The following is a 70,051-nucleotide window of genomic DNA, read 5'->3' as shown; positions in this document are numbered from 1 at the left end:
TGAGGTTGGCCCAGGATTGGACATTGTTTCGTTCTGCTGTGCATGGAGTCGCTATGAGTCGATTCTGACTTGATGGCACCTGACAACAACAACATTGTATTAATTTTCCAGAATTATAACCTAAAAGAAATATATTGTATCTTAAAATGAAGTTAAAAACAAACTAATGGCAAAGGTCTTATTACATTATACTTCTTTTGATGGCTCTATTGATGACTATTTATGGGCATGACATTTTTCCACATTAAAGGAAATTTCTCAATATAGAATTTCATAATTAATAACTAGTCATTCCCTGTCTTTACTATCCTAATACGTTATTTATCCCACATACCTGCATACACATGGTCTTTATTTGTATTTGTATTTGTATTTGTGTGGTATTAAAACAATGAGAAAATTTCAACAGGACATGTGCAAAAATCAAGCATCTTACTTTACAGTCCCTTTCTTCTTGGTTGATTTTCTTCTTTGTGAGCTACCTTCTGCCTCCTAAACTCTAAACCTTGGCATTCCCTTCCAATCTCACTCATGATTTTAACTTTTTTCTTTTTTAATGTAGAATATTCCTAAATCTCTACTCTTGACCTCTCTCCCAAGGTCCAATACTATATTTCTAAATGGAACATTAATCTGAATTTTCTACTAGCATCTCAAACACGTAACGTCCCAAATTAGACATATTTTCCACCTGTGCTTATTTTAGGGTACCTCAAAGTTTCCTGTCCCCCAGCTTGAGTGAAGATTTGGTTCACCTGCATCCTTACCTCTTGAATCCCCTTCCCTCCTCAACCTCCAACCAATCACTTACCAAATTCTAGCATTTCACCTTCTCGCCCTAAAAGCTCAATTTCCCGGTTTCCCAAGCCCATTTTCTTCTCTACTTTGACCCTTTCTACCTAGCACTCCAACTATGCACTGTGTTTTCAAGGGTCCTCTGACCAGTGGCCACTGGACAATGGGACCAGGGTGAGGGCTTTATGTTTTGTTTGGTTTTTATTTTCTAACAAGAGTAACTTGGGTATGAATTCAAACTTGGTATTACCACTGCACAAAAACATGTATTGCACGTTAATACCTGAATAAACATTTTCTCTAGCTAAAGAAGCAACTCCAGATTTTACAGAATCAATTCATTTTACTGAATCAGTAGAGTTAACAAGTTAACAGAAAGAATGTGGATTTTGGAGAGAGAAAGATACGGGCTCAAAAATTTCATTATTTATTTTACTTTTCAGAACCTAAGATTGAATTATTCTTTTTTCCTAAATATCATGAAAAGGGTCATTATAATGCGTAAAACTTCAAATCCAGTGGAAAACAAAACAGTATATAAAAATAACTGACCTAAGATAAAATGAAAGTATTTTATGATCCAGTATGGAGTTCAAGTTTATTATAACCAAATATGAAAAATAGTGTTCAGGATTTCTGCCTTACTTCCATTTTATTTTCCCCCATCTTGGTTCACAATTACATTCTTAATTGAGCTTTTGAATATGATATAAAATAACTGATAAAAACGCAGGATCCAAAACTGGAAACAAATATTTTTCTTTTATAATTGCTTTTAAAAATTTTATGAACTTTTAAAAGTGGTTGCCAAACAAAGGTTTTTGTTTTTCTTTTTTAATTATTTCCTCTGGTGAAAATAATGCTCTTTTAAAAGTGCGGTTTTTATTATCTTTAATAAAAGTTCTTGATGGTTTCTCTTCTAAAGATCAAAGCAACTGAAACACTCATGTTGTTGTTATTAGGTGATGTTGAATCAGTTCTGACTCATAGTGATTCTATGCATAACAGGAGGAAACACTGCCTGGTCCTGCGTCATCCTCACAATTGTTGTTACGCTTCAGCCCACTGCTGCTGCCACTGATGAAGATGCCAATCCATTGTTTTGAGTATCTTCCTCTTGTTTACTGGCTGTCCACTTTACCAAGCATGATATCCTTCTCCAGTGACTGGTCCCTCCTGATAACATGTCCAAAGTATGAGAGACGAACTCTCACCATCATGGCCTCTAAAGAGCATTCTGGCTGTACTTTTCCCAACACAGATCTGTTTGTTCTTCTGGCAGTCCATGGTACTTTTAATATTCTTCTCCAACACCATAACTCAAATGCATCAATTCTTCTACTGTCTTCCTTATTCATCGTCCAACTTTCACATGTATATGAAGCTATTGGAAATAACCTCAAACTGACATCTTTCCTCTTGAACACTCTAAAGAGGTCTTGTGCAGATTTGCCTAATGCCTATTGCTTGATTTCTTGATTGCTGCTTGAGTGTTGATGGTGGATCCAAGCAAAATGAAGTCTTTGACAACAGCAATCTTTTCCCCATTTATCATGATGTTATTGGGCCAGTGGTGAGGATTTTTTTCTTTACATTGAGATGCAAACCATACCAAAGGCTATGGTTTTGATCTTCATCAGCATTTTAAGTCCTCTTTGCTTTTAGCAAGCAAAGTTATATCATCTGCATATCACAGGTTGTTTAATAAATCTTTTTCCAATCCTGATGCATGCCCATATTTTCTTCATATAATCCAGGATTATTTTCTTGGCATACAGATTGAACAAATATGGTGAAAGAACACAACCCTGGAAAACACCTTTCCTGATTTTAAACCATTCAGTTTCCCCTTGTTCTATTTGAATGACTGCCTCTTGGTCTATGTACAGGTTCCTCATGAACACAGTTATGTGTTCCAGAATACTCATTCTCTGCCGTGTTAGCCTAGCTTGTTATGATAAGACACCTTTGAAAGTCTTCGTGTCATCAATAATGCACAGGTAAATGTTTTTCAGGTATTCTCTACTTTCAGGCAAGAACCATCCTCATTTCATATCCTCTGGCAGTTCCATCAGTTAGTAGATACTTCAGTCAATTCTCTGCTATTCATAAGGTTTTCAGTGACTAATGATTCGGAAGTAGTTTGTCACTCTTCCTAGTCTGTCTTTGTCTGGAAGCTCATCTGAAACCTGTCCACCATGGGTGACCCTGCTAGCTTTTTAAAATACCAGTGGCATAGCCCTCAGAATCACAGCAACTTAAGCCACCACAGCACGACTGACAAGTGGTGGCCATTTGGTTTTATGTTGAAACTGTTACTTTAAATTTCTATATCAATCCTGATACAATCAAGATGTTCTCTTCCAAGAGGACAGCTCCCGGAATAGCTGAACATCTTGAATTAGAAAACAATGGATTTCTTGATTCTCCTACAAATTCCCCTAGCTGTAAGCCCTCCAATCCTCCAAATATTCCTTTATATGTGTTTCAGAGTTCCAGCACCATCCCCTGAGCCTGCTTGGCCCAGTGTTCTGTGTTGTTATTGACGGAGCTCCTTGCTGCATGTCTACCCTTTCCACCATCTTGATTGGAATCAGTTAGTAGATACTTCAAAGATGCTTTATGTGCTACTCTCATCTAAGTTGACTGAGATGATATCTTCCCCCCAAAAGTGAGACACACTAAGAATTGACCAAGAGTCCACTTTCCTTTATCTGTCAAATGATAAAGACACAACTATTCAAGACTTTATTTATAATTTGTGTCTCTGATGACAAGTATACATAAAGCATTATTACATAAGATTTCCTTTCACATGCTTACAGTGAACTACTTTTCTTGTAGAGTTTTATCTTCTTATAAGTCTTGACTTTCTTAAAAAATAATGTTACACTCCCCCTCCCCCCATTATAGCCTCATAACCTAAATGAGCAAGAACTAAGCAATAATTTCCAGCAAAGAAAAAGGGCAGAAAAAAGGACAATATTTTTAAGGTCATGGAGGTCCAAACCATACCGTTTTCAAGTCTCAGAAGTCCCAACTGTGTAATATTGCCAATGCATCAATCACATGGGGAAACCTGAGTACCTCGACATCCACAGGTTGACCTCAAAGTCCTTATAAGCATCTCTGAAGCAATTGAGACCAATCAGTATTAAAGCCCTTGAGGATTTCCAACTGGCAATCTGGAAGGTATCCATAACATGGGGACACTGATAACAGTTCATTGCCATTTCATTCCCGCCAGGGGTGGGAGGAGGGAAGCAGGAATTGTACCTATTTTGTTGATTTAAAATAAAAAAGGAAACGCTTAGCATTCCGTGATAAACATTTTGGGTACGCATATTTTAAAATGGAACTATAAACTCAATCATTGGAAGAAAAATGCAATAAAGGGGCGTCAGCAAGCTCGTTATTGTTATGTGCCCTGGAGTCGGTTCCGACTCACAGGATTTCTGAGGCTATGAATCTTTACAGGAGCAGAAAGCCTCATCTTTCTCCCGCGCAACAGCTGGTAGTTTCCAACTGCTAACCTTGTGGTTCACAGCCCAATTCGTAACCACTACGCTACCAGAGCTACTTAGCCAGCAAGTGGGAAGGATGAAAAGATAATAACTTTCCACAAACTTTTTCAAGGCCCTCTTATAGCTTCCAAGCCGAAAGTTGTTGTGCAGTGCCTTCGAGTGTGTTCCAACCCATAGCCATCCTGCACAGGGTTTCCGAGGAGCAGCTGGTGAGTTTGAACCGCTGACCTCAGAGTTCAAAAGGCATTGCAGTGGGGCGCATTAACCCACAACGCCACACTTGGACTCCATCCAAGCTGAATGTTGTTGTTAAGTACCGTAGAGTCGGTTCCGACTCATAGCAATCCTGTAGAGGGTTTCCGAGGCTGTAAATCTTTACGGGAGCAGAAACCCTCATCTTTCTCCCGCAGAACAGCTGGTAGTTTCGAACTGCCAGCCTTGAGATTAGCAGCCCGATTCGTAACCACTACCCTACCAGAGTTCCTTCCAAGCCGAATTTTGTTGTATTTAAGTGCTTCGAGTCGGTTCCAACCATAGCGAATAGGGCCAATGAAATACTACTGTTGGAGTGCTGAGCGGTAAAGGCTAGCGTGTGACTGTCATTCATGGAAATGCTAGAGCCCTTTTGCATCTGGAGTTCTCTACAAGCCTGTATCCGTGGTCAAACAATTTGATCCACTCAGACCGGACGCTGTCAAAATGGCGGCTGCGCGTTTACCCACTGGCGCCTACTCCTCCGAAGAGAAACACTATATCACCAAGGCAACGACGCTCTTGCGTAGAGACGCAGCCGGGTGAAAGTTCAGGGCTGGTTGTACGACCCCGTGCCTCTGCGGCCGCTCATGAAACCAAGGCCGCGTTAGAGTCCAAGTGACTCCCAAGGCTGCTGTCAAGAGTGCTTCGGACCCCGGTGAACGAGGTGCGCCTCTAACCCGGCTCTCGGCATCGGCGTCGTGGGACTAAGCCCACAGGGACAGGGGTCGCCTCGGGAGCGAGCGCGGGCTGAGGGGCGGGGCACGCGGGTGCCCGCTGACTTGTGCGCCTGCGTACTGCTAGGTGCTGAGGGGCTCCCGACGGAGTTGACGTTAGCTATGGAAACCCGGAGCGGGCCGGGGTGGGAGCGCCGAGAGCCTGATGTGGATCCGCTGCAGCTTTTCTGCCGCCGCGTTCCGGCCACAACCAGCCTCCCCGCGGGAGCACCCAACCCCGGTTTAGCTGCAAAAATGCAGTCCCCGGGATGCCTTCGCTTCGCCTCTTCCCTGGGGTGACTTCGAGGTACGTTCATTCCCCGACACCCACCTGGGGACTTCCTCGCCGCCTTTATTTCCAAACCTTGTGGAGTCACGTTGTTCTTGGAGTTTTAGTTGCCACAAACAGATTTTTTTTCATTCTTAGTTATGAAACCTTTCAGTACAGTGGTGGTACTTTCTAAGACGTGAAATGAACGCACAAGAGGTATTGATCCAGTGTGATTTTACTTTGTTGACTTAAAACATTTTGTTTCTGAGAGAGCCTTTGGGAATGAAGCAGTGGCCTTTTTGCCCCTTGATTCAAGGGTGGCTTTGTTTCCCCCAATGAAGTGTATAAATTATGCCCTTTAGATGGCATTCCACTCTTAACTACTGTATCTCCAACTTAATCCTGTTTGTCCCAAAGTTATCAACTAATTCACAGCCCCCTGGACAAGAACTGATTTCTCACTGTTCCTGCTCCCTCTTTCTTTTTTATCTAAGACCACCGTTTACATCAGTGAAACCTTCCACACTGGCAATTATTTGTTCTGCTTCAGAATTGATTATCTGATGTGTACCTGTCATTTTTCATTTATTTTGCTGTGGTTTTATTAGGTGATTTTTACCTTCTCATTCAGTCATTCTAGCAATTAGGGCAAAGACTATCCCTGATAGTTGTGTGGTGATGTGGAATAAGCCCCCAACGAGATGGATTGGCCAAGTGGCAGCTTCGATGGCCTCAACAGTAGTGAGGATTGGCCAGGATCGGGCAGAGTTTCGTTCTGCTGTGCATAAGGTCGCTATGGGTCAGTACCGACTCGATGGCACCTAACAACAACAATGGAATAAGCACTCGACCATAAGGTTGGTTTGAACCGCAAGGTCAGTAGTTCAAACTCTCCAGCGAGTCTGGGAAACCTAAGACTCGCTATGAGTCAGAACCAACTCTACCGCACTTAGCAACAATAAGAACCCCCAAACCCTTGAAGCCACGATGACACTATAGGAAAAGCACTGGGCTGCTAATAACTACAAGGTCTGTGTTCAAACCCACTAGCCGCTCCTTGGGAGAAAGATAGGCTTCCTCATCCTATAAAGATTGTCAACTTCAGAAGCCCTGTATAGGGTCGCTGTGAGTGACACCTGTGAACAACAATCTCAAACCCTTAGCATAGTACCCAGAGTCTGACTCCAAGTTCAGATATTGCTATTTTAGTAATTTAACTGAAGCACCTGTTGACTACCCCTAATTTTCCTGCTGACTGGTGGCGCTGTGGGATAAACACCACAAGGTCAACAGTTCAAACCCACTAGTTGCTCCAAAAGAAAAAGATGAGACTTTCTGCTCCCATTAAGGATTTACAGCCTCAGAAACCCTGTGTAAAGGATCACTATGAGTTGGAATCCTGGTGTGGCACTGTGGGTTAATGCACTGGACTGCAAAGTCAGTTTGAACTGCGAGGTCGGCGATTCAGGCTCACCAGTTGCTCCTAAGAAACCCTATACAGGATCGCTGGGGGTTGGAACAGACTCCACAGCACTTAACAACAACAGCATGAGTTTGAATCAGTGGCAGTGAGAACCTTTTTTATTTTTTATGTTTTATTGTGAATTTTGTGACAGTTTACATGGGAGAACATTAGCTTTACATTCATCCTATTGTATATATCATTTCATTGTTATGATTATAATCCCCTAAATGTATCATCAACCAACCAACGTGTATATACTCCGTAAGCCTGCCTCTTGTTCGTCAGCACACAGCCCCTCTCCTCTGTTTTTTAAACTTTTATTGTGAATTATGGGATAGTTTACATGGGAAAACATTAGCTTTACATTCATCCTATTGTATATATCATTCCATTGCCATGATTATAATCCCCTAAATGTATCATCAACCAACCAATGCGTATATACCCCGCAAGCCTGCCCCTCGTTCGTCAGCACACACCCCCTCTCCCTCTCTGGGTCTAGAGTCTCTAGCTGCTCCATCTCTCCACGTCATCGTCTCTGCCTCCATCTCTGGTGTCACTGCTTCTCTGGGTAGGGCCCCGCACTCCGCTCTCCCTTGATGATCCCAGGGACCTCCACTCCTGGACTGCAAAGTCAGTCACTCCCCACCTTTTGCTACAAATTGTCTACCTTTACATTTCCAACCCTCACAGTCAGTCCTGATAACAATTATTCACTATTGTACCACAAGAGACCTATCCCCATCTCCTTTCATCAGCCCCGCCCAGACAAGATTGGATACTACTCAGTGGAGAGTCTACCTTCCTCCACGCCCACTGGATCTAGGCTCCCTCTTGAAAGCTTATAAGCCAGTTACTTCTTGCCTCCTGCATCCATAGGTGTAGGTCAAGTTCATCAAATTGTATCAGATTATTCTTTTTTTTTCCTCTTCTTTCTTCTACTTGAGTTCTGATCATCCAGCCATTGAAGCCAGGTCAAGTGGGTATTATCTGCAAGTGTGGGTGTTCTTGTGCATATACCCGCACTTCCTATCAGTTGGATGCTTCACTCTTGGATGCTTCACTCTCCACTCTAGTCCTCTGTGGCTATGTCACTGTCTCTGAGCCCAGGAGTCCCCAGGTCTTGCCAAACTCCTAGCCAACCAGATCTTCACCTGGGTTCAAAGGAGTTTATTGAACATGGTTGGGCGTAGCTCGCATCTTCATTGCTATTTTTCCCTCACGTCCCCTTATTAGTGACCAACTCTTCCTCTTTTTTTGCTGACCCTCTACGAAGCATAATGTCCTCTCCAGAGACTAGTCCCTCCTGAAAACATGTCTGTTGTATATGAAAGGAAATGTAACCATCCTGGCTTCTAAGGAACATTCTGGTTGTCTTTTTTCCAAGACAGATATTCTTGTTCTTCTGGCAGTCCATGGGATATTCAGTATTCTTTACCAACACCATAATCCAGTTGTATCCTTTCTTCTCTGTCTTACTTATTCATTGTCCAGCCTTAATATGCATATGAGGCAATTGAAAATACTTTGGCTAGAGTCTAGCCTTGGTCCTTAAAGTGACATCTTTGGTAACAACTTTGAAATATAGCTCATATATAATACAATTCATCTATTTAAAAGTTTAGTGGTTTTAGTATATTTGCAAAGTTGTATAACCATCAGCAACCATAATTTTAGAAAGTTTTCATCACCCCATAAAAGGAGCTCTGGTAGCATAGTGGTTACGAATCAGGCTGCGAACCTTAAGGTCAGCGGTTTGAAACTGCCAGCCGCTCCATGGGAGAAAGATGAGACTTTCTACTCCCGTAAAGATTTACACCCTCGGAAACCCTGTACAGGGTCGCTATGGGTCAGAACCGACTCGACGGCACTTAACAACAACAACAATAAAAGAAGTACTATACTTTAGCAATCATTTTCCTACCAACGATGTTGTTGTCGTTAAGTGCCATCAAGTTGGTACTGACTCATAGCAATCCTGTATAGAGGAGTGGCTGGTGAGCTTGAACCACTGACCTTGCGGTTCAAAGCAACCTTGCAGTCCAGTACATTAACCCACTGCTCCTCACCAGGACTCCATAGGCAACTACTATTCTACTTTTTGTCTCTGTTGTTTGTTAATTTGGGAAATTTCATATACAAGCATACCTCAGAGATATTACGGGTTTGGTTCCAGACTACTGCAGTGAAGTGAATATCACAATAAAGTGAGTCATATGAATTTTTTGGTATTACAGTACATATAAGCATTATGCTTATGTTATACAGTATCGTAGTAAATGTGCAATAGCATTATGTGAAAGTTTGAAATATTGTGAGAATTACCAAAATGTGGTATAGCGACATGAAGTGCACACATGCTTCTGGAAAAGTGGCACTGATAGACTTGCTTGTGGAGGGCTTGCCATATTGTATAAAGTGTAACAAAATGACATATGCTAGTAGATGGAAAAACCAAAACCAACCCAGTGCCATCAAGTTTATTCTGACTCAGAGCAACCCTATAAAACGGAATTGTTGTTCAATGCTGTTTAGTCAGTTCAAATCCATAGCCACCATGTATAGGGTTTCTGAGAAGTGGCTGGTGAGCTTGAACCAGTGACCTTGCGGTTCAAACCAACTTTGCAGTCCAGCGCATTAACCCACAGCACCATACCAGGAGTCCGTTAAGACTGAGTTGTTGTTGTTGTGAGGTGCCATCGAGTCGGTACCAACTCTTAGCGACTCTATTATGCACAATAGAACAAAATACTGCCCAGTCCTGGACCAACCTCACAATTGTTGCCATACTTGAGCCCATTGATGATGCCACTTTGCCATTCCATCTCTCTGTGGTTTTTCCTCTTTTCTCTGACTTTCCACCTTACCAAACATGATATCCTTCTCTAGCAACTGGTCCCTCCTAACAATATGTCTGAAGTGTGAGAGACGAAGTCTGGCCATCCTGGCCTCCAAGGAGCACTCTGGCTGCACTTCTTCTAACAAGATCTGTTAGTTCCTTTGGCAGCCCCTGGCACTTTCAATATTCTCCTCCAACACCATAACTCAAAAGCATCAATTCTTCTACAGTCTTCCCTATTCACTGTCCAGGTTTCACATGCATATGAGGTTACTGAAAATACCGTGTGGCTTGGGTCAGGTGCACCTTAGACCTCAAGCTGACATCTTTGTTCTTCAACACTTTAAAAAGGTCTTGTGCAGCAGATTTGCCTAATGCAATATGTGCTGCTTCCATGAGTGTTGATAATTGATCCAAGAAGAATGAAGTCCTTGACAACTTGATAAGAATGTTATTTATTGGTCCAGTCGTGAGGATTATTGTTTTCTTTATATTGAGATGCAATCCATACTGAAGGCTGTGCTCTTTGATCTTCATCAGTAAATATCTTAAGTCCTCTTCCCTCTTCGCTTTTAGCCAGCAAGGTTGTATCATCTGCATATCACAGGTTGTTAATGAGTCTTCCTCCAATCCTGATGCCACGTTTTTCTTCATAGAACCCAAACTTCTCAGATTATTTGCTCAGCATACAGGTTGAATAAGTATGGTGAAAGAATACAACCCTGTCGTACTTATTTTTTCTTTCTTTCTTTCTTTCTTTCTTTCTTTCTTTCTTTCTTTCTTTCTTTCTTTCTTTCTTTCTTTCTTTCTGTTTTTATTGTGAATTACATGTTAGTTTACATGGGTAAGCATTATCTTTACATTCATCCTATCGAACTTTGTTTCATCGCAATGATCACAATCCCCTGCATGTGTCATCAGACACCCAAAGGGTACACCCCACACTCCTGCTCCCCGGCCACCAGCACACAACCCCTCTCCCTCCCTGAGTCCAGAGTTCCCAGCCGTTCCTTCTGTCCACGTTATTGCCTTTGCCTCTATCCCTAGTGATACTGCCTCTCCTACACGATATCATACTTTGCTTTTTTTCCCTTAATGGTTCTAGGGATCTCCACTCCTGGACTGCAAAATCAGCTAGCTCCTCCCCTCCTTTTGTTACCAAACATTTACCTTTCCAACACTCACTGTCAAACCTGATAGCAATCATTTCCTATTGAACCACAGGAGTCCTTTCCCCTTCACCTTTTATCAACCCCATGTTGGAAACAATTCAGTGGAGGTTCTACCTTTCCCTCTATCCTATGGACTTGGTTCCCTATTTAAAGCTTGTAAGCCAATCAATTCTTGCCTTTGTAGTCCCCCCATTTTGAGTAGCCAATGTCTAAATTCCCCCTCCCTGTCGACCTTCAGTATGGATTACATCTAAATGTAAAGAAAACAAAAATCCTCACCACTGGACCAATAAACAACATTCTTATCAATGGAGAAAAGATTGAAGTTATCAAGGACATCATTCTTCTTCTATCAACTATCAACACTCATGGAAGCAGCAGTCAAGAAATCAAAGGATGTATTGCGTTACACAAATCCGCTGTACAAGACCTTTGTAAAGTGTTGAAGAGCAAAGATGTCAGCTTGAAGACTAAGGTGCGCCTGACCCAAGCCATCGTATTTCCAATAACCTCATATGCATGTGAAAGTTGGACAGTAAATAAGGAAGATCGTAGAAGAATTGATACTTTTGAGTTATAGTATTGGAGGAGAATATTGAAAGTGCCTGCTGCCCATAGAACCAACAGATCTTGTTAGAAGAAGTGTAGCCAGAGTGCTTCTTGGAGGTCAGGATGGCCAAATTTCGTCTCTCATACTTCAGACATGTTGTCAAGAGGGACCAGTTGCTAGAGAAGGACATCATGTTTGGTAAGGTGGAGGGTCAGAGAAAAAGAGGAAGATCCCCAGCGAGATGGAATTGCTAAGTGGCACTATCAGTGGGCTCAAGCGTGGCAACAGTAGTGAGGTTGGCCCAGGGATCGGGCAGTTTTTATTCTGCTGTGCGTAAGGTCGCCATGAGTCGGTACCAACTCGGTGTCACCTAACAACAACAAAAGCATGAAATGTATTTTTTCGGTTTAAACACGAAACCGCTTTCAAAATACTTTTCAAAATCTGCACTGTTTGTCTATGGCATGGGATTCGATTAAGACTTTCCTCACTTAATACTTAATTTTGAAAGAAACTCTTGTCAACCCAGTTCAGTTCATTGTGAGTAAGCTGTGTGCTGTGCGGGAGGGGAGGGGCTGGGCTCCGGGGAAAGGAGCAGAAGCATCAGCTGGGCCTGCTGCACATTTATGATCTCTGGGGTGATCTTGGCCACTTCCTACTGTCTCAAGTTTCCATAGGGAATGGATGCTAGCAGTTTGTATTCTAGTATTAGATGTTTGGGAAGGCAAAACATAGAACCAACAACTCGTTGTTCCAGTTATAAAGTGCTGCCAATACCTGAATATGTCCTTGACCTATCCTGTCCTCATTCCCATCCAGTCATAGGTCTCTCACATACCAATTCCTGTGAATTCACAGAAAAAGATCCACCAAAATAACATTTTGTAGGTCCAAGGAGATTTTAATAGGTGCTTGCTCTTTCTTATTTTTAAGATTTTCTTTTCAGATACTTGGGCAGGTTTTTCAGATTTTCCTTCCTTCCTTTTTTTTTGAGGTAGTAAGATGAGGTTTCTTCTCCTGTAAAGATTTATGGTCTCGGAAACCCTATACAGCTTCACTGTGAGTCAGAACCTATGCAGCCGCACACGCCACTGTGTTTCGTGGCATGCTTTCTTGTTGATGTACCCTTATTTCTGATGATATTTTTTAACTTCACAGATGTCCCAAAACCTTTAGTATGCTAGTATGCATTGTAATTCTTCAAGATGGTAGTTTAGTGTACAGCTTTTCAAACTTCTTTTCAAGAAACATTCTGTGGTTCGAATGCTCCTGTGCTCTTTAGGCTTTTTTTATATTCCATTAAAATAAATCACCATCGCAGTTTCCTGCCCCAGTTTTCTGAGGCTTCTTGAGAGAACAGCGGTTTTCTTGGTACTCCTGGTACTTGATTGTTCCTTCTTCATTTTGTCCTGTGCTTGCTATTCTGTCTGTGCCCCTCTCTCTGGGTATGAACTGGCTCCTTCTTTCCTGATGCGGAAGAGATTAATAGGACAAATTAAAATTACACTACTGACATATTAGCATTCTCTGGCTGACTTCTTCACAGGCAAAACCCGGCCACATTTCTCTCTCGAGCCTGTCGTGTTGCTGTGTTGCTTTGAGATAATACTGTTCTAGGCAGAATCTAATTTGAACCAATAATACACCAGAAAATGCCATTTTTATTCCACTATTTCTGTTAAGTGCCGTGGAGGCGGTTCCGATTTAGGGTTTCCAAGGCATGTTTAAAAATATTTTGTGGGAGCAGAAAGCCTGCCTGATGTTTTTCCCATGGATTTTTATTATGTAAAATCACAATGAAAATAAAAGATGATATTTTCCAAAATGTTTCAAACTGGGAATAAGAAATTTATGGTTTTGCTTTTCCTTGAGTAAGGGAAGCACAAAAAGTTTTCAAAATTGTGAATCCTCGCAGTTTATTTTCAAAGTAGCAATAGCTCATGTATTTCATATTTGATCATATTTTAAGTTATGTCATTAGTGTATTGCATTCTTCTCTGTGCCAAGATATTTTGCTAAGCATCGTGGAAAGTCAGGAAACTCTTAAGATTAGGGTCCTACCGACAAATAATTTATTATTATTCCAGAAAAGAGATACACATGAAAAGATAACATATAAAGAGGTAAATACTACAGAAAATCATTGAAAGAAATGCTATATGTTAATATATGTTACAAGATGTTGTTACTGTTCTTAAGTGTCCTTGAGTCAGTTCCAACTCATAGTGACCCTGTATAGGGTTTCCAAAGAGCGGCTGGTGAGCTTGAACCACCAACCTTGTGGTTCAAAGCAACCTTTCAGTTCAGCGCATTAACCCTCAGTGTCATTGCTTGTGTTACACAGATTGAAGAGACAAAACTAGACCAATGTGCTCTGCAAAAATCTCAGAAAGCATTATACCAAGTGTTGAAAATTGACTTTGATTATCAACTAGGTAGTTATTGTTGTTAAGTGCCGTTGAGTTAGTTCTGACCCATAGCGACCCTGTATAGGGTTTCCGAGGAGCAGATAGTGAGCTTGAACTGCCAACCTTGTGCAGTTCAAACAGCTTTGTAGTCTGGCACATTACCCCACAAAGCTACACCAGGACTCCATCAATTAGGTAGTGGGGGAGTATAGTGACTCTGTAGGATAAGCACTGGACCATGAACCACAAGGTTAGTGGTTTGAGCCTATAAGCTCAGAGAGAAAGATGAGGCTTTCTGCTTCAGCAATGATTTACAGCCTCGGAAACCCTATGCAAAGTCATTATGAGTTGGAACCAACCAATGGCACTTAACAGCAACTCAGTTAGGGAAATTAGGAAGGGGCATCTTAAGCAAAGCAGGAGAGGGCATGAGCAAAAGCACCCAGGAGGAATAGCCCAGGTTGTGTTTGTAGGGCCATAGGGTTGAGCTTTCTGGAGGTCAGCTGGTAATTTGAAAAGAAGCAGCACACACAGCTTAGTATCTGTTCTGAGCGTTTTCTGGAAGATGTAAGGGAATAGGTGTTTACATTTTAAAGAATGTCTAGCAGTATCACAGGACTCCTGTGTGGCACTGTAGGATCAGCACTGAACTTTGAACCACAAAGTCAGCAGTTTAAACCCACCAGCTGCACCTCGGAAACCCTGTGCAGTGTCACCATGAATGAGAACAGAATCCGACAGTACTTAACAACAACAATAGCAGGTGCACTAAGGCAGTAATTCTTGAAGGTGACCCCAAAACCTTTCATGGTGTCCAGAAGTTCTCTAGGGCTGATACTGGTTTGGTAGAACTGATGGAAAAAAGGCTATTTTAAGATGGCTTTAAGTTTTTCTATTTTTAACTCAACAACATATGGTCACAGAGGTAATATTTTGTTAGCTGATCTTTTATCAAGCAACTGTTTTTCCAAAATAAGTTGTTGAGTATATCCCAGGAACAGGAAAAGTTAAAAGAGAAGAGAATCCCATGTGATTTGAAAATTAAATTTTTATAGCTCTTACATGAAAATAATTGTGTGACTAAAACATGCACAAGTCTGTTGTTGTGTCATGCTTCCCTAATTCTGGTAGGCTCTGGAAAGAAACTAAGCAGACTTTAGAAATGACTTGTTTAGTGACTTGCTCACGGTAATGTAGCTAAGGCATCTACTCTGGCACCTGAAGTCTTTTGCTTTCCAGATCATTGTTCTTCCAACTACATGCTCAGCTGCCAATTGATGTGCAGATTTTTATTCAAATATTATTTTAACAGGATTTAACTTTTAAAATGATGTTTTCAAAAAATCCTAAATTTACTACTATTGTTATGTGATGTAAATAAAATGTCTGTGTCCACGTTCTGATACTATTCCATTTTATAGGAAAGTGCTTGCCACAAACTGGCCCACCACCTCTTGGTAGATAATTGTAATTTTATTGAGACGTAACCATGATTGTTCATTTGTGTGTGTGTTCTCTGTGGCTGCTTTTGTGCTATAACAAATTGAGTCCTTGCGGCAAAGACCATATGGTCTACAAGGCCTAAAATCCTTTTTTTCTTGCCATTTACAGAAAATGTTGCTGACTGCTATAACAAAGGAAAAAGTTTTTAAAACTCAAATGAAAATTTGCTTGGAAATGACCAGTTAAACCACAGGCAAATTTGTGTAGCGAGCACTGACTTTTGGAATTTCCTTTGACTTCAAAATCTGTAAATGTGAGTTAACTTAAGATCTAATTATAGATATTAAGTTCTGGGTCAATTTATTATGGGTATTTTTGTTGTTGTTGTTGTTTTTAATGGAATAGAGCCAGGATTTGTTTAGTACAAGGTATGTTTCAGGCCCTGGGGAGCAGCCGGAGAAGTGAAGTTATAAATCGTGCCCTTGAAGGAACTAACAGTTTAACTGAGGAGAAAATTAGAAATGTATTTTTTTCCATCATATTTTAAGAATGACATTTTTAAAATAGTGATTGTTTTCGTTTTCCTAGAGACTGCTGTTAAAGAAAAGGGTGTAACTAAACTGAGAAGAATGAGTCCAGATGTACCTCTGCTGAATGGTTACAAACAGGACTTCTTTCTGAAGCGCTTTCCACAGACGGTGCTTGGAGGCCCTCGACTCAAATTAGGCTTTTGTGCTCCCCCTTACATCTATGTTAATCAGATTGTCCTTTTTCTGATACCATGGGCTTGGGGTGGAATAGGAACACTTTTGTACCAATTAGACGTCCTGGAAGACTATTACACTGCAGCGTTCTCAGGTGGTCTAATGCTTTTCACTGCATTTGTCATCCAGTTCACAAGTCTGTATGCCAGAAACAAATCTGTAACCGTAGAAAGAATGCTAACCACAGATATCTTGGCAGAGGAAGATGAGCATGAATTTTCAAGTTGTGCTGGTACTGAAACTATCAAATTTCTAATTCCTGGCAAGAAATTTATAGCCAATACAGTTTTTCATTCTGTTCTTGCTGGGGCAGTATGTGGTCTTGGAACATGGTATCTGCTCCCTAACAGAATAACCTTGCTGTTTGGCAGTTTAGGTGGTACTGCTCTCCTGTTTGTCTTTGGCTGGACGACATTATGTATAGGAGAATATTCATTAATCGTAAACACAGCTACAGAGACTGCAACTTTCCAAACACAGGATACTTATGAAATCACTCCTCTTATGAGACCTCTTTATATTTTTTTCTTTGTTTCCGTGGATCTCGCACACAGGTAAAAAGCTATTATACTTTATAACTTGCTTTGTATTTAAGAATACATAGTACAAGAGATCTGTCTGTCTGTGAACTAAAAATCATCAAGACGAGACACACTATTAGATGATAGGCATTTTGTTAATAATATTTCAAATAAAATTAACTAATCTTTCTGTTAAGCTTGCATACTAAAGCACTCATTAAAACTGAATGATTTCTTAAATCCTTGTAATTAACATGTTAGTTGATTTAGTGCTGTTTCAGTGTAAATAAGGAGCATTGAATTTGTATGAGACCCTCGCTGAAATCTGAAAAGAGGTAGAGCTTTCCTATGAGAGGAAGTGAATTTTTTATACATAATTATTTTACACAAATTGAGTGATTTAGATTATTAAATAACGTATTTCTAATTTTATTCTAGTAACAAGAATTTAGGTAGGAATAATGATTTTTTAGCTAATTTGTTACAGAAGAAAGCTGTAAAACAGCATTTTTTTGACAAACAAAATTGTTTGAAAAATTATTTGCTAACCTTTTTTGCTTGCCTTTTCTAAATCTGACTCTTTTCTTTCTCTGTTTCTATAGATTGCAGATTTCTCTTTCCCAGGTTAGTGTCCAGGTAGAACTGTATAGGCATTTAAAAATATTTCACAGTTTATGTTAATGAAACTGACCTATTGGGCAGCGACTGATAAGCCTTAACTCTTCATCTGTTCCAGTTGTGTTACAGTGATAGACCAGAGGACGCTGTGATACCAATATATAGCTCTTAATCCAATCCAACATATGAGGGGAGAAATTAATTTCTAGGAAATTGATTTAAAATAGTTTCTTAGTAGCCTACCTTTTACTACTAAGATATATTATAATTAAGTGCTTGTTTTTTTAAAACAACAGTAAATTTCAGTGTAAATGTGGATGTATACATATGATCTCGTGAATAAGATTTTACTTTATAAGTTTATTATTTTCAGAATGCATTTTCTTGAGTTAACATCTCACTGTGTCATTTCTGAAAACAGAATTTAAATTCATAACATAATACAGTGTGGCATTTAAAATGATACCCTAGGTTATTTAAGGAGCACTGGTAGCGTAGTGGTTATAAAATGAGCTGTGAACCTCAGGGTCAGCAGTTCGAAACTACCAGCTGTTCCGCGGGAGAAAGATGAGGCTTTCTGCTCCTGTAAAAATTTGCAGCCTTGGGAACCCTGTGCAGGGTCGCTATGGGTCGGAACCGACGCCACGGCACATAACCACCATCATCACCACCAGGTTATTAAAAAAAATTTTTTAATCTGCTAATTTGTAGTGTGGTTGTCATGAAATTTTTGCTTTACTTATTTCTAAATTAAAGAGTATCAGAATAATTTTTACTAAAGTCTAGTTGAAGTCCTGTTGTGGTGCTGTAGGATAAGCTCTCGACTGCAAGGTCGGTTTGAACAGCCAAGTTAGTGGTTCAAACTCACCAGCCACACCTTGGAAACCCTATACAGGGTCGCTATGAGTCAGAACCAACTTGACAGCACTTAACAACAAGAAGTTGGGTTGAAGATATAGTTCTAATGTTTAAAATTGCAATCATGGTAAAAAGGTTGTTTTCAGTTATAACTAAGAGACGGGCAGCTCTTAAATCTGTAAAAGGAAAACTTGACATATTTGTGCAGAATACCTCTCACTCCATTTATAGAAAATGGTAGCTTATAGTTAATATAATCAAGTTACTCTCTATGCAGTAGGTATTATGCTACAGCTAAGTGATTTATGAAATACATATACTTTTCAGATGTATCCTAGCTTCCTGATTTGGACAGTTGTCAGATACATCAAACTCTGTCTTAGTGTTTGTCTTAGTTATCTAGTGCTGTTATAATAGGAATCCCACAAATGGGTGACTTTAATAAACAGACATTGATTTTCTCCCAATTTAGAAGGCTTAGAAGTTCAAATTCAGGATGCTGTCCTGGTCTCATCAGAGCTTTTACTTCTAGGCAGTCTCTCTGTGGCTTGACATCCCTCTTCCTCCATCTAGGCTTCTCTTGCTTGTGGTTTAATCTCTTTTAGATCTCAAAAAAAGAGATTTCGTTAAAACACACCCTACGCTAATCATGCCTCGTTAGCATGACAGAAGACACCCAAATGGAATGATAACTACAGACATAGAGACCTGATCCGTTAGGATTATTACACATAATTTTTGGAGGATGCAAGTCATTCCCTAAAACAAAAGACAGCCCCACAGTGCAGTATTCTTCTCTTTTTACCATTCTTTATTATACCCAGTACTATTGATTAGTAATTTCAAATAACTATTTTATTAACAACAAGCATTGAATCTATCAAATCAGAAATTATTTGAATGAAAGATGCATATTTACATCATCTAAGGGACCCTGTAGAACAGACTGGAACTGTTTCTTATGGTTTCCAAGACTAAAAACCTTTTCTGGAGCAGACAGCTTCAGCTTTCTTCCACAGAGTAGCTGGTGGGTTTAAACTACCTACCTTGTGTTTAACAGCCCAATGCTAACCCCCCAACACCACCAGGGCTCTATTAGCTGCTATAAAGAACATCTTTTTTTCTTGGCATGTGGATCTTACTGTATAAAATTTGTAATGTTTTTGTAGTATATTAGGTTCAAAGCAAGGAGCTCTGGTAGCATAGTGGTTGCAAGTTGGGCTGCTAACCTCATGGTCAGCAGTTGGAAACTACCAGCTGTTCCACGGGAGAAAGATGAAGCTTTCTGCTCTCGTAAAGATTAACAGCCTCGAAAACCCTTTACAGGGTCGCTATCAGTCAGAACTGACTCCACGGCACAGCACCACTACCACCACCACAAGGTTCACAGCAAACTTTTTTGTTTTGTTTTTTTCTTGAAGGCTGAGGTGGGTGTTTTTTTTTTTTAACCTTATAAAATCTGTTACATCTGTTATATTATCAGAAATGGGATTTAAATATTTTTTCCATACATAAGAACTAACCCAATAACCATCTATTTAGGACTGAGTTAAATACCATAGAAGAGTAATTACAATATTTGTGGTTACTTTAATTACATTGTGCTTTATTTATGATACCCTTAAATACAAATAGTCTGTCCTTGCTTATTGTTTACTTCATGAGCAAAAAGAAGGAGATTTGGGGTAAAACTGAATTTGGGTAAAATATTTCCTAAGTACAGTCGTCCCTTGGTATTTGTGGGTAATTGATTCCAGGACCCCCAGCAGATACCAAAATTTTGAGATACTCAAGTTGATTCTGACTCTTGGCGACCTTATGCACATTAGAATGAAACACTGCCTGCTTCTGTATTCAAATACTTTATAAATACCTTATGTAAAATGCTCGGGTATCTTCTATAAAATGGTGTAGTATTTGCATAGACCCTACACACATTTTACTATATACTTTAAATGCTCTCTAGATTACTTCTGATGCCTAATGTAATATAAATGGTGTGCAGACAGCATTACATGCTCCCTCTTAGCCTCTGGGGGCTTGCTTTGACCACTAATTACCTCCTTTCTCTCACCCTTTCCCCTAATACTTCCATCAGCAGATGGTTGAATATACAGATTCGCAACCTGTAGATATGAAGGGCTGACTATATATATTCTTTTTCACAGAATGTCTTATTCTTGAGTATGTTAGCAAGAGAGAAAAATTGTGTAAATCTTCATGTTTTCCTTGACCTTCCTGTGGCTTAATTTTGTTGTTGTTACTTCAGTGCTTTCCTTTTAGAATTAAATGAATTTATCTTAATACTACACGATAGAAAGTATTGTCAGTAATTTTAGCACCACATTGTTAACCTTGCGTTCATTAATTCTCTGCTTATAAAAAGTGTGAAGGACATACATTACGAGGCCGAGTACATTAGCTGGTATGATCCTGGTATCTGTGTGAACAAACACATGATGCCATTGTTTTATCTATAGCTGCTATCCATTTGCTCCTGGGCTGTCAGCATACATTTAAGTGGGTAATTGTTGCAGACATTGTCGTTCTCCTTGACTTTGATTCCAGGAGCTTGAGTATTCAAGTGCTGTTAGACTATAAGTTAGGGAGATTTCATTTTCTCTTGAAAGTTCTCTTTGGAACCTAAATACTTTTACCCTGACCTTTTTGATCTCCAGAGAATGTGGGTGGCTAGCCTTACTCTAGAAAGAAAAATAGTGATAATATTGATCCTTCTATGCTTTAAGTTTTTATTTATTTGAAATAGCTTTAATGATGTTAAATGATCAGTGCAGTACTAAGTGCCAATTTCTCTGTTGATGGTAGAGGCAAATCTTAAGTTATGAGGGAATCGTGTTGCATATATTTATATACTTAAATCCAAACCACTACTTAATAAGATAGAAACAGTGTTATAAATGCAAGTTAAGTTCCAAAACTAATTCTCAGACATTCATCACCTCAAGTTGCTGCCTTTGATGTTAATACTGACTTGAAGTTGTGGGGCTGAATATAGGGCAGGGCAGGACAGAATAGGAGGGAGAGAAGAGCTAACCACTGAGATGTGAGTGTCCCGAGGCTTTAGCTTTCTTAGAGTTACTTGCTATTTAAAAATAAAAATTTTAAACTCTAAAGAATCTTTGGAAGAATTTCAGCCAGTAAAAGTCATACATTGAGGGAAGGAACAGTTTTACCCTGGGCTCAGCTGTTCCGTTTTTACAAATTCCTAAATTTACTAGTCAGTGATGGCTTTTAATTCCATCTTCCTTCTTTCCACATTTGAGCCTGTGTGTTCTCAGAATGCCAAGCTTCTAAACAGTTAAATTGGAATAGTTGCTGGTAGAGGGGAGGGGCCAGGGTCACAGTGTTTATGTGTTGATCTTTGCAAGTTGTGACTAGGAACTTTCTGTTAGTCCTTTGGTTATGAAGTAGGTACAGTGGGAGTGGGAGGATGTATGGGTTATTCAGTGCTATTTTGCTTTTCCTAAAAGGGTTCTCTTGTATGTATTTTCATGTATGATTTAAATGTTTTCTTTTTCTTATAGGTTTATGATCAATATGCCAGCTTTAGAACAAATGAATCAGATTTTACACATCTTGTTTATATTCTTACCCTTTCTCTGGGCACTGGGGACTCTGCCCCCACCTGATGCACTTTTGTTATGGGCATTGGAGCAGGTTTTAGAGTTTGGCCTTGGAGGCTCACCCATGTCAACTCACCTACGGTAACTTTTAAAACATTGAAGTTATATGTAACTCATTTTTGTAGAACATTGTTCGTTTCGAGCAAATCTTTGTTTCTTTTTTCCTTTGCAGATTATTAACAATGTTCATCATTTCTGCTGGAGCAGCTGTGATATCGTATTTCATTCCCAGCACTGTTGGTGTGGTTCTTTTCATGACTGGACTTGGGTTCTTACTGAGTCTTAACCTAAGTGAGATGGGTTTTGCCTTCAAACACAGTATGACCAGACGCAGAGTTAGAGCCAATTCTGAGGCTTTACCCAGTGGTTCAGAAACACAGTTTACATGGAAGGAATGCATCTTCTACATCATTATGTTAGTCTTAGCTCTCGTAGAAACCAGCTTGCTGCATCACTTTGCTGAATTCCCACAAAGTTCCAGAAACAGTCCTCAGACTATTGTTGGCTATATTTTGACGATATTACTTATACTACTGTGGATACTTAGAGAAATTCAAAGCGTCTATATCTTTGGAATTTTCCAAAATCCTTTCTATCCAAAGAATGTGCAAACTGTGACTGTATTCTTAGAGAAGCAAACAAGACTGAGGAAGATTGGTGTTGTCAGACGGATTTTGCTGACTCTCGGTAGGAAGATAAAATCTGACTTTATGTTTTAAACCTATTTAAAAAGTAGGAAAATTAAGAAATTTTCCTATTTGTGTGGTATTCTGCATACAAGGAGCACTGGTAGTGCAGTGTTTAAGCACTCAGTAACTAAACCCACCCGCTGCTCTATGGAGAAAGATGCACCAGTCTGCTTCTGTAAAGCTTTGGTGGTGGTGGTTATGTGCTGTGGAGTCGTTTCCCACTCATAGCAAACCTTCACAGGGTTTCTGAGGCTGTAAATGTTTACGGGAGCAGAATGCCTCATCTTTCTCCCACGGAGCTGCTGGAAGTTTCATACTGCTGACCTTAAGGTTGCAGCCTGATTTCGTAACCACTACTCTACCAGAGCCTTGGAAATCCTATGGGGCAGTTCTACTCTGTCCTATAGAGTCATTATGAGTTGGAATCTACTCAGTGGCAACAGGCTTAGGCTTTTGGTTTGTATTACAAAGATTCATATACACAAGTATGTTGTTTGTTAAGTGCTGTTGAGTCAGTTCTGACTCATAACGACCCTATGTAAGGTTTCTGAGGAACAACTGGTGGATTTGAGCTGTGGACTTTATGGTTCGCAGTCTAGCATTTATCCTACAGTGCCACACCAGGAATCTATTTACCTGTATATACTATCAGTATTGTGTCCTTTTATGTTTTGATTTTTGCCTTATCAGTTTTCTAAGTTAATTGTTTAAATTACTCATAAAAGATTCTTATGTTTGCCATAATAAAACATAGTAGAAGGGCTTACTTTGTCTTAATTAAGTTTGTCCCTCTTTTGTTTCAGTGTCACCTTTTGCTTTGATAGCATTTCTTTCATTGGACAGTGCCTTGCAAAGGCCCCACTCTGTGGCTGTCTCCATTGGATTCACGAGAGCTTTTAGAATGGTAATCCTAATATGTATTTAAAAGTATTTTCCGGTTGCTGAGTTTGACCTTTATTAAGTTTACATTACGTTTGCTTAGATTATCACATTCTACATAGTAAAAGTGGATAATTTGTATACTGCAGGTATGGCAGAATACAGAAAATGCTTTACTGGAGACAGTGACAGTATCAGTGATACAATCATTGCTCTTTGATAAAGACTTATGGTGGAACAGAAGCCTGGATACAGGAATTAGACTCTTACTGGTAAGTGTCTTTTTTTTTAAAGCAGCTCTAGTGAGTTATATTGCATATACCATAACATTTATCCATTTAAAGTGTATAATAGTGGTGGAGAGTCATAGTTTTGCAGTCATCAAAGGAATCTAATGTTAGAACATTTCAGCATCCCAGAAAGAAACTTGTACATGTTTATTGTCCTTGCCCATTAGGACTCCATCACACTCACACCTCCGTCACGTCACCATTAGTCGACTTTCTATCTCTGTATTGACATAGTCTACACATTTTGCCACTCCTCTGTCAGTTTGTTGTCCTCCGGTGGCTGTGTGTTGCTGTGATGTTGGAAACTGTGCCACTAGTAATAGAAATATCAGCAGGATCATCTCAGGTGGACAGGTTTCATTGCAGTTTCCAGAGTAAGACAAGGATGTAAGAGAAGGGGCTACTTTTGAATGGTTAGCCACTGACAGTCTTAGGAATAGCAGCAGAACAGTGTCACATAATAGTGCCGGAAGATGAGCCCCTCAGGTTGGAAGGCACGCAAAATACAACTTGGGAATGAGCTGCCTCCTCAAAATCGAGTTGACCACAATGACGTGAATAGAGCCCATCTTTCAGGACTTTTCATTTGCTGATGGGGAACAACTCACATGAGAAACAGCTACAAACGTCCATTCATAATCCTAACATGGAATGTACAAAGTATGAATCTTAGAAAATTGGACGTTCTCAAAAATGAAATGGAACACATAAAGATGGATATTCTTAGGCAGTAGTGAGCTGAAATGGACTGTTATTGGTCATTTTGAATCTGTAAATCATATGGTTTACTGTATCAGAAACAACAAATTCAAGAGGAAAGGTGTTGCATTCATCATCAAAAAGAATACTTCAAGGTCTGTCTTGAAGTACAGTGCTGTGTGTGATAGGATAATATCCGTACATCTAAAGGAAGACCAGTTATAACTATTATTATTTAAATTTATGCACCAACTACTAAAGCCAGTGATAATGTAATTGAAGCATTCTTTCAACATCTTCAGTCTGAAATTGATCACACATGAAATGTATATGCATTGATAATTACTGGTGAGTAGAATGCAAAAGTTGGAAACAGAGGAAGGATCAGTAGTTAGAAAATCTGGTCTTGGTGATAGAAATGATGCTGGAGATTGTATGATAGAATTTTGCAAGGCCAGTGACTTGACTTACTTGCAAATACCTTTAGTCAATAACATAAAAGGCAATAATATACATGGACCTCACCAAATGGAATACACAGGAGTCAAACTGACTACATCTATGCAAGAGACAAGATGTAGTCAGTTTGATACCTGTGTATTCCATTTGGCATCTATGGAAGAGACAAGGAGCTCTGGTAGTGTAGTGGTAACAAATCGGGCTGCTAATCTCAGGGTCAGCAGTTCGGAACTACCAGCTGTTCTGTGGGAGAAAGATGAGGCTTTCTGCTCCCGTAAAGATTTACAGCCTCGGAAACCCCATGTAGGGTTGCTATTAGTTGGAACCGACTCCATGGCACATAACAACATTGAAGAGACAGTGGAAAATAGCCACAACGGGGACAGGGACAGACTGCAGAACAGACAGACTATCAATTGCTCATTTGCAAGTTCACACTGATGCTGAAGAAAATTAAAACAAGTTCATAAAAGCTAAAACATTTCCACCTGAATTAGAAACCATTTCAAGAACAGACTTGATGAATTAGACACTAATGTCCAAAGACCAGAAGAGTTATGAGATGACATCAAGAGCATCATATAGGAAGAAAGCAAAAGATCATTGAAAAGAAAGGAAAAAGACCTGGTGTGATGCCATCCTGCACGGCTGTTTCAGTAGCAATAACCCGGTTCTCTCCGCCGTTCTTCTCTATCACCTAAGTGCGCACCCTCACCCCATGGAGGATTCCATGGATATGGGTGTGAGCCCTCTGAGCCCTCAAAACGATCTTTTTGGTTGTGAAGTAAAAGCTGATACAGATGATCACTTTAAGGTGGATGATGATGACAATGAGCACCAGTTACCTTTAAGAATGGTCAGTTTAGAGGTTGGTGCAAAGGATGAATTGTACACTGTTGATGCGGAGGCAATGAATTATGAAGGGAGATGAATCAGAGTCACACTGGCAACTTTGGAAATGTCTGAGCAGCCAGCAGTCTCCCTTGGAGGCATTGGATGTGGCTCAGGGCCTTTGCATACTAGTGGACAGCACTTTGTAGCTGTGGAGGAAGGTGCAGAGTCAGAGGATGAAGTGGAGGAGGACGTGAAACCCTTCAAGTGTATCAGGTAAGCGGTGTGCCCCTGCAAGTGGTAATAAGGTCGCACAGAAAAAAGTAAAACTTTCTGCAGATGAAGATGATTATGATGATGATTTTGGTGATGATGAAACTGAAAAGTTCCAGTGAAGAAATCTATATGGGAAACTCCAGCTAAAAATGCACAAAAATCAAGCCAGAGTGGAAAAGACTCAAAACCATCAACACCAAGATCAAAAGGTCAAGACTCTTTAAAAAAAAAAAACAGGAAAAATGACAAAAGGACCTAGTTCTGCAGAAGATAATTAAAATAAAAATGCATGCAAGTATAGAAAAAGTACATTGAGCAGCCCTGGGCACTACTGATAAATTAAGCCCAAAGAAGGGGAAAGGAAAAGGAGACAAATACAGTCCAGACAGTATCATCAGCAATCCAGACTGAAGGCTTCTGTTTTACTCTCAATCCCCTTTCCTGACTTGCCAATCACCCACGGCCCCTTACAGGCTGGAAGAAATCTCATTCTTCATTTCCTAAATGATGTATTTCCCTAGCTGTTCAATAAATATTTGTATAAAATGAAGGGGGAAAAAAAGACAGAAAAGCCCAAAATGAATGTTTGAAGAGATTCTGAAACTTGCTTTGAGGGCAGAGAAACTAAAGCAAATGGAAACAATGAGGAAGTAAAAGAGCTGAACAGAAAATGTCAAAGGGCAGTTCAAGGTGACAAAGCCAAGTATAATTAAATGTATAATTAAAAGACCTGGAATTAGAAAATCAAAAGGGATGAACATGCTCAGCATGCCTCAAGCTGAAAGACTGAAGGAAAAATTCAAGCCTCAACTTTGAAATATTGAAGGATTCTATGGGCAAAATATTGAATAATGTAGAAAGCATCAAAAGAATATGGAAGGAATTCAGAGTCACTATACCAGAAAGAATTGGTCAATGCCATTTCAGGAGATAGCATATGATCAAGAACTGATGGTAAAGGAGGAAAAAGTTGAAGTTGTACTTAAGTCATTGGCGAAAAACAAGGCTCCAGTAACTGACAGAATACAAATTGAAAGGTTTCAACAAACTGATGCTGCCCTGGAGATGCTATTCATCTATACCAAGAAAACTGGAATACAGCTACCTGGACAACCTATTAGAAGTGATCCTTCTTTGTGCTCATTCGTAAGAGAAGTGACTCAATGGAATGTGGAAATTGTCGAACAATATTTAATATCACCTGCAAGTAAAATTTTGCTGATGATAATTCAAAAATGCTTGTAAGAATACATTGACAGGGAACTGCCAGAAATTCAAGCTGGATTCACAAGAGGATATGGAATTAGATATATCACTGAAATACACAGAAATCAAATTGACTACATCTGTGTAAAAAGATGGTGGAAAAGCTCCACATGATGAGCCAAAACAAGGCCAGGGGCAGACTGTAGAACAGACCATCAATTACTTATATGCAAATTCAGGCTGAAATTGAAGTACATGAAAACAGGTCCATGAGAGCCAAAATATGACTTTGACTATATCCCACCTAAATTTAGAGATCATCTGAAGAGCAGATTTGATTTATTAGACACTAATGACTTAAGATTTGTGGTATGACATCAAGGTCATTGAGAAGAGAAAAGGAAAAGACCAAAATAATGTTCGAAGAGACTCTGAAATTTGCTTTCCATCATAGAGATGCTAAAGCAAAACGAAGAAGTGAGGAGGTACAAGAGCTGAACAGAAAATTGTAAAGGTCAACTCTAGAAGCCAAAGTCAAATACTATAACAAAATTTGCAAAGACCTGTAGTTAGAAAATCAAAAGGAAAGAACACACTCAGCATTTCTCAAGCTGAGGGAACTGAAGAAAAAATACAAACTTCGACTTGTAGTACTGAAGGATTCTATGGGCAAAATACTGAAGGATGAAGCAAGCATCAAAAGAAGATTGAAATCTGTCAACAAAGGTGAAATCGCTTTGATACCCATTCGAGTAAAGTTTTACTAAAGGTAATACAGAAACAGCTGCAACCAGACATTTTCTGGGAACTTCCAGAGGTTCAAGTCCATTTCAGAAAAGGACATGGAACGAAAGATATCATTGCTGACGTCAGATGGATCTTGGCTGAAAGCTTTATTGACTACACAGAGGCTTTCAGTTGTGTGGATCATGACAAGCTATGGACAACATTGTGAAGTATGAGTGTTCTGTAACAATTATGCTCATAAGGAACCTTTACATAGACCAAGAAGCAGTTGTTCGAACAGAACAGGGAACCACCAAATGGTTTAAAATTAGGCAAAGTGTGCGTCAGGATTATATTCTTTCACCATACTTCTTCAGTCTATATGCTGAGCACATAATCCAAGAAGCTGAATTATATGAAGAAGAATGTGGCATCAAGAATGGAGGAAGGCTCATTAACAACCTGTGATATGCAGATGGTACAATCTTACTTGCTGAAAGCCAAAAGGACTTAAAATTCTTATTGATGAAGATCAAAGACCACAACCTTCTGTCTGGATTGCACCTCAATGTAAAGAAAACAAAAATCTTCACCACTGGGCCAATAAATAACATTCATATAAATGGAGAAAAGATTGAGGTTGTCATTGACTTCATTTTTCTTGTATCAGCCATCAACACCCCTGGATGCAGCAGTCAAGAAATCAAATGTTGTATATTGAATTGGGCAAATCTGCTGCATAAGACCTCTTTAAAGTGTTGAAGAATAAAGATGTCTGTTGGAGGACTAAGGTGCACCTGACCTTAGCCATGGTATTTTCAGTAACCTCATATGAATGCGAAAGTTGGATAGTGAATAAGGAAGACCACAGAAGAACTGATGCATTTGGGTTACTGTATCAGAGGAGAATATTGAATGTATCATGGACTGCCAAAGGAACAAACCAATCTGTGTTGGAAAAAGTACAGCCAGAGTGCTCCTTGAAATCCAAGGTAGCCAGACTTCATCTCTCATACTTTGGACATATTGTCAGGAGACACCAGTCACTGGAGAAAGATATCATGTTTGGTAAAGTGGAGGGTCAGAGAAAAAGAGGAAGACTGAGCGAGATGGATTGGCACAGTGGCAGCATCAGTAGGCTCAAGTGTAGCACAGCGATTGTGAGGTTGGTCCAGAACCAGGAAGTGTTTTGTTACATTGTGCATAGGGTTGTTATGAATCTGTACTGACTCGATGGCACCTAACACCATTTTGTATATAACTTCAATCAATTGAGGTTCTGTTTTATGATGTATTTTATGACGTGACTTATATTCTTTAACCTGTAAGAGAGCTATTGAAAGTAGTAAATGAAATAACATAATTGAAAACATTTCTCAGAGTTGTGGGGCTAAGTTAATCTATTGAAAAAGCCACACATTTTAGATATAAAACCTAGGAAGAGAGGAGAAGGGGGGAAAGTCAGTAATAGAGTGGGAAAAGAGAATTAGACAGGAAAAGAGAGCTCAAGGGGAAAAATGAAACTGAAGAATTTTGTGTTCATACTAGAGTTTAACTATCATTGGTTTATGGTGGCTACTTCTATTCACCTAACACAGTACTCAAACTGGTCAGTTTTTGTTTTTTCCATGAAACATTCCAATTTGAATTCTATGGGTTTCAAGGACTCTAAACCAATGTTGCCACTGCTAGTCTAAGTAACAGAAGAGATATAAAACTGAATGGGTTGGAGGTACAAGATCCTTTGGCCTCTGGACAAAAAGATCTCAGACCCAAAGCCATCATTTTACAGGGTAAGCTGATTTAATGTGTATCCAAAACCTCAAACTCAGTGCTTCTAAACTCCAGAGAATCCACCTCTACACACACACAAATTGATAAAGTCTCCTGTTGTTTCACTGCAATCTAAGCATTTATGTTGGAGAAGAGAACAAGGACGCAGTGCTGCTTCTATCACATAGTCCTCCTTCCCTTTCACAAACCAAACAGTTGATATTTAGCACCTTGGAGGAATGTACCTTTACTGGATTTGTTATTCTTTTGCTATGAAATTGGTATCTTTTAATAGCTTGTTTGGTTTTTCGTTGCAACAAAAGTGATACAGGTTTTGTCATCTATAATTGTACTAAAAATTTAGCATTTTGGTGTGTACCTTTCCAGACTTTGATATTTATAGATATCATGTTTTATTATCAGCAGGAATGAGATCATACACAGTATGCATGTTATGTTGTAGTCTGTAACACCACACCTTGAGCATCTTCTCAGCCATTCTTACTTTTCAGCATCATTTATTATCCTTGTTAGCTAAATCAGTGTATACATCCATCTTCATGTCTTTAGTATAAATTCCTAGAGGTAATTGCTAGGCCAAGAATTAAGGACATTTTTAGAGCTCTTGATCCATGTTGTGTTTTAACTACTCACCAGCTCTATTAAGAAAGTGCACATTTCTCTCTACGATCATTTCATAGTTGAACTTCTTTATGTGAGTCTGTTTTGAACAAGTGGGTAAAGAGGAAATAGTGCTATCCCACACAGCATGGCCGGTAAACCACTAACCATCATTCCCCCACATGGTGGCACAAGATGACAACAAATTCCAGGAGATTTAGATGATTCTCTAAATCTTTGAATGGATGATTTTCATGGTGGGTAATTACAGGGAATTGAAATGTTTGGAGGAGTTAACTTTGAAGAGACCAATCACATTCTTATATTATGTAGATCTTTTATTTTTATGTATACAACAAAAATACACATAATTTGAGAGAATTTGTTTCTAGTGGAAGTTTGTAAAACCAGGTATAACGATACAGATTTTGGAAACAAATACTTTTTTTTTCCCCGCAACTAATTATGCATGTGAGGAGATTCAAAAAGTTCATGCAAAAATTCTGTGATCTTTTTATTCCGTTTTCCCACAAACATTTTGAAGCCCCCTGACAGTGCAGAAAACTCTTTTCTTCTCATCAAACCATTTGTTATAAATACCTTTACATTTTGAGTAAAGATATTTATAACGTTGAATGGTTTGATAAGAAGAAAAGAGTTTTCTCATTTCAATAAGAGAGGTTGTTTTATGTTCTGAAAATTGGAAACCCGATGAAAAGAGAAATATTGTTAGGACATTTGAGGTACCACTGCAGGAGACTCTGAATAACCTTACTGTTGTTGTTGTAAAGTGCTGTTGAGTCGAGTCATTCCCGACCCATAGCGACCCTGTTAGTTGTTCGTAATTCCATGTCTCCTTGAGGTAGAAAAGTGTTAAGAGAAAATCAACCTCAGAAGAAAGGCGTTGCAGTCTACTTCCATAATAATCAGCCATTGAAGCTCCTGTGGGGCACAGTTCTACTCTGACTCATATGGGGACTTGGCAGCAACTGGTGAGTGTAAAATACATTCCACGTGTAAAATACCTTGTAATAGTTAATGCTGTTTACACGTTGAAATAATAGTATTTTAGATTCATTTTATTGAATAAAATAGATTATTAAACATATAAGAAGAATTACATAGTGGTGATTGTTTTGATTATATTTTAACTCTAAAATCAGATTTATAGCTAGATAACCATGAGAAGCTTCCTCTTGAAGGAGATTTTTTAAGTTCTTTTATGTCTTTATTAGTTAGAGGACACTGGACATTTTGACATACTTGCGTCAGACTGTAAAGTATGCCTTTTTTGCCATCAAGTAACATATTAAAAATATGTAAGCTCTTGATCAAATTAGCTGTGTTTCTACCCTAGGAGTTGGTCTGAGGATATATGTTTTGCAGGATACTTAGTTTTTTATAATTAGAAATGCAATGACTTTTTTTTTTTTTCCTCCAGACATGTCATAAACTCAGTCACGATGACTCGTTACAAAATAATAAACAAATTGGCTTTTATAGTTTATATTTACTTTTCCCAAGAAGCCTGCTGCTTAACTTGTACCACTTCTGGTCTCATGACTTCAGGAGCATGGAATGTAAAGCTTCATCAACATAAAGGCACAGATAACACTCTTACATGGCTCTCTTTAGTGTTGTTTTCTTATGAAGCAATCCCTAACTTTTGAAAATTTAGTCTGATTTATTCATTGTGAGATTGGAAGAAATAGTAACCAAGAATTGTATATGAAAGGTCTTTCCCCTCAAAAAGTATTGGGTCACAAATTGTATTATTATATGGCATTTCTTCATGTAGTCCTGAAAGTCTATGAAAAGTTTTTAAGAATAAATACAAACCATTTTTGCATCTCTGCAGGTTGGTATTGTGCGTGATCGTCTCATTCAGTTCATCTGTAAGTTACAGTTTGCTGTCACTGTCCTTTTGGCATCATGGACAGAGAAAAAACAACGGCGAAAGTCAACTGCCACTTTATGTATACTCAACATTGTCTTCTCTCCATTTGTGCTGCTCTTCATAGTTTTTTCTACACTACTTTCTTCTCCCTTACTTCCTCTCTTCACTCTTCCTGTGTTCTTGGTGGGATTTCCCCGGCCTATTCAGAGCTGGCCAGGAGAAGTGGGCACCACAGCCTGTGTGTGTGCAGACACAGTGTACTATTGCCAGTTGGTCCCCAGTTTGGCTGCTGGACTGCAGTCTGCAATGGCAGATGGAAGTTTAGGTAAGTCATGCTAAAGAAGTTCTCAAGTATGAAGTGGTAAAAAGTAAAAAAACACACATACACAAAACTAACTTTTGATCCAACCTTATAATGGGCTTATAAATCAGATTCCAATACTTTGATGCATAGACAGGAAGATTAGTGTGAAATAGAAATATACCTTCTACTCCTTATTGAAGTTCAGGGAGTGGATCTGAGCTGGGTTGCTAACCACAGCGTCAGCAGTTTGTGTCTACCTGTCACTCTGAGGGAGAAAGATAAGGCTGTCTACTCCCATAAAGATTTCCAGCCTTAGGACCTCGGTGTTGTTGCTAAGTGCCATCGAGTCGGTTCTAGATCATGGTGACCCTGTGTAGGGTTTCCAAGGAGCCACTGGTGGGTTTTAATTGCCGACATAACAGTGGTAAAACTGACCTTGTGGTCCAGTGCTTCTCCTACAGTGCCACACCAGGACACCTCAGAAACCCTATACAAGGTCGCTATGAGTCAGAACCGACTCAGTGCAACACAACCACCACCACTCCTTATTGAGGTAAAGTGAAAAAATAAAATAGAAGTTCTCACTAAAGTGATTTAACAATGTTGAAAACACATTATCTTGAACAGAATCAGGTGACAGTCCTACATTAAAACATGAAACACCTTTCCCCCCAAGATTTCCATGAGTTCATGTCAAGTAGAAAACTAGCTTTATATAATACTGGACTGAAGAGGGCGAGGAATTTGTTTCTATTTTACTAATTATGGCATAGAAACTAAAGCAGTAAACTACAGAGTCAACGCTAATGTACTTAGTGTTGCCTTCAGAAAGTGATGGAGTAGTGTCGTCTCCTACTGTATGCTTTAGCTTCTGAAACTGCTTTTAGACATGACAGGTAACTTTCAGGCAAACTAATTCTGGGCAGAGTAGCAACTTTAGAATGTTAGCAAAATGTTTACCTGGGGTGAACTTTCATACTTGCTTCTTTTGTTAGGTAGTTTAGGGAAAAGATTATCTTTGTAGTACATATTTTTATAAATAATCATTTTCTTTTTGGAAATAGTCTATGCTTTTAATACTCTAATCCAGTTCTAATTAATGTTTATTACTTTAAATTTCACTTCATTCATTACTTTGATTCTTTTTAAAAAGTACCTGTGGGGCTAACTCACATCTGAAATAAGAAGTATTTAGTTGTTAAGTGCCATCAAGTTGGTTCTTATTCATAACGACCATGTATAGGGTTTCCGAGGATAGGCTGGTGAGCTTGAACCACCGACCTTGCGGTTCCAACAGACCTTGCAGTCCAGCACATTAACTCACAGCGCCACACAGAAATTTTACTGTATTATTAAAGCAATGATACTGAGCCAAGGAGTGTGTTATAAAGTATTGCTTGGGAGGGAAAACACAGATACAATTTTCACGCACAGCTGACTGGAAAAAATCAAAAAGTCTGACGCTCCCAAGTATTGGCAAGAGTGTGAGGAAAAGGATCACAGGCTCTGCTGGTGGAAATATAAATAACCAACTCAAGTGAATTGGTTGACTGTAGTAAAAATACACATACCCCATGGGCCAGCGAATCTAATTCTAGAGAAACTTAGCCGAGTGTTAGGACTCCCCAAAACCACCCCTAGGCTTGAAGACTCAAGCATTCAGCAGATAGTTGTACTTATGGCTAAAATTCATTATAGCAAAAGGGTACAGAACAGAATTAGCAAAGAGTCAAAGCAAAGGAGTTAAGGGCTGCAGTCTTCCAGAAGTCCTCTCCCGGTGCAGTCACTAGAGCCCACTTAATTCCCCAGCTACAAGCTGCAACAACTTGAATGCTTGTCCAGGGCAGATCACTGGACACTCAATGCCCAGGGGTTTAATCTGCTACTGGTTATGGCTAGCACTTACCAAAACCTAGGCTCCCACAGAAAAGTAGATGTTACATATAAATTGTATTGTTTTGAGCTTTTAGGCATTTAGCCACTCTTAATGTGCCAGATTCAGTGGTTCAAGCTCACCAGCTGCTCCTTGGAAACTCTATACAGGGTCGCTATGGGTCGGAATCCACTCAACGGCACTTGACAACACCACCACCAGCTAGGGTAATAGGAGCTCTCGAAATTCAACTTCCCAGATGCTGCTCAAAGGCCAACTTTGTATCCAGGACTGTCAAAGCATAGCAGTCAGGAACTATGTTTATTCTTCTTGGCTTGACAAATACACATGCAAACTTGCAAATTTTTTCTTCATCATTAACAAGAACAAAAAGTTGAAAACATTTGAAGTGCTGTCAATAGGGAAGTAGATATTCAAATTCAGTTATATTCGTATATTTGTTGTTAAGTGCTGTTGAGTCCTTTCCAACTCATAGCAACCCTGCACAGGGTTTCTAAGGAGCGACTGGTGGGTTTGAACCTCTGACAGTGCAGCGCTGATCCTACAGCACTTCGCCAAGAGTCCGTATTAATTTATGTTTTATGTGCCATCGCGTTGGTTCCAACTCATAGTGACTGTAGTATAGGGTTTCTGAGGAGTGGCTGGTGTGTTTGAACCACTGATCATGTGGTTCAAGCTGACCTTGTGATCATGCATGTTGTTAGGTGCCATCGAGTTGGTTGCGACCCTGTACAGGGTTTCCGAGGCTGTAAATCTTTACGGGAGCAGAACGCCTCTTCTTTCTCCCACGGAGCGGCTGGTAGTTTTGAACTGCTGGCCTTAAGGTTCGCAGCCTGATTCGTAACCACTGCGCTACCATGCATACATATACAAATTACAGAATATTTTAAATCATTAATGTGAAGTTGGCATTTTGTCTATTTAGCATTTTTCCCAATGTACTTACCATACATTTATACTGCAGTTTCGAATTTGTTGGGTTTTATAAAAATATATTCTTAATTATCACCAATACACTGTCTCCTCAAACTATTCTTGTAAAAAGCTTAACTTAATGTCTGCTGGTGTAGCACTGTAGGGTAATCACAAGGTCGGTGGTTCAGAACCATGAGCTGCTCCTCAGAAACCCTTTATAGGGTAACTATGAGTCGAAACAACAATATGCAGTGAAGGAGCTCTGGTAGGATAAGCACTGGGCTGTTAACCACAAGGTCAGAAGTTCAAAGACCCCAGTGGCTCTGAAGGAGAAAGGGGAGGCTGTCTGCTCCTGTAACCCTTTCTGTGTGGTCGTTACAAGTTGGCATTGACTTGATGGCAGTGGGTTTGCAATATGAGGTGAAGGAGCCCTGGTGACACAGTGGGTACGCCTAGACTGTTAACTGAAAAGTTAGCAGTTCGAGTCCACTAAGGATTTCATGGGAGAAGAAAATTTGCTCCCATAAAGGTTACAACCTAGAAGACCCGATAGGGTCACTATGAGTCAGAATCAGCTTAGTGGCACGCAATAACAACAGTAATAGTATGCAGTGAACGGTACCTTGGGATTGTCATGAGTCAGAATTGATTGGACTTCAACCGACTAATAGTAATGAATATAGTTGCTTCTACTTTTGACCTAATGGGAGTGCTGAAGGGACTGTCAGTCAATTCCAACTGCCATTAATTTTAAAGATTCACATGACAAAGCAAACTTGAAAAATTATTCCTTTTTTTTTCTCTCATTTGTTTTAGGTCTTCTCTTACCTGGGTCTCATTACTTGGGCCGTTTTCAGGACCGGTTAATATGGATGATGATTCTAGAACGAGGCTATACTTACTGCTGTATTAACATTAAGGTTAATGTTCATTTGAAACCTCTGTAGTGTTTTTATTGTACATGTGTGAAACTTTGTTATGTATATATCAAACACTTAATAGCTCCTATGAAAGAAAAATATTATTTAGTTACCTGTGAAAGCACCTAGTAATTTTGAAACTATATTTTAGTATATAGATGTTGCTAAGCAGAATAGTAGTATTATATAATAGAGCACTGTAACGAAACATACCTATTTCCATTTAGTCTTGGTTTTTTGTGTTTTATTTTCCTCTCTATAGCTGAGCTCACAAGTGTGAATCAGTGATGTATTTTTAAAAATAAACATTTTAACATTAAAGCATTCTAAACTTAGTAAAAACTCTACCTTTCCTACCCATTACATCCTGTTTCTCTCCTTTTAGAGCAAATGCCTTTATAAAGTTGTTTGTAGTCAAATCTTTAATTCCTTCCATTCACTCTTTAACTGTAGAATTTTGATGCCAGTATTCCACCCAAACTGCTATTGTCAGGGTCTCCAATGTCCGTCAACATTGCTAAATCCACTGCTCAACTCTCACACCTCTCAGTTGACCTGTCAGCATTTAATAGTCTGTCACTTCCTTCTTGTCATGGCTCACTCCTTGTCAGTTTCCTTTCATGAGTCCCTTCTTTTTTCCTTGACATTGCATCAAGAGTTCCCCAGAGCCCAATCCTTGGTGACAACTGTTTCTCAGGTCCTCTGGTTGCTCAGGCCAAAAACATTAGAGTAATATTTGACTTTTTTACTTCTCTACCCACATCCAATTCATTAAGAAATCCTTTTGATTCCACCACTAAACCATATCTTGTATCCCAGCATTTCTTAATACCCCAGGTCCAGCTACCTTCATCCTGTGTTTGAATAATAGCCTTCTAATTGATTCTCTGCTTCTATATCCCCTTACATTCTACTCCCCAAACAACAACCAGAGTGATGTTTTAAAAATCTAAGTTGGGTCAAGATTGGAGGAGGAGCTCTTTTTCGTGACGCTGAGGAGGCCGTCGGCTGCTTCACCATGAAGCTGAACATCTCCTTCCCAGCCACTGGCTGCCAAAAACTCATTGAAGTGGACGATGAACGCAAGCTTCGTACCTTTTATGAGAAACGAATGGCCACAGAAGTTGCTGCTGACTCGCTGGGTGACGAGTGGAAGGGTTATGTTGTCCGCATCAGTGGTGGGAACGACAAGCAGGGTTTTCCCATGAAGCAGGGCATCTTGACCCATGGCCGTGTCCGCCTGCTTCTGAGTAAGGGGCATTCCTGTTACAGACCAAGGAGAACTGGAGAAAGAAAGCGTAAATCTGTCCGGGGTTGCATTGTGGATGCCAACTTGAGTGTTCTCAACTTGGTCATTGTTAAAAAAGGAGAGAAAGATATCCCAGGACTGACAGATACCACTGTGCCTCGTCACCTGGGGCCCAAGAGAGCTAGCAGAATCCGCAAACTTTTCAGTCTCTCCAAAGAAGATGATGTCCGCCAGTATGTTGTGAGAAAGCCACTCAACAAAGAAGGCAAGAAACCCAGGACCAAAGCACCCAAGATTCAGCGTCTTGTTACTCCACGTGTCCTGCAACACAAACATTGGCGTATTGCTCTGAAGAAACAATGCACTAAGAAAAATAAGGAGGAGGCTGCAGAATATGCCAAGCTTTTGGCCAAGAGGATGAAGGAGGCCAAAGAAAAACGTCAGAAACAGATTGCCAAGAGACGTAGGCTGTCCTCACTGAGAGCTTCTACCTCCAAGTCGGAATCCAGTCAAAAATTAGAAATTTCTATGTGTGACAAATAAATATGCTCATATTAAATCTAAAAAAAAAAAGATTGGAGGAGGACTCATTACAAACCTGTGATAGGCAAATGATACAACCTTGGCTTGCTGAAAGCATAGAGAACCTGAAGCACGTACTGATAAAGATCAACGACTGCAGCCTTCAGTGTGGATTGTTGTTGTTAAGTGCTGTCGAGTTGGTTCTGACCCATAGCGACCCTGTACAGGGTTTCTGAGGGTGTAAATCTTTACGGGAGTAGAAAGCCTCATCTTTCTCCCGTGGAGCGGCTGGTAGTTATGAACCGCTGACCTTAAGGTTCACAGCCCGATTAGTAACCACTATGCTACCAGGGATTACACATGGACATAAAGAAAATAAAAACACGATTGGGCCAGTAAGCAAGATCATGATAAATGGAGAAATGTTAGATGTCATCAAGGATTTCATTTTACTTATTAGACCCACCATCAATGTTTATGGAAGCAGCAGTCAGGAAATCAAACAATGTATTGCATAGCTGCTTGCAAAAGATCTTTAAAAAGTGTTAAAAAGCAAAGGTGTCCCTTTGAAGACTAAGGTGTGCCTTCCCCAATGAGGTATTTTCAACCACCATATTCAGGGAAAAGCTGGACAATGAATAAGGAATACCAAAGAAGAATTGATGCCTTTGAATTATATTGCAGACAAAGAATATTAAATATACCATAGGCAGCCAGAAGAATGAACACATTTGTCTTGGAAGAAGTACGGCCAGAATGCTCCCTTGAAGCGAGATGATGAGACTTTGTCTCAGGCACTTTGGGCCTGTTATCAGGGAACACCAGTCCCAGGGTCACTGTGAGTCGGAACTGATGCCACGGTACTTACAATAACAGAGAAGGACATCACTCTTGGTAAAGTAGAGGATCAGTGAAAAAGAGAAGACCCTCAATAAAATGGATTGATTCAATCAGTGGCAGCAACAATGGGCTTCAACATAGGAATGATTGTGAGGATAGTACAGGACTGGGCAGTGTTTCATTCTTTTGTACATAGGGTCACTATGGGTCAGAACTGACTCAATAACACCAATAGCAACAAGAATTCAGATCATGTCATTTCTCTGCTTGAAACTGCAGTAGATCTGTTTCATTCAGAGTAAATGGTCAGGCTTCCTAGTTCCTCTTTGGCCTTATCTGCTACTTTAACCCTCTCACTCAAGCCCATTCGACTCTGCTTAGAACACTTCCTTCAGACAGCCAGATGGTTAACTTCTTACCACCTTCAAATCTTTGCTCAAATATAGTTACTATAAGCCATTCTATTTAAAACTGTATCTATCCCCCACTTCCATCCTTGCACTCCCAATTTCCCTTGTTTTGCTTCACTCTTTTTTTTCTTGTCATAGTACTTATACCATCTAGCATACTGTGTAATTTATTTAGTAGTTTTGTTGATTTCTTATCTTCCTCCACTCTAATGTAAATGTCAAAAGGTAGCAATCTGTTTTATTTGGAAATAAATCCTAAACCTCTGAAAGTTTTTGGTACAGAATGGGCCCTCAGTAAATATTTGAATGATTGAGGTTTTTGTCTTAGCAAACACTGGATAAAATTGGTGATTAAGCTGTTTATTGTTTAAGAGGAGGCTGGCTGCTCTGATAAAAGATTAACAACCTTGAAAACCCCTATGTAGGGTGTTTATGAGTTGGAATTGACTCAGTGGCAATGGGTTGGGTTGGATTGGGTTGGTTGGTAAAGTTCTTTGTTTAATCCGTTGATTTTCACACAGTATTTATCAGACCACCAGCATCAACATCATTTGGGAACTTGTTAGAACTGAAGTTTCTTGGGCTCCAGTGCAGACCTACTAAATCAAACTCTAGGGATGGGCTGTATTTTAACAAGCCTTCCAGGTGATTTGAACTTAACTTTAAATACCATTATTCTAGCCCAATCTGCACAGATTTTGGGTTTCTTTTTTTGTTGTTAAGGCTGTTGAGCATACAAAATATTAAGGATATTTTATTGCTTAACTTTGTTCTAAAAAAAAAAAACCTGTTGTTTTAGAATACCATTGGGTCACTTTTTTATCGTCTATGTGCTGTGGCAGAGGTGGAATAAAGGCACGTATACTTTTTGTTGTCAGTTTTTTCTTTCTTTTTTTGGCATAAGCTGGCTTAGTTAGGCCATCTACTAGCATTAATATAACACTTCGGAGTCTTGGTGTGGCGCTGTGGGTTAATGCACTGGACTGCAAGGTCGTTTTGAACCACAAGGTCAGCAGTTCAAGCTCACCAGGCGCTCCTTGGAAACCTTATACAGGGTCGCTATGAGTTAATACCGACTTGATGGCACTTAACAACATAAACACTTCAAAGTTTACAAAGCACTTTCATTACTTGCCTCCTTTAATCTTTACAACCACATGTGTTAGGATTATTTTTCTTTGAAAGAGAGGGAAACAGAATCTGAGAGTCAGCCACCTACTCAAGGTTGTATAGCATATGTTCTGGGGTTACATCCTGTGCATTTTCTCTGGATCATAATGCACTCTGACAGCATTGCCTTTTATTGATGGCACTGGTAGTTTTGTTAAAAAGTACATAAATAGATTAACAACAGTAACAGTAAACAGTGACCTATGGCCACTTCAAATGGTCCTTCTAAGGAAGTAATCAAAATGTGTTCAAAATTCATCTATGAACATTATCATAAATTTATTCACACAACAAAAATTTTTGTCTCTGTAAAAAATATAAATCAAGTACTTTTTATTTCCTCTTTAGGGATTAGAATTGCAAGAGACATCCTGTCATACTGCTGAAGCTCGGAGAGTTGATGAAGTGTTTGAAGGTGCCTTTGAGCAGGAAGAAAATGCAAGAGTGTGTTCCCTTAATGAGCACTTTGGAAATATTTTGACTCCTTGTACAGTTTTGCCTGTGAAACTATATTCTGATGCCAGGAATGTCCTGTCTGGCATAATCGATTCTCATGAAAACTTAAAAGAATTTAAAGATGACCTCATGAAAGTACTTGTGTGGATACTTGTTCAGTACTGCTCCAAAAGGCCCAGCATGCAGGAGCATGCTCCCCAAACTCAAAATAAAGGGACGGCACCTGTGCTAGCCACCCCTGCTTTGAATCCTTCACCACAACCCCAGTGCCCAGAAGACATGGATAGTTTAAATTCAGAAACTATTGAGGACTGGTCTGATGAAAATATTTTTGATGATGAGCCAACCATTAAAAAGGACAAAGAAGAAAAACATCAGTTGAAAGTTTTGCCACGTACAAATTTGCCTCTTCCAGGATCAATAGAATCATGGGCTGATTTTTCTACAGGCAAAGTTCCTGAAAATAATCTTTATAAGACAGTTTTATTGGGATACCCTGCTACTGACAAAGGAAAACAAGAAGGCATGGCCTATATCCCTCTCATGGAGTTCAGCTGTTCACATTCTCACCTGCTAAGCTTACCTGGGGAGTGGAGATCTAACTGTTTGCCTAATACTAAAATGAAGGAGATGAGCTCATTATTTCCAGAAGACTGGTACCAATTTGTTTTAAAGCAATTGGAATGTATTCATTCAGAAGAAAAGGGCTCAAATGTACTAGAGGAAATTGCAAAGGATAAAGTTTTAAAAGACTCTTATGTTCATGCAGTAATGACTTGTTATTTTACTTTGTTTGGGATAGACAATATGGCTCCTAGTCCTGGTCACATATTGAGAGTTTACAATGGTGTTTTGCCTTGGTCTTTTGCCTTGGATTGGCTCATGGAAAGACCAGAACTATTCCAGCTAGCACTGAAAGCTTTCAGGTAATTTTGATGATTTTAAAGTGGTCACATTGGCAGAAAAGTATTCTAGTTCACCTAGAAGGAATCTTTTTATTACTAGATTTTTAAAAAAATCGGTGTCTTATAATTGGAGTAAATGTATTGTGATTATATCAGGAATATACTTTTAGTTTTGTATTTATAGTTCCTTTGGTTTTCTTTGTGGGAAAGACTTGTTTTTGTATGGCATAGTAGATTTGCCCACTTGTAACTACATCATCTCTCCCTAATCTTTTTTGTCTGAAATATTTGTGATTACAGATTAACATATTAAAAATGTTTTAACTTAAAAATGTTTTAACATAATCAGCTTTATAGATGAAATAGATTTTGTTAATTTCAAAATGTTTCATCTATGAAGTTGATTTTTAAAACTTCTGAAATTTTTAGTTCTTTTTTTTTTTAAGGTATGCGGTGAAACTAATGATTGATAAAGCAAGTTTAGGTCCAATAGAAAACTTTAAAGAGCTGACAAACTACCTGGAGGAATATGAAAGTGCCTGGTACATTGGTTTGGTATCTGATGAAAAGTGGGAGGAAGCAGTTTTACAAGAAAAACCATACTTGTTTTCTCTGGGGTATGATCCTAATCTGGTAAGTTTAAAATGTGTTTTGAAACATTTGTATTAGAAAATTTACAAAGTACAAATCAGTTGTGAAAATTTTTAACAAAGTGAGAGAAGCCAGACATTGTAGCCATGATTGTTAGTCATAGTTTTGAGGCATTTGTAGTGATGATGTTATGCTCAGTATAGTTTAACCCTGGAATGGCTGATTATTTTCCTCTTGCCTACTTAATATTTAACATAACCAGATATTATGTGCAACAGCTGACCTATGAGATAGCCAGTAGCTGTTATTTGATATTGCATATTGAGTTAATTTTTTTTTTATCCTATGCACAGTTTAAGTAAGTGTATGAATTATCACTTTGGATTTAACTCCTGGAAGAGAAATCCATTTCTTTGTGGCAAAGCATTTCTTTCACTCACCATCTGTATTTCAAGGCAACCTTATTTGAAACAAATCCGACCTGGGAAAATGCAGAGACTCAAAATGCAGCATACTTTTCTATGATTTAGTACTTCTCATTGCATTTAAAATGTTAGCCAGAATGCACAAATAGCGAAAGATTTCATGTTAATAGCCTGTTGTATGTTCCATTTCTGGCATGGCAGCATGGGATATTCAGCACGCATGCTGCCCAGTGAAACTGAAGAAAATGATTTTTTGAATAACCACTGAAAGTCTCAAATGGTCCTAAGGGCATACAACAACTATAGAACCATTTATTAAAGAAAATCTACTAAAACTCAGTAATGGCAGCAAGAGACTGACATTTGAACAGAGAGCCACCCCATCCATCCCTCTTGTACTTCCCAGCTCAGTCAACAGAAATTCACTTAGATGGTACAGCCAAGAACACAGGGCTCCCTCTCACTCCAGCTCCCAGTTGGGGGGCTATTTCCCCAGGGAAGACAGAACTTCAACTGTTTTCATTCTGCCCCCAGCCGCCTGTTGCTGGTGCACAGAGGTGGGAGACTTCCTCCATTCCTGGGACAAAGGTTCTACCTTAGGCGTAGAGCCCCCAAGAGCATGGTCCTTGATCACTCTTACACTGGCCAGTAAGGTGCATGCCTAGAGATGTATGCCGACAGAACGCCACTTCCACTAGGCATCAATTTCCCGAAGCAGGGTGCTGCTTAGAAAATGTGGTTGTGCTAAAAACCATTGAATTGTATACTTTTAAGTGGATAAATTGCATGATATGTGAATTATAGCTCAGTAAAGTCTTTTTAAGAAAAGAGCTGCTTGTGTGCTGATCCAGTGATTAGTGCGAATGCTCTTGTATCCCTGAGGTGAGATCGGGCGAAGGGATGATAAAGAAGGAAAGTGTCGCAGACCGTGTAAGACTAGTCAGAGGTTCGAGGCCCTCTAGGGCCAAGTGTAACAAATGAGGCCACTGGCAGTTAATGGCAAATTGCTTTCATCTTAATATTCAGTTATATATATTAAATTAATACACTGGAGCCTTTGAAAATCCACAGATAAATGTGATATTTTCCTAAAGCCGAGACTAAAAGTTGCAAGGTCAAGCCTTTCTCCAAAGGATTAACTAAAAATATTTTAGCTACTTCTCGGTTCTTCTATAGACAAAGAACCTATCCACCCTAATCATTTTCCAGGTGCAGCCCATTCACCTGGGCGTCTGGAGTCCTCCTGAAAACCTGGCTCAGGAAGCCGAAGCAGCAGGACTCCGCCCAAGCTTTTGTCATTACTCTCACCTTCCCCCGCCTAAGCTAAGGGGCTATAGATATGTTAATTGGGCCTGAGAATCCAAGTTGCTGGCCTGGGATTCGAACCAGCGAAGTACGATGTAAAGTTACCTGAATGTCTGGAAAAGTACTGGTGTTAGCTGTACCTTGCCTAAGTCCCTCCCAGCTTGGTGTGAAGCTCCTCCCCTAAATAAAACAGAGGCCCTGGCCTCCCCAGGGGTGCATTACTGGTTGGAAGGCATGCAGTAAAGATTGCAGTGCATTACAAGATGGAGGGCATGCAGTAAAGATGGCAGGGCAGTGAGTCGCTGCCTGCAGAGGCCACGATGCCTGTAGTCCCAAGCCTGCCCACCAGTGATATATCCACCCTGGCTTTGGGGTGCCTCATTGTCTCTCTCTTTGTCTCTTTCTGTGTATTCTTGCTATATCTATCGCCGTCAGGTATCCCCTCCTCGTGAACTGAACCCCTATGTCGAGGCGGGTCCCCGACAGGAAAGGAAGAGAAGTGGCTGGGATTCTGCTGCTCTAGTCAGTAAGCAGAATGGCTGCCAGGGAATTTTTCTTCTTGTATTTATTCAGAGAGCTAGGGAGATTAACGGTGATTCTAGGCTCCAAAGACAAGCAACTTGTGTATACGTTTTAATACACCACTTTCTTTTTTAATTTTAGAAGCTAGTTTTCCCTAAATTTATGATTAAAATATAAAGGTTAAATGTAATCTGTTTTCTTTTTCTCTTTTTTTTTTTTTTTAATTTGAACTAAGGGAGTTTACACTGGGAGAGTACTTACCCTTCAAGAATTATTGATTCAAATTGGGAAGTTGAATGCCGAAGCTGTTAGAGGGCAGTGGGCCAACCTTTCATGGGAATTGCTATATGCCACAAATGACGATGAGGAGCGATACAGTATACAAGCTCATCCACTTCTTTTAAGAAACCTTACAGTACAAGCAGCTGATCCTCCCCTGGGATATCCAATTTATTCTTCAAAACCTCTCCACATACATTTGTATTAGAGCCCACTTGGAATTGAAAATGTTATCTTCAAATATATCTCTTCATCCTAGAAAAATTAACAGGGTGATTCCTATAACCTCATTGGACTTTCCCCCAATGTTAGAAGCCTGAGAAAAGCTAAGCTCCCTAAAGTTAATGTCTCAGCCATCTGAATGGTTATATATATATTTTGTTGTTGTTGTTGTTGGTTTTTTTTTTGTTTTGTTTTGTTTTTTTTAATTGTCTTACATAAAACTTAAAACTAGTTAGGCCAGTGTTTGTCCCCTGTGGATTATGGTATGCTTTGAAAAATACCATACACCATTTGTATAGAGTAGTTTGGTGCCATTGAGTCAATTCTGCCTCGTAGCAACCGCACATGACATAGTAGAACTGCCCATAGAGTTTTCTAGGCTCTAGTCTACGAAAACAGATCAGCAGGTTCTCCCACAGAGCTGCTTGGGCCAGCCTTTCAGTTAGCAGCCAAGTGCTTCTTTATTGCACCACCAGGGTTCCTTTGTGAAAGACTACAAAATGGATTTGTTTATGCTTTCTTAACTATGTCATGGGTGAGTTGCATTGCTGTGTAATTTTTACCTACAGATGTATATATCAGTGTTTTTAAGTAATGATAATGGATCCTATTGAAGGTGAATGTAATATATATATGTATATATTTATTTGAAATATTGAATTTTATAGTATTTTCAAACATTGTGCTGTTTTATTTTAATGTTGAACATAGTTTGAATATATTATTTTTTCATATGCTTCAGTTCAGAAACCTTAAAAAGTTTTAATAAAATATCTTCTAATAAAACATCTTGGATGTCAGTCGTCTCCAGATAACCATGTGTGTGTGTGTGTGTGTGTGTGAAAGGGAAAGGGTTCACGTATTCACCATGTGAGCACTGAGAGGACTAGCAGTGTAAAAGGTGATCTGAGTATGATTGCTAGAGACCATTTCATAGATATGAAGTCCTTGTGCATTTCCATTTAACTGAATATACTTCTGTACAATGCCCGACCCAGTAAGATTACCAGTTACTGGGGTCTGAAGATATCTAATCTAAAGATAGAAACAAGGAAGAAAATTTATGTAATATGATTACAGTGTTACTAGTCTCTTGTTGCCTAGGAACTAGGAACTTTTTGTAGGTATCTCTAAGGACTCCTGGAGTCCTGATGTGGTGGTCCTGCAGGACAATGCGCTGGACCGCAAGGTCAGTTTGAACTACAAGGTTGGCGGTTCAAACTCAACAGTCGCTCCATGGAAACCCTATGTAAGGTTGCAGTGGGTTGGAACCTACTCAAAGACGCTTAACAACAACATAAGGACTGTATTGCGAACCACAAGGTCTGGTTCACACCCACCAGCAGCTCATCGGAAACCCTATACAGGGTCACTATGAGTCGGAACCAACTTGACAGCACTTAACAACATAAGGAGGATGAACACTGGAGCTACCCTTTACTTTGTTGTTAAGTTCCTTTGAGTTGGTTCTGATTCATTCAACCCCGTTTAGACCTTCCAGGGAGCAGCTAGTGGGTTTGAACTATTGATCTTGCAGTTAGCAGTCCAATACTTACCCTACAGCACCACAGCAGGACTCTGCTTCTGCTTTATTTCGTATTAAATCTACTGCAGCTCCACTGTTGTTAGGTGTTGTTGAGTCCATTCTGACTCATAGCGACCCTGTGCACAACAGAATGAGATAATGCATGGTCCTGTACCTTCCTCACAATTGTACTTGTTCTTGAATCCATTGCTGATGTCGCTGTACCAGTCTGTTTCATTGGAGGTCTCTTCTCTTTTTCACTGACCCTCCCATGATGCCCTTCTCCAGGGCCTGGTCCCTCCTGATAACATGTCGGAAGTACGGCTCCTAAGGAACATTCTAACTGTTCTAACACAGATTTGTTTGTTCTAGCAGTTCATGGTGCTTTTAATATTCTTCAACACCATAACTCAAATGCATCAATTCTTTTGCAGTCTTCCTTTATTCATTGTCCAACTTTCACGTACATAATAAGGCTATAGAAAACACCATACCTTGTCAGGTACACCTTAGTCCTCAAGTTGATGTCTCTGTTCTTGAACAATTTAAAGCGATCTTGTGCAACAGATTTGCTTAAAGCAATAACACATTGTTTGATTTCTCAATTGCTACTTCCATAGTGTTGCTTGTGGATCCAAGCAAAATGAAGTCTTTGACAATTTTGTAACCGTTCTTTGTATTATTAGTATTAGTATTGTATTATTATCCTTTTTATTTGTTTTTGTTCTGTTGTAATGTCCCCCATATCGTTTCTTATTCATGTTATTTGCATCTTGGTTTTTTGCATTAGAGTTTTCAATGGTTTGTCTTTTATTCATCCTTTCAAAGAACCAACGTATTGTTTGATTCTTTCTATTATTTTCTGTTTCACTTATTTTTGCTCTAACCTGTAATATTTCTTTTCTTCTGGTAGTTGTAGGCTTACATTGCTGTTCGTTTTCTAATTGTTGGAGGTGTTAGGTTAAGGTGTTGATTTTGGTTCTTTCTTATTTTTGGATGTGTGTGTTTATTACTATAACTCTCTCAGCACTGCTTTTGCTGTTTCCCAAAGGTTTTTGGTGTGCTTTGTTTTTGTTCTTGTTGGTTAATTTCATTTTTTATTTGTTTTATTACCCAATGCCTTTAATCAGGGTGTTACTCAATTTCCATGTACTTGATTTTTTCCCTTGACTTTCCTATTACTGATTTCTAATTTTATAGAATTGTGATATGAGAAGATGCTGTGTAGTATTTTAATGTTTTAAAATGTATTGAGCAGCAATGAAATTGTGAGCTAAGTCTGACCACGTTCAATAGATTCCTGTGAAAACCTGGTTGAGACTTGGCTGACCCGCAGTATGACAGGACACAGTGACATAGCCACAGACAACTGGAGTGGAGAGCGAAGCATCCAGCTGATAAGAAATGAGGGGATCAGTGAAGGAGGCTTCCTGTGGAGCCTCTGCATTAAATTAGACCATAGGTGGAATCCTGAACCCAGTCCAGAATCTTCTGAAGTGGGAAATTTCCACTTGAAAGGACATGCAGACCAGCCTGGAGCAGCTAGAAGAACAGAAGATACTTCTTGAAAGAAAGACCAACAGGAAAAATACAAAATAATAACGGTAGTCTGATTGACTACTACAAGAACAAGCAAGTTGCTCACCCAGGAGACATCAAGGCAACTGGTCGGGTCCCCTCAGGACAAGCCCCCTTCCAAGACTCAGACTCAATGGGAATACACGAGCAGACATGTGCTCTGACTGGTGACCATGTTGGTCACTGATAAGGGGAAGTGAGGGAAAAACAGCAATGAAGCTGCGAGCTAAGTCCTACCATGTTCAATAGACTCCTGTGAACCCAGGTGGAGACCTGGTTGGCCAGCAGTGTGGCAAGACCTGGGGACTCTTGGACCCAGAGTCAGTGACATATCCACAGAGAACTAGAATGGAGAGTGACGTGTCCAGCTGATAAGAAGTAAGGGCATATGCACAAGAACACCCATGCTTGCAGACAATACCCACTTGACCTGGCTTCAATGACTGGATGATAGCAGAGCTCAACTAGAAGAAGAAAGAAGAAAAAAAGTAATCTGATACAATATGATGAACTTGACCTACACCTATAGATGCAGTAGCTCAAAAGAGGGAACAAATCTTTACAGCGAGGATCATTCCCACCCCCTCAATATACAGGGTAGACGGGGATGGGCAACTTGAACATTGGCTACCCAAAATGGGGGGGCTACAAAGGCAAGAAGTGACTGGCTTACAAGCTTTCAAGGAGGGTAGAATCTCCACTGAATAGTATCCATCTGTCTAGGCAGGGCTGATGAAAGGAGATGGGGATAGCACTCATGTGGCACAATAGTGAATAATTGCTATCAGGACTGACTGTGAGGGTTGGAAATGTAAAGGTAGATGATTTGTAGCAAAAGGAGGAGTGATTTTGCAGTCCAGGAGCAGAGGTCGTGAACCGTACCCAGAGAAACCATCATGCCAGAGATGGAGGCAGAGACGACATGGAGAGATGGAGCGGCTGGGGTCTCTAGACTCAGAGAGGGAGAGGGGCTGTGTACTGAAGACCAGGGGGCAGGCTTGTAGTGTATACCCTTTGTTGCTTGATGGTGCATGGAGGGGATTGTAACCATGGCAATGAAATGGTATATAATAGGATGAATGTAAAGCTAATGTTCTCCCATGTAAACTATCACATAATTCACAATAAAAACTTTTTTTAAAAGTGAGAAGATATGCACAATAACACCCACACTTGCAGAACACCACACTGGCTTCAATGGCTGGATGATCAGAACTCGACTAGAAGAAGAAAGAAGAGGAAAACATGAGCAATCTGAAACAATTTGATGAACTTGACCTATACCTATGGATGCAGTAGCTCAAAAGAGGGAAAAAATCTTTACAGTGAGGATCACTCCTGAGTATTCCAGATCACTTAATTGTGCTCATGAGGAATCTGTACATGGACCAAGAGGCAGTTGTTCGAATAGAACATGGGAACACTGAAGGGTTTAAAATTAAGAAAGGTGTGCGACAAGGTTATATTCTTTCACCATACTTATTCAACCTGTATGCTGAGCAAATAATCCGAGAATCTGGGTTATATGTAGAGAAATGTGGCATCAGGATTGGAGGAAGACTCATTAACAACCTGTGATATGCAGATGAAAGTGATGAGGACTTAAAACATTTACTGATGAAGATCAAAGAGCACAGCCTTTGGTATGGATTACATCTCAATGTAAAGAAAACAAAAATCCTCACCACTGGACCAATAACATTCTTATCAACGGAGAAAAGATTGAAGTTGTCAAGGACTTCATTCTTCTTGGATCAACTTATCAACACTCATGGAAACAGCAGTCAAGAAATCAACCGACGTATTGCATTAGGCAAATCTGCTGAACAAGACCTTTTTAAAGTGTTGAAGAGCAAAGATATCAATCAGTTTGAGGACTAAGGTGCGCCTGACCCAAACCATGTTGTTTTCAATAACCTCATATGCATGCAAAAGCTGGACAGTAAATAAGGAAGACCGTAGAAGAATTAATGTTTTTGAGTTGCGGTGTTAGAGGAGAATATTGAAAGTGCCATGGGCTGCCGAAAGAGCCAATAGATCCATTTTGGAAGAAGTGCAGCCAGAGTGCTCCTTGGAGGCCAGGATGGCCAAACTTCGTCTCTCATACTTCAGACATATTGTCAGGAGGAACCAGTCGCTGGAGAAGTATATCATGTTTGGTAAGGTGGAAGGTCCGAGAAAAAGAGGAAGACCCCTAACGAGATGGATTGGCCAAGTGGCAGCATCGATGGATTCAAGCGTGGCAACAGTAGTGAGTTGGCCCAGGATCGGGCAGTGTTTCGTTATGCTGTGCATAAGGTCACTATGAGTTGGTACCGACTTGATGGCACTTAACAGCAACAACAACAGTTGGGTAGCCAATGTCTAAGTTGCCCATCCCTGTGACAGAGATGGGCAACTTAGACATTGGCAACCCAAATGGGGGCTGCAAAGGCAACAAGTGACTGGCTTACAAACTTTCAAGAGGGAGCCTAGTTCCAGAGGGTACAGGAGAAGGTAGAGTCTCTACTGAGTGGAGAGACTAATCTATTTGGACAGGGCTGATGGAAGGAAATTGGGATAGCTCCCTTGTGGTACAATAGTAAATAATTGCTATCTGGACTGACTGTGAGCGTTGTAAAGGTAGACATATTGTAACAAAACGAGGGGCGGGGTTGACTTTGCAGTCCAGGAGAGAAGGTCGCAGGGACCATCAAGGGAGAAGCAGAGAGATGATGTGGAGAGAAGAAGCAGCTGGGAACTCTAGACCCAGAGAGGAAGAGGAGCTGTGTGCTGGCGACCGGAGAGCAGGTTTGCGGGGGTGTACCCTTTGGTGGTTTGATGATGCATGGAGAGGATTCTAATCATTGCAATGAAACGAAATATGATAGGATGAATGTAAAGCTAATTTTCTCCCATGTAAACTATCACATAATTCACAATAAAAGCTTTAAAAAAAGTTGAGAGAGTAAACTTGATAATATGTACCTTTTATCATAATTGAAAAAGTCCTAATTAAATATATATGAATGTATGTATGTATGTATGCGGGAGAAAGATGAGGCATTCTGCTCCCATAAAGATTTACAGCCTCAGAAACCCTGTACAGGGTCGCTATGAGTCGGAACCGACTCCGCGGCACATAACAACAACAACAACAACATGTATGTATGTATATATTGAGGTTTGCTGTGTGATCTGACATATGGTCTATACTGGAGAATGTTCCATGTGTACTGGAAAAGAATGTATATTGTGCTTCTACTGGGTTGAGTGTTCTGTATATGTCTATGAGGTTAAGTTGGCTGATTGTGTTGTTTAGTTCTTCTAAACAAGAACTAAATTCATTGTTGAATTTCTAGTAGTTCTGCCCTTCATCACAAGTGGTGTATTAACTAAACAAAGATAATAATAAATGAAAACTGCTGAACAATATTTTTCATGATTGATGCTGGTGGTTATGTGCCGTGGAGTCGGTTCCGACTCATAGTGACCCTGCACAGGGTTTCCGAGGCTGTAAATCTTTACAGGAGCAGAAGGCCTCATCTTTCTCCCCCAGAACAGCTGGTAGTTTTGAACTGCTGACCTTGCGGTTCGCAGCCCAATTTGTAACCACTACACTACTAGAGCTCCTTATTTTTCATGATTACAGAGGTGAAAATACTAAACAAAATTTTATTTTGTTATATATATATATATTCTATAACAATATATAAAATACAAACTACCGCATGACAAAATGGAATTTATTCCAGGAAAACAAGGTGAATTTAGCTCTCAGAAATCAATCAATCAATCAAGATCGAAAGGACAGCAGTGACCTAAGGACAAAATTCAGAAGGTCTGGAAAAGAAGCTTGAATGGAAACAAGAATCATTGGGAGGAAATAGAATAACTGATGTTACATGGAAGGGATTGCAGTCACTGAAATAAAAGGAAGTATATGATTTGTTGAATATAGAATTGACAATTTGCTTTGTAAGTCTACACTCAATTCACAATAAAAAGTTTTTTTTAAAAAGTGATGTAAAAATCTGGTGGTGTAGAGTTGACTCTTTCATTTTATTTATATATTTTGAGGTTCTTCAAGGGAGCATAGATGTTTATTACAGTATGTCCTCTTGTTCAATTGTCCCTTTGTTCGTGATATAATGTTCTCCTTTGTCCTATATGCATTCTTGTTTTTGCCTTAAAAGTCTATTTTATAAAAGATCAATATTGACATTCCTGCTCATTATTGATTACCATTGTTGTTAAGTGCTATCAAGTGAGTTCTGACTCATAGCAACCTTGTATAGGATTACTGAAGAGTGGCTGGTGGGTTTAAACTGCAGACCTTGCAGTTAGCAGTCCAGTGCTTGTTCTACAGTGCCACACCAGGACTACATTAGGTTGGGTTTTTGGGTTTTTCTCTTTGATTTTTAGTCTATTTTCGTCTTTGTGTGTAAGGTGTCTCTCTTGTAGTAGACAGCATATTTAAGCTATCCCTCTTCATGGTGTCCTTAAAATTTTTGTGAGATAACTCCACATCTGATTCATCTTTTAATGAATTAATTATCTTACACCATTTAGATTGTGATTTTCATAGTTGTTTGTATGATCAGTGATTTTCATTTACGTTCTGGATATTTTATCTATTAGGAACCCTGGTGACACAAATAGTTAATCACATGACTGCGAACAGAAAGATTGGCAGTTTGAACCACCTAAGGGCATCCTGGTAGTGCTGCAGGTTAATGTACTGGACTGTAAGGTCAGTTTGAACCAAAAGGTCAGTGGTTCAAGCTCACCAGCCACTCCCCGGAAACTTTATGCAGGGTCGCTATGAGTCGATGGCACTTAACAACAAGAGCATCGTGCTTGGTATGACTCAGCAAAAATGAGGATGACCACTCTCCCTTCCCCCAAGGAAATGGATTGACACAGTAGCACAACAGTGAGAATGGTGCAGGACCCAGCAGTATGAGTCTATTGTGCTGATTCACTGGCACCAAAAAATAACAAAGACAGGTGCACACCTGGCAATCAGCTTCCACAAAGATATAACCAAGAAAATCCCTTGGGCAGTTCTCTGTCCTATAGGGTCTCTATGGCTTGATGGCAGTGTTTTTTCTGTTTTGTTTTTTAACTACTCTTAAGAGCTTCTTTGTATCCCAGAACACTTAATTATACTCATGAGGAACTTGTACATAGACTAAGAGGCAGTTAGAAGAGAACAAGGGGATATTGAATGGTTTAAGATCAGAAAAGGTTTGTGCCACAGTTGTATCCTTTACCATACATAATCTGTATAGTGAGCAAATAATCCAAGAAGCTGTATTATCTGAAGAAGAACGTGGCATCAGGATTGGATGAAGACTCATTAACAACCTGCAGTATGCAGATGATACAACCTTGCTAGACCAATACACCCTTATGAACATAGATGTAAAGATTCTCACCAAAATACTATTCAATAGAATTCAACATCATATATATATATTGTTGTTGTTAAGTGCGGTTGAGTCGGTTCCGACCCATAGCGACCCTGTACAGGGTTTCCGAGGGTGTAAATCTTTACGGGAGTAGAAAGCCTCATCTTTCTCCCGCGGAGCGGCTGGTAGTTTTGAACCGCTGACCTTGAGGTTCGCAGCCCGATTCATAACCACTACGCTACCAGAGCTCCTTTTATATATATATATATACAAACAAAACACATCAAGTAGGATTCATACCAGGTATACAGAGATGGTTCAATATTAGAAAAACAACATAATCTACATAAATAAAGGAAAAGAACCACATGATCGTATCAACTGATGCAGAAAAAACCGTTTGGCAAAATCCAATACCCATCGCTGATAAAACACTCAACAAAGCAGTCATAAAAGGAAAATTCCTCAGCATAATTAAGGGCTTATCAGACTCCTGGTATGGTACTGTAGGGTAAGCACTGAACTGCAAACCACAAGGTCAGTGGTCAAACCCACCAGCTCCTCAGAAACCTTGTGCAGGGCCGCTATGGGTTGGAACCAACTCAATGGTACTTAACAACAACATACACAACCAACAGCCAATATCACTCTTAATGGAGAGAAACTGAAAACATTCCCCTTGTGAACAGGAGCCAGACAAGCTGTCCTTTATTACCATGCCTGGTCAGTATTGTAAGGAGCTCTGGTAGCGCAGTGGTTACGAATCGGGCTGCGAACCTTAAGGTCAGCGGTTCGAAACTACCAGTCGCTCCACGGGAGAAAGATGAGGCTTTCTACTCCTGTAAAGATTTACACCCTCGGAAACCCTGTACAGGGTTGCTATGGGTCGGACCCGACTCGATGGCACTTAACAACAACAACAACAGTCAGTATTGTGCTGGAAGTCTTAAGAGTTATAAGGTAAGAAGAGGAAATTGACAAAGAAAAAGTAAAACTATTTGCAGATGATATGATCCTATACATTGAAAATTCCAAAGACTTAGCAAGGAAATTATTGGGTTTTACTGAAAGATTCAGCCAAGTGGCAAAGTACAACATCAACATACAAAAATCAGTTAGATTCATTTACACTAATAAAGAAAGGTTTGAAAAGGAAATCACGAAAACAATACCCTTTACACTAGCCACCCAAAGGATGAACTACTTGGGGATAAAGCTAACCAAAGAGCAAAAGATTTAACAAAAAAAAACTACAAAACACTACTACAAGATGCAAGAGACCAGCAGAAATGTAGAAATATGTCCTGCTCGTGGATAAGAAGACTTAACATAGTGAACATGTCAACACTATCCAAGAAAAGGACAAAACAAACAAACAAACCCCAAACCAGCAAAAGGAAGGAAATAATAAAGATAAAAGCAGAAATCAATGAGATTGAATACAGGAAAGCAGTAGAGAAATTGGTTAAATAAACTGGTTCTTCCCCAAAAGGCAATAAAATTACTAAACTCCTAGGGAGACTTCAAAAGTAAAAGGGCATAATTACCAATTCAAGAATGAAAACATCAGATTGAACAGCCATTAAAAAGATAAGAGCTAGCATGGGTTATGAGTTGGGCTCACAAGTTCAGCAGTTTGAAATTAACCAGCTACTCTGTGGGAGAAAGATGAGGCTTTCTGCTCCCATAAAGATTTACTCCTCGAAAACCTAATACAGGGTCACTGTGAGTCAAAACCAACTCCACAGCACATAACCACCACTACCACAATTAACTTAGAATCATAAATTTGAGAAATTAGAAGAAATGGGCCAATTCCTTAAAAGCTACTAGTTACTAAATCCCAGCCAAGATGCAATAGACAATCTGAATATTCCTATGACGATTAAAGATACTGAATTCTTCATTTTAAAACTTCCCAAATGGAAATCTGCAGCCCCAAATTGATCTGACTTTTGAGATTCATCCATGTTGTATGTATCAACATTTATTCCTTTTTATTGCTGAGTAGTATTCCACTGTATGGAATATACTAGTTTGTTTGGTCCATACACCTAATAATAGACATTTCGGTTGTTTCTAGTTTGGGCCTGTTAACAAATAAAGCTGCTATGAATATTCCTGCATAGATTTTTGTACGGACGTATGTTTTCATTTCTCTTAGGTAAATAGGACTGGAATGGCTGGATCATATGCTAAATGTATATTCAACTTTTAAAGAAACTGCCAAACTATTTTCCAAAGTAACGTAGAGATTATAAATCTGGCTGCTAACCTCAAGGTCAGCAGTTCGAAAGTATCAGCTGTTCCATGGGAGAAAGATGAAGCTTTCTGCTCCTATAAATATTTACAGCCTCGGAAACCCTATACAGGGTTGCTATGAGTTGAAACCGACTCCAGGGCACATAAGCACCACCACCAGCAGCATTATTAACCTTTTACATTTCCACCAGCTATATATGAGAGTACAAACTATATAAAACCATTTATATAAAACTTAAAAAAACGGATCTATAGGCAAACTAATCAATAGTGACCAAAAGTCCATGCTAATTGCCTGGGGTGGGGTGAGCAGGGAGAAGAGATTACAGAAGGGCACAGGAGACGTTTGGCGGTGCTGGCTGTTCATTGATTGTGGTTAGTGGTTTCACAAGTGTGTCTGTATGTCAAAACTTAGACTGCACTTCAAGTATCTGTAGCTTCTTGTACATCAGTAATACCTCAGTGAAGGTGTTAAAAGTGATAGGATAATATTCATGGAACTTGTCTCCGAATAATGGATTGCGACTAAGGTCTCCTGGCCTCCCGAAGTGGCCAGTCATTGAGAGGGTGACCTGAAAGCCTCAGCTTTCACTGGCAACTCTTGCCGGGAGTCAGCAGCTGTCTGTTGCACAACCCCAGCTCAGTTTCAGCATTGGTAGATTGCACGATTGTTTCCTTCCAATTTCAAGGGGTCAATCGAGAAAAGAAGTAGATAACAAGATGACAGTGCAGATTAAAAATGCTGTGAAAAGAAAACCAAGTTGATATGTGGACACTCGGTTTGATAGCTCTTGACTATCTTTGAGAAAATTAACTTGGACAAAAGCTTGCCTGTCCAGCTTATACTGTTGATCAAAGAACCTGAAACAGATGGTGTATACAGATAAAAGCATGCATAGGTGGGTTTGAACTGCCAACTTTGTGGTTATCAGTCCAATGCCTTTCCAGACCTGAATGGGGGATAAGGGCTATAGTCTCGGGTTCCTCTAGTCTTATTTCTAACCAGTTAACCTCAGTCTTTTTTTTTTTAATTTAGAGTTTTGTGCCATATTTCCCCCACTCTAACTAGGACCCTATAGTGTAATCTCTTTCAGGGTAGTTGGTAGTGGTAAACTGGCCACCATCTAGTTCTGGGCTCAGAGTTATGAAGACTGATGTTCAACTGTTCCATTCATCCTCTGGACTATGTAATTCCAAGTGTCTTCCATTTTTATCACTATGGAGAAACCAATAGTTGCACCTAGATGGCCGTTCATAAGCTTCTAAGATCCCAGTCTCTACTCACCAAAGTAAGATGAAGAACATTGTCTTTGTGGATTATGTTGTTGATGTTGTTAGGTGCCAACAAGTCAGTTTTGACTCATAGCTACCCTATATAGGGTTTCCAAGGAGCGGCTGGTGACTTTGAACCACTGATCCTATGGTTCAAACCAACCTTGCAATCTAGTGCATTTCCCCACAGCACCGTATAGGGACTATTGTTGTTGTTGTTATGTGCCATCGAGTTGGTTCCGACCCATAGCGACCCTGTACAGGGTTTCCGAGGGTGTAAATCTTTACGGGAGTAGAAAGCCTCATCTTTCTCCCGCGGAGCACCTGGTAGTTTCGAACCGCTGACCTTAAGGTTCGCAGCCCGATTCGTAACCACTACGCTACCAGAGCTCCCTATAGGGACTATAGATGGTTGAATTTTTGTTTTTCTTGAACCAGGTGGATTTCATTGGTATTTACCTAGCTCTCATTGGCATCAGATGTTCACATAAAGTCAATTTACTTACAGTTTCATTTTCTAAAAGAAAGAGTTTGTCTCAGATTTTCACACCATATAGATTTTTTCCACTTAATAGTCTACAAAATTCTGAACTTTGATACAAAATTTTGTATCTTCATACTTTTCTTGTTAATATTTATTATCCCTTTCTTGTGTTTATAAACTGCTTTTGTAGGCAAGTAGATTTGACATTTGGGGTGGGCTCCTCTTTTGAAGAGTTTCACATGGCAGAGTTCCACATCACTAGGATAGGAATGAATCCATTTTTGTGTCAGCATTTAAAATAATATTCAAAACAATGCTGTGACCTTCATCTATGGAATCAGTAGCTCAAAAGAGGGAATAAATCCTTACAGCAAGAATCATTTCCACCCCCTCCACACACAGAGTAGACAGGGATGGGCAACTTGGACATTGGCTACCCAAAATGGGGGGCGGGGGGCTACAAAGGCAAGAAGTGACTGGCTTACAAGCTTTCAAGAGGGAACCTAGATCCAGAGGGCCTGGAGGAAGGTAGACTCTCCAGTGAGTAGTATTCAATCTGACTAGGTGGGGCTGATGCAATGAAATGCAGACGGGCCTCTTGTGATACAATAGTGAATAATTGTTATCAGGACTGTTTGTGAGGGTTGGAAATGTAAAGGTAGACGTTTTATAGCAAGGAGTGGAGTGATTAACTTTTCAGTCTAGGAGCGGAGGTCCCTAGGACCATCAAGGGAGAAGAGCAGAGCGCAGGACCCTACCCAGAGAAGCCGTGATGCCTGAAATGGATCCAGAGATGATGACGTGGAGCATGGAGCAGCTGGAGACTTTAGATCCAGAGTGGGAAAGCGACTGTGTGCTGAAGACCTGGGGGCACGGGGGAAGGATTGCATGGAGGGGATTGTAACCATGGCAATGAGATGATATACTATAGAATGAATGTAAAACTAATGTTCTCCCACATAAGCTATCACATAATTCACAATAAAAACAAAACAAAAAAAACAATGCTGTGTCCAGCTTTCATTTGACTGTTTCTTTTTTCTAATGTTTGTGAATCATGTGACAGTTTACATGGGAGAACATTAGCTTTACATTCATCCTATCGTATATCATTTCATTGCCATGGTTATAATTCCATCCATGCATCATCAACCAACCAAAGGGAATACCCTACAAGCCTTCCCCCCAGTCGTCAGCACACAGCTCCTCTCCCTCTCTGGGTCTAAAGTCCCCAGCTGCTCCATCTCTCCACATCGTTGTCTCTGCCTCCATCTCTGGCATCACTAGTTCTCTGGGTAGGGTCCCACACTCTGCTCTAGACAGTTGAATTTTTTAAAGATCATTTTGTTGTTGTGTGTGCATTGACGTGGTTCCAACTTACAACTATCTTGTTCAGGATTTCTGAGAGTAACTGGTGAGTTTGAACTGCCAACCTTGCAGTTACCGCGATTAGCAGTCTAGTGTTTATCCTACAGTGCAATATCATGGCTCAATGTTGTGTTAAATGTGCTGCCCTTCAGTGACTGGAGTAATTGAGCAAACTGATATCATTGTATGTTCCCTCTTTCCGGTACCATGAGTTTTCATTCATGACATTCTAGAGGCAAGGAATGTTTGCCTACTAAAGAGGAAGACCCCCAACAAAATGGATTGGCCAGGTGGCGGCATCAATGGACTCAAGCGTGGCAACAGTAGTGAGGTTGGCCCAGGATTGGGCTGTGTTTCCTTCTGCTGGGCATAAAGTCACTATGAGGTGGTACCAACTCGATGGCACCTAACAACATACTCTCAACACTAAATGTTAGCAAGCACAATGCTGGGCTCTGGGGATTCAATGATGAACATAATAAACCTAGACTGGACCCCAACTCAACTTCCTGAAGACTGTCTTCAACTGTCCCACCCTCATTTCAAGGCTCACAGAAAACCATACACCTTCTCTGCGAAAGATTTCCACACTATTCTTCCATCCACAGATGTCTGTCCCTTTTCTGAACTATAGCACTTAGTCTATACTATGCCACATGACATTTTTTTTGTAGCATTCTAAAGGAGTCCTGATGGGGCACTGTGGGTTAATGTGCGGGACTACAAGGTTGGTTTGAACTGCAAGGTCAGCAGTTTAAGCTTACCAGCTGCTCCTTGGAAACCCTATACAGAGTCACTGAGTCAGAACCGACTCCACAGCACTTAACAACAACAACAACAACAAAAAAACAATAAAACTGTCCAGAGATTTATCTTGTTAAATTTCAGGTAGAATGTACTCAATTAATCCTAACTCTAAATTCACAGCACACTTTCAGCATGGGTCATACAAGAGACCTCTTATTTATTACAACTTTATAACCACACCCCCAGTTCTTTACCCACCCTAAGCGGCTATTACAATACATACTTATATCCTCGACCTCAAGGTCGGTTTGAACCGCACGTCAGTGGTTCAAATTCACCAGCCATTCATCGAAAACCCTATACAAGGTCGCTATAAGTAGGAACCGACTCAATGGCACTTAACTACAACGTGTTTTGTTCTGTTGTATGCTTGCTTGCACAATGAACACTATTTTCTGCACACATATGCTTAAACATATGTGAACAACAATGTGTTTTATTTCGTTCAATGCTTCTTACTGTCAGTACTCATCGCCAGGGTTCTGGTATATATCCATGTTGTTGTGCATGCTATGTGCACAACTACTATACCCCATGTAGTACCTCCATCACATACCACCTTCCCTGTTTCCAAGCATTAGCCATCGGGTCACTTCCAACTCCCCCAAACCACTATATGCCAGTGATTTTATGTATGTTACTTTAGTTCCAATTAAAATTTGAGCTGCTTGTAGATAAAAATCATGTTTTTCTTTTGTTATATCCTTCTTGAAAAGTTATTCAAGGAGTATTTGCTGACTTTTTCATTGTGGGCTATCTATGTTTCCTGTTGTAAAGTGCTATAAGGTTTAAGGTAAGTTCATTTTGGTAACTAGTCAGGAGTTGCCAATGGAGTCCTCCTGAGCTGTGTTTCATCCTGGCTTTACCCCTTAGGAGCTAACTCTGTGACCTTGGGGAAGTACCACCTTGTTGCTTTGGGTGTTTCCTCCTTCATCTATAAATGGGGATGATATCACCTATCTTATAAGGCTGTTGTTGTTGTTATGTGCCGTCAAGTCGGTTCTGACCCATAGTGACCCTGTACAGGGTTTCCGAGGCTGTAAATCTTTACAGGAGCAGAAAGCCTCCTCTTTCTCCCGCGGAGCAGCTGGTAGTTTCGAACTGCTGACCTTGTGGTTCGCAGCCCGATTCGTAACCACTACGTTACCAGAGCTCCTTATAAGGCTGTTAGGAGGAATAAACTAACTAATACAAAGTACTCCAGTACCACAAATATATGTAACATGTGCTACAAGTCCTACCTACCATTTCAAAACACAGTCATTCATATATTTATCATATATAGCATATAGTTATCAACTCTTCTAAGAGAGCGTATATCTCTCGGAGGAAGGACCATTTCAGAAACCTCTTTGTATGTATGTGTGGATCCGCACTCTGATGGGAAATAGTCCTTACGGGAAATAGTCCATACATTTATATTAAATAAACTATTGTAATACTTTCGTTGGCATTCTGTTGTTCTAGATTTTTAGCATATACACTGTTGTTGTTAAGTGTTGTCAAGTTGATTCTGACTCATTACTGACTCTGTAGAAGGTTTCCAAGGAGCAGCTGGTGGGTTTGAACTGCCAACCTTGTGGTTCACAGTCCAGTGCTGCTCCTATAGCGCCACACCAGGAGTCCAGCATATACACTAGAGTATTTTAAAATACTCTTTTATTCAAGAATATCATATGTGTTAATATCATTATTGCAAGATTTATGGCAATCTTTTATTATTACATTATATGTTGAAAGGAAAGTTACATCTATTAAAAAATAGAATCATAAATTAGTCTTCAGTACAGAAGATCGCTGCTTTCATATTTTTCTTCTCCACTGGCTTGAAAAATGCGAGTGCTCCTTCACTCATGCTTCTTCTTCAAGGGTTTAAAATAAGAGGAATCTGCATCCTGTAACAGAGTAGCAATATGTGAATCAGTCTCTCCTTGTAGTTACTCCAGTTTCAGTAATTCCTTATGTTTGGTGGAGCTATATCATTATGATTCAATGTTGAGAATATTTACAAAACTAGGGAAATGCTTAAGTTAGAATAAAAATCACAACCAAAATTCTAGATCTATAACAACAACAAAATCTTTAACACATTGCTATCGCTCTCTGGTAATAAATATTGATTAGCATCTGCTCAGGTCATTTCTTCAATGCTGAACTCTCTCTTATTACTCTCTGGACCAGGGAGTCTGTGTGGGTGGACCAGTATAAAACCCACAGTGAACTGTCTTAATAAATACAAGAATGTTGTCATTGGTTGATAAGTGCCGTTGAGTCGGTTCTGACTCAGCAACCCTGTATAGTGTTTCCAAGAAGCAGCTAGTAGGTTTGAACTGTCAACCTTGTAGTTAGCAGTCCAGTGCTTATTCTACAGCGCCACAAGAGGGCTACTAGAATAGGTAAGAGTACTTAAAATTAAAATATTAGCTAGGTAATTCTAAAATGACTTGTGAACCTTTACTACAATGTTTGAAGAGTAAGTCAAGACAAGTTGATACTCCTTAAGATGTGACATTTTACTTGGGAGGATGGGTATTTACCATTTCTAAGAATTTGCATTAAGTAAGGGGGGAAATTATGGAAACAAAATTCAGCACTGCTAGTGTTCTTGATCTCTAAAAATAATAAAACTAGTTGCCGTCAACTCAGTCTAACTCATGGCAAGGCCATGTGGGTCAAACTGGTATTCTTCCTCCTAAGGTTTCAATGGTTGTGTTTCAGGAGTAGATGACCAGGTGCCTCTGGATGGGCTCAAATCTCAAACCTTCTGGTTGGCTCCTGAGTGCACTCACCATGTGCATAATCTCGGAAACCCCATACAGTGTCACTCTGAGTCGTTACCAACTCAACAGCATTGAACAGCAACAACAACAATAGGAACCCGAACAACTGCTATATCCACTGCCATCCAGTCAATTCCGACTCACAGCCACCCTATACAAGGTTTCCAAGACGAAATCCTATTGGAGCACACAGCCTCCTCTTTTCCTGCAGAGCATATAGTGGGTTTGCACAGCTGACCCTGCAGTTAGCAGTCCAATGCTGATCCCACAGTGCCACCAAGACTCCTTAACAACTACTATTGTTTGTTGTTAGGTGTTACCAATCAGTTCCTACTCACAACAACCCTATCTAGGGTTTCCAAGAAGCAGCTGGAGGGTTTGAACTGTTGACCTTGAGGTTAACAGTCTACAGTGCCACACCAGGATTCTAAACAACTACTGGACCTACTTGCCCCTTTGAAACAATTTTTTCTAGAATGCCTTCTCTCCATGTCACATGACTGAGGTCTTTGATCTTCACTATTAAATGGCAGTGCTGCCATCAGGATTAAAAAGAAAATAAAGGCATTAAGAGTTAATGCTTAGAAAGCATAACACTCCAAGCTGTTTTAAGAGCTTTCCGTATTTAGTGATATCAACCTGTGAGAGCTGGAACTTCATGAGATTTCTGTTTTTCTGGGTCTTGCGAGTTTTCTGGGTCTTTCTCTGCCTTTGACAGGATGCAGTTTTACCACTTTCCTATAGCTCTCAATGGCAATTCCTACCTATTAATACCCAGTGAGTTTTCCTTCACTGACAAGTTTCTGCCTGATCTGGAGTCCAGCTTTTGCAGGTTTTAGCGTACCAACTTGCTTAACCCCCTACCGTCATTCAGCTCCATTTTATAGATGAGAAAATTGAGTAATAGAGAAGTAACCTGCCTGTGGCTATGAGGTGGATTTGAACATGGGTCTCCATGAGACAGCATCGACTCCACAGCATGAGGGTCCATGTGCTTTCCCAGCATGCCCTGCAACCTCTCCTAGTAAGGGGGTCTTTCCCTCCCAACTCTTGCCCATCACTGGACACAGCTGTCCTCCAAATGTACAACTCAGAAGTAATTGTTGATGAAGTTCTATCTTTAGAACCAGTCCCACACAACCAACTTACACCATTATCAAAACACTTAGAAATGAACTTGTTGTCAAGTGCTGCTGAGTCAGCTCTGACTCATACCAATCCTGTATAAGGTTTCTGAGGGAGCAGCAGGTGGATCTGAACTGCCCACTTTGGGGTTAGCAGTCCAGTGCTGACCCTATAGTGCCACACCAGGCCCCCTGGCCCAAAGTAAACTACTCTATATTACAATTTGGTAAAAAATGAATAGCCCCTTCATGATTTTCATGTTCTGGATGTTTTAGTACACCATGGAACAATTTTATAACCTTTAAAGCTTTTTAAGCATTCTTGGGTTTTTACTTTTTGCTTTTGTTTCTCCTCTAATTCATTTTCAGTCAATTAGCTTAGTCTGTAAACAGCTGGAACAAATTAAAGTTCTAGCAATTAGTAGATTGCTTAGGTAATGGTAGAGTATATAATGTCGTTGTTGTTGTTAAGTGCTGTCAAGTCGGTCCTAACTAATAGTGACCCTGTATAGACTGTCCAAGGAGCAGCTGGTGGTTTCCAACTGCTGACCTTGGGGTTTGCAGTTCAGTACTGATCTTACAGCATCACACCAGGAGTTCAGAGTATATAGTACATATGATATTGTTGTTATTGTTAAATGCTGATGAATCAGTTCCAGCTCATAGCGACCCTGTACAGGGCTTCCAAGGAGCAGCAGATGGATTTGAACCACTGACCTAGCAGTTCAAACCAGCCTTGTGATCCAATGCTTCATCCTACACCACACTAGTACATACATAGGATCCCATATTTACAGTTCTCATATATATTTATTTATTCATATGTATATGTACCAACAACCATTGAAATACTTTAACAATAACAACCATTGGCAGTTATAAATGTTGTCTAATGACAATCTATACATTTTGACTTAACATTAAGTGTTTAGATCTTACATTCTTTTAATGGCTATAGCTGTCTCAGAAATAGTTGATAGTCTCTCCCATCTGCTATTTAGAATGAGGGCTGAAAGAATGAGTACTCTGTGTATTTTCTTGGACGTGGATAGAAGCACATCTTAAAAGCACAGCGAATTTCAGGAACGAGGTCAAAGGGAGCAGAACTACCCAGTGTAAGTGCATCAGTTTGAACCATGCAGTAAATACTTGGACAGAGCTAACCAGGGTTGTTGACATGCACCTGGGGAGAAGCAGAGGCCCAGTATCACCCAAGGGAGGTGACACCTGTGCTGGGACTGGCAGGATGGGTAGGAGTTTGTGGGGGAAGAGAGCATTTGGGACAGGGACTCCCACCTCCCATAGGCTAGAACTGGGAAAGTCTGCAATAGACATCGCAAGTGATAAGAGAGGGACTATGGGCAAAATTCCTGACTAAAGCTGATGTTCTTCTTCCTAAAATTCTAAATGGCTCTGAAGGAAAAATTTAGGGAACACTATTTTAGATACAACAGGAACAGATTTTAGCATGCATTAGTCAAACAATGTGGACACCTGGTGTGGCGCTGCAGGGTAAGCACTGGACTGCAAACCACAAGATCTGAAGTTCATACCCACTAGTTGTTCCTTGGAAACCCTGTATAGGGACCCTCTCTCTGAGGCAGAATCGACTGGATGGCACTTAACAACAGTCAAACGGTAAGTGTAAGGAGAAATCTGCAATCTTAGGAATTCAATCTTTTATTTGCTTTTACCTGGTAGAAAACTTCATTTTCTACAATATAGTACATGAGCAGATATACCTAGGAATCATGTTTTAAAATTTATATCATGAGGTTGACAGAGGGGTAATTAGGAACGTTTTTTAAAAGCACTAGAAAAGTTTGAACTTTGCTGCAAAATTCACAAGGCTTATTAAGAAATGTGTAAATTGGTCTTACCACACCATTCTTAAAATTCTCAATCCTTCTCTTCCCTAACTTGCTGGAGAGCCACAACATGAAGGTCGGCATATATTGGCCCAAATACGTCATTAACAAAAAAGGCTGATCCGAGATCCAAACTTCTTTCAAATCATTGGCCATAGTGATTAATATCAAACGCACACAACGGCTGGTTGCCATCTTGAAGGACTGGTCCCCCTCACAGCCTACGGACTTAGAAAATTAAACAAAGTAAAGCCCAGAATGCTGCATATTTATCCAAGCTGTCTTACAGAGCTTAGAAGCTAGAAATTATACAGAGTCCATTTAATTATGTAGTTCCTTTTGTGGAGTCTCCTGCCCAATCAAGAGTCCCCAGTGGTACTAATGGGGATTTATAAACGATTTGTAATATTCAAGAAACCTAACAGATAACATTTATCAGATAAGATTCTGCTGGCTAAGTAAAAAATGAAGAAAGAGTCTTTGCTTTTATTAAGAACGACATTATTTATTTTAAACTTTTCATTGTGAATTCTCTGAAGGTTTACAGAGATCACCAGCTTTACATTCAACAAACCGTACATTTTGTTTCATCTCAATGATTGCAATCCCTTCCATGCAACAACAGTTATCCCACTTCCTAGAACTGTATCATCTTATTGTGCTTAATGATGTTTTATCATTTTTGTAATAAAAATGTAGAAACAAATTATGAATTCACACATTTAGCAAATGAAATCTCATAAATCCTTGGTCCATGGGGATAAAGTAGAGGAAGAATATAGAAAGTGTTTCTTGGCAGTGGAAAATCTGATTCTACTACTCTGGTTAATCTACTATCATCCTATCAGTAACTAAATTGAGGTCCAAAAAAGCAGTAAGTCATCTGGGCTCACACAGACTACTGGTAGAACTAGATCTAGATTCCAAGTCTCTTAGTTTCAGTTGGGTGTTTTTTTCATTTTACCTTGGAGCCTCTACAGAAAATGTGAAAATATGTATCTGTGAACATTTAATATAGAAGCATATACATAATATACCTAATAAAAATGAATCTTCAAGGAGAAGAAGATTCATGTTCTTCAGAGAGATGCTGTATTATTAAGTGATACTGGACTCTTCTTTATGAGATATTTGCTATTTATTTGCTAGATCACTGTGTATAATCTGTGAGCACAAACTTTGGCATGACTAGCCTAAAATAATCACTGTTCAACAAGGCTTTTTCTAAACTCCTTCTTCAGAATCCCTCTAAAAATCCCCATAAGATTTAGTATACTACAAGTCAGACTCTTTCACTGTTGCTAAAATGTATGAAATGGTAGAAACTGGATGTCTTAAACATTAATAACCCACATGATAGTGGATTACTTATAAGCAACGGTTTAGCAATTTCATTCGCTTTTATTAAAATTGGATGCAACAGCATTCTGCTAACCTTCACAATTTTCATAACATCTTAAGTTTTGTGAATAATTCATAAGAAGTTCTAACATGAATCCTTAAGATGTAATACTATAACACCAATATGTATCTACTAAAGCATTTAAATTGTCTCCCAAACAGAAATCTTTACCTTTCTGACTTCTTCAGTAAAAGCATTCTTCACAATATTTGACTGAACAGGTCCTGGGTAAATGGTAGAAATTGTTATACCTGGGTATGTGGCAAGTTCAGTTCTGAGGCCATTAAAAAAACCCTAAAAGGACAAAAAATCATAATATTTAAAATAAAAAATTATATTAAACACATGTCTTATGTTTCTTATTGGCATGAAATCACTTGAACTTTTTATGAAGGGCAGTAGTGTTGCTGTTAAGTGCTGTTGAGTTGGTGCAAACTCATAGCGACCCTCTAGGGTTTCCAAGGAGGATCTGGTGGGTATGAACCACTGACTTTGGGATTAGCAATCCAGTGATCACCCTAAAGTGCCACACCGGGATTGCATGAAGGACAATAGCAACACATTTATCAAAATATATGCTCTGAAATGTCTGAGTGAAGGCAGGTTTAATTGTGCAAACAGGCTAGACATTTGTAACTTAAGACTGAAGGCAATCTTGAACAGACAATCTCTGCTTTTTCTAGATCTGAATGAAATGCTTTGGAAGTGGCAGCTCCTCACCTCACTGATTTCTGTGGTGGGCAGGAAACGGACAGGTGAAAAACCATACCTGGAGATTCTGATGCATCCTTCTTAACCAAACTCCGTGTCCCCACTCTAAAATAGGTACATGTATAGTCTCCACTGAGAATCAGTGTGGTCAGGTTTATTTTTATCCACCTCAGCGGTCTAAAGAGCCAATGTTTGGGGTACGGAGTGATAAGAAGGGGTTAGTACTTAGTAGAAGTTATCACAGAGAAACAATTCTCTTTTTTCAATTTATTATTTTACTATTTTAACAGGCTGAGTGTCACCAAATGTTATAGATTAAATTGTGCCCCTCCAAAATAATGTGTTATAAATCCTAACCTGTGGTGGTAATCCTATTTGGGAATGGATTTCCTTTGTTTTGTTAAGAGACATTATTAGGGTTGTTGTTGTTGTTGTTAAGTGATAGTGACCCTGTGTAAGATTTCCAGGGAGTGGCTGGTGAGTTTGAACAGCTATGGCTCAAACCGACCTTGAAGTCTAGTGTATTATCTCACAGCACCACACCAGGATTCCTTATTAGGCTAGGGTATGGACTCTTAGTGTGGCTCTGTGGGTTAATGCGCTGGACTGCAAAGTCGTTTTGAACTGTAAGGTCAGCTGCTCCTCAGAAGCTCTATACAGGATCACTATGGGTCAGAGCTGACTCAACAGCATGTAACAACAACATGTCTTAAACTGGAGTCCTGTGTGGTTCTGTAGGCTAAGCACTGGACTGTTAACAGTAAAGACAGTGGCTCAAATGTTCCTCAGACACGCTTTCCAGGGTCACTATGAATCAGAACTGACTCAATGGCATTTAACAACAATAGCATGTCTGAAATCAATCTCTTTTGAGGTGTAACAGAGACACAAAAAGCGAGGGGAGCAGAGATGGGAAGTCACCATGCCACATAAAGACCACCAAGGAGCCAACACATAATGACCGTCCCCCAAAGCTCACAGAGAGAAAGCCTCCCTTCTAGAGCCAGTGCCCTGAATTCAGACTTCTAACTTCCTAAACTCGGAGAAAAGAGCTTTCTGTGTGCTACAGTCACCGACTTGTGGTGTATCTCATATAGATACATTAGCTAACTAAGTTGCCAGACTTTTATCTTTGGGGAATGATAAGAGGGTAGATGAGTAGATAAAAAATGGAATATGACTGCCTTCTGAATGACTTTAGTAAAAACCAGCTTGTTGTTAAGTGCCATCGAGTCGGTTCTGACCCATAGCAACCAGCTAAACTTTCAAAACTAAAGACACAAAGACACTGGCCATTTTATATTCTGTCTAAGATCATTAAAACAGTAGGTAGTACACAGATTCTACTTCTCATCTCTTTTCCTAAATTGGGAAATTTTCCAAGACTCCATTGTTGCCATAAAGCTGGTTTAGCTCCTAAAAAACCTATACACCTTACCCGCAGTGCATTCATATGAGATACAACATTAACCAGATACCAGCCTTTATGCTGCCTCCCTAACACCACAGGGCCTATGAGGAGGGTTCACGCTGTCAGAGCCTGACTCAGCTCACAGATAGACTAAAAAAACAAACAAAACGAAGCTTGCTAAGATGATAGAGGACCATGCAAACCAACACATTGAACAACAAAGCCTCTCTTTTTTTGAAATCACATCTAGTACAGTGTATAAAGAGCTCTGGTAGTGTAGTGGTTACGAGTCGGGCTGCTAATCTCACGGCCAGCATTTCAAAACTACCAGTCATTCTGCGGGAGAAAGATGAGGCTTTCTGCTCCCATAAAGCATGACAGCCTTAGAAACCCTATACAGGGTCACTATGAGTCGGAACCGACTCCACGGCACATAACCACCACCACCACCACCACACTTTTGGAGGAGTCCTGGTGTGGCGCTGTGGGTTAATGTGCTGGGCTGCAAAGTGGTTTGAATCACAGGTCAGTAGTTCAAGTTCACCAGATACTCCTCAGAAACCCTATACATGGTCTCTATGGGTTGGAACTGATTCAACGACACTTAACACCAACAACAATATACTTAAGGAAGGTGCTCTGGTAACATAGTGGTTATGAGTCGGGCTGCTAACCTCAAGCTCAGCAGTTTGAAACTACCAGTAGTTTCGTGGGAGAAAGATAAAGATTTTCTGCTGCCATAAAGATTTACAGCCTTGGAAACTCCATACAGGGTTGCTATGAATCTCAACCGACTCCATGGCACATAACCATCACTACCATACTTATGAAGTATCTGTAACATGGAGTCCTGGTGTGGGGCTGTAGGCTAAGCACTGGACCGAAAGGTCGGTTTGAATAGCAAGATCGGTGGTTTAAACTCACCAGACACTCCTCAGAATCCCTATACAG

The 70,051-nt window shown here is 39.8% G+C and overlaps 2 protein-coding genes across 2 annotated transcripts in view; one reads left to right on the top strand and one right to left on the bottom strand.

Annotated features, from left to right (window-relative positions):
* Window positions 1–16,064: 16,064 nt before the first annotated feature.
* Window positions 16,065–45,269, top strand: PCNXL4 (pecanex-like 4 (Drosophila)). Its single transcript, XM_006864591.1, has 10 exons — window positions 16,065–16,753; window positions 21,742–21,921; window positions 22,013–22,527; window positions 23,333–23,433; window positions 23,558–23,680; window positions 32,148–32,511; window positions 36,116–36,219; window positions 40,759–41,792; window positions 42,218–42,404; window positions 44,850–45,269. The coding sequence occupies exons 1-10, from the start codon at window positions 16,065–16,067 to the stop codon at window positions 45,099–45,101; spliced, it is 3,549 nt and encodes a 1,182-aa protein (XP_006864653.1). The 3' UTR covers window positions 45,102–45,269.
* Window positions 45,270–61,651: 16,382 nt separating this feature from the next.
* DHRS7 (dehydrogenase/reductase (SDR family) member 7) overlaps window positions 61,652–70,051 on the bottom strand; it is an 18,415-nt gene continuing 10,015 nt past the window's right edge. The window contains exons 5-7 of the mRNA XM_006864590.1: window positions 67,150–67,272; window positions 65,589–65,804; window positions 61,652–61,699 (exon numbers count right to left, since the gene is read on the bottom strand). Coding sequence (XP_006864652.1) covers window positions 61,652–61,699; window positions 65,589–65,804; window positions 67,150–67,272 — 387 coding nt within the window. The remainder of the gene's footprint in view (window positions 61,700–65,588; window positions 65,805–67,149; window positions 67,273–70,051) is intronic.

Source organism: Chrysochloris asiatica, unplaced genomic scaffold, assembly GCF_000296735.1.
Source record: "Chrysochloris asiatica unplaced genomic scaffold, ChrAsi1.0 scaffold00067, whole genome shotgun sequence".
In the NCBI taxonomy this organism is placed as follows: domain Eukaryota; kingdom Metazoa; phylum Chordata; class Mammalia; order Afrosoricida; family Chrysochloridae; genus Chrysochloris; species Chrysochloris asiatica.
This window is presented reverse-complemented; position numbering and strand designations above follow the sequence as displayed.

What these genes read in the sequence shown, in the direction of transcription:
- PCNXL4 (XM_006864591.1), top strand. Translation starts at nt 16,065, where the DNA reads ATGAGTCCAGATGTACCTCTGCTGAATGGTTACAAACAGGACTTCTTT. An exon ending in TCACGAGAGCTTTTAGAATG is followed by an intron (nt 23,434 to 23,557) that starts GTAATCCTAATA and finishes TGTATACTGCAG; the next exon opens with GTATGGCAGAATACAGAAAA. An exon ending in CTAGCACTGAAAGCTTTCAG is followed by an intron (nt 41,793 to 42,217) that starts GTAATTTTGATG and finishes TTTTTTTTTAAG; the next exon opens with GTATGCGGTGAAACTAATGA.